Source organism: Melanostigma gelatinosum, assembly GCF_949748355.1.
Source record: "Melanostigma gelatinosum genome assembly, chromosome: 15".
NCBI classification, from domain to species: Eukaryota; Metazoa; Chordata; class Actinopteri; order Perciformes; family Zoarcidae; genus Melanostigma; species Melanostigma gelatinosum.
The window spans coordinates 6,155,902-6,213,927 of NC_136648.1; the positions used below are offsets into that span (position 1 = coordinate 6,155,902).

At 40.6% G+C, this 58,026-nt stretch overlaps 2 protein-coding genes across 2 annotated transcripts; one reads left to right on the forward strand and one right to left on the reverse strand.

The window, feature by feature from the left end:
• Positions 1-4,313: 4,313 nt before the first annotated feature.
• Positions 4,314-12,624, forward strand: tmie (transmembrane inner ear; the record flags this gene model as incomplete). Its single annotated transcript, XM_079284761.1, has 4 exons — positions 4,314-4,432; positions 6,854-6,971; positions 7,571-7,720; positions 12,353-12,624. Exons 1-4 carry the CDS (start codon positions 4,322-4,324, stop codon positions 12,622-12,624), a joined length of 651 nt encoding a protein of 216 aa, XP_079140887.1. The 5' UTR covers positions 4,314-4,321.
• Positions 12,625-12,800: 176 nt separating this feature from the next.
• Positions 12,801-50,232, reverse strand: pth1r (parathyroid hormone 1 receptor). The gene is made up of 13 exons (XM_079284734.1): positions 50,098-50,232; positions 30,138-30,240; positions 24,453-24,563; positions 24,091-24,212; positions 20,669-20,763; positions 18,878-19,064; positions 17,779-17,932; positions 17,209-17,269; positions 16,259-16,325; positions 16,036-16,130; positions 15,663-15,804; positions 15,372-15,413; positions 12,801-15,284 (listed from the first exon to the last, which is right to left on the reverse strand). The coding sequence occupies exons 1-13, from the start codon at positions 50,164-50,166 to the stop codon at positions 14,922-14,924; spliced, it is 1,611 nt and encodes a 536-aa protein (XP_079140860.1). The 5' UTR covers positions 50,167-50,232; the 3' UTR covers positions 12,801-14,921.
• Between the last annotated feature and the right edge of the window lie 7,794 nt (positions 50,233-58,026).

The window sequence follows — 58,026 nt, forward strand, 5'->3', positions numbered from 1 at the left end:
AAGCAATGCTGTGCTATATCGATTTAATACAGTACACTTCAAATGCCATTATGATGACCTCCTGGATAAACCAACAGAACGCAATCGTCCTGCTTCTGAAAGTGATGAACGAAAGAGTAAATAAATACAATAATGATACAGTCGCATTGTTCTTGTAGAGACTGTATTGTCGATTTGAATCAGATATTAGACAAAAAATACAAGAATGTATTATGGTGGTGACGTTACTTGAATATTCTAGCTGTGTTTTTTCTACTGAGAGACTTTGTTCGACAACAGTTCAAAGAGCATCGCTGTAGTAACCGAGCTGTGACTCTTGACTCTAGAATTGAATTGCTTTCCGGAAAATCGAAAACAATCAGTTTCTTCAGGAAATCCTCCGTCTCACATCTGATGACATTTGTGGCAAAAATAAATGAATAAAAGGCAGCTTTGTTTTAATTCAACATCTCTGTCAAAGACAACAGACATACATTGTGTACATTTTGTCGAACAGTATTTATTTGTAGCAAAACTATTCCAGAGCTGGGTGTTTGAATCATTTGTTTTGTCATATGTGTCCATCATCACCGGTGTTGGATATCCTTTATGTCTCAGCAACCGTAAGTGCAATGGCTTTCACATTTTGCTCACAAATATGACCACTGCCAGTGGAATCTCCTTCGTCCTGGAGACGTGTGCATGAGCACCCCTGGTCACAGGCTGCTGGTTTTTTTGTTTTGTTTTGTTTGACCTTACTTTGATAGTTCACAGGACAGAGAGACAGAAATAATTGGGAGAGACGAAAGGGAATGACATCCCACCTGAGCCACCTCAAAGCCCCAGGAGGCTGACAGAGAAATGTCTGCTCGTACTTTATGAATATCAATGCGTGAAGCTTTGTCTTGACACAACAACCTCATGCGGTGATTCATACTTAATGGGTGCTCATTTTGTCTGCACAGGCTCACATAGAGCGCTAATTAAAGTGATATGCAACCATATATTATCAGACCCAAACAGAAAAGTTCACTCCGTAGAGCGCAGAGCACAGGAGCACATCATTTGCTCAGGCTGAGCCTAGTCGGAGATAACAAGATGCTCAGGTATTTCAAGATGCTTTGACGCTTTCCAGACGATCCTAAATGAGTTGCATTATTATAACACAGTCCCACTCAATTTAGAAATGTACATAATGGTTTGTTTATTTCTGTCAGCTGCTGCATCCTGAACACGCTGTGAGCTGTTTCTGGCTCTTTTTCTTATATAACAGATTCCTGACACTGAAGATCGTCTGCAATTCTGCTGAATACACCGCGCATGTCCAGGCCCTAAGCTCTACCACCTTCATTGTCTTCTACCCACTGATACCAGACATTAATTTAAAATCCTTCTCCTCACCTGCAGGAGCCATGACTTATGTCTGTGTATTGTATCCGTTTGTATTGGGCCTACCTCGGGTTGTGGATTAGTGTGGCAGGTGATTGGTACATGGGGCACAGGTGCAACAGACAGCTAATGATGCATGGGTGACTGGGAGATCACACGGTTTTCACCACACGCAAGACACACCAGAGGGAGACCAGGAAGATGAGGTACGTCATATCGTATCATCTGTAAAGGTCAATTCTAATAAAATGGGAACCTCACCCAAAAGTGAAAGAGCCTGGACTCTCTTTATTGAAGCGAGTAAAGAACACGATCTTCTCCCGCACACAGCCGCGTGGCTAGTTGCTGGAATTTGTCACTATATCACCTGCAAAGCCTTAATTGGTCAGGGACCATCATATCTTAAGGAGCTTATAGTACCATTTTACCCTACTAGAGAGCAGCGCTCCCTAAACTCAGGGTTACTTGTGGTTCCTAGAGTCTTACAAAGTAGGATGGGAGCCAGAGCCTTCAGTTATCAAGCTCCTCTTCTGTGGAACCAGCCTCCCGTTTCAGTCGCGTATGCTTAAAACGTTCCGTTTTGATAATGCTTGTACTTAGCGCTGGCTCAGGTTTGCCTTGGACCAGCCCCTGGATAAGCTGCTATAGGCCTAGACTGCCGGGGGACTTCCTTGGATACACTGAGCCCCTCTCTCTTCTCTCTCTCCTCCTGTATGAATCCATGTCCTATTAATGAACATAACTTTGCTTCTTCCCCGGAGTCTTTGTGCTTTTTTGCCTGGCAGGTTTCCATTGATCGTGGTTTTATCTGGACCCTGGTCCTGGTCCTGCCTCCTGCTGTGACCCTGCTGACACACTGCTACTATCATTATTATTAGTCGTCACATTGCTTGCTGTTGCTGATACCATTACTGCTTTTGTTATCATTGTTATTCTCCTATATCCACTTCTGCTGTTATTCGTAGAAGTCATTTTTCCATTATTATTCTGCTTGCTACTCTCATATGAATACTTTCTGTGATATGCATTGAATGTGTTGTAACTCTGTTATGTTATTCTGTAAAATATGTTTACAGCTTGTAAAGCCTTCTGAGGTAAATTTGTGATTTTGGGGTGTACAAAATAAATTTAATTAAGTTTTTGTATATGTTTGCAGTGTTTTTTCTGAATGTTTTGTTCAAAGGAGTAATCTTCTTCATTGTTTCATCTATTATTATTTTTTTCTTAATTGTCAGTCTCTTAGCCACTATACATTTTCCCAGGGTAAGGCCAGGGTATAGATGGGAGCAGAACTTTTCGCAAGGAGATTTAATGACAATAAAGCAAAACCCGAAGCTTTGAGCGAGCATATGGGTGAACAACACAGCAGGCTCTTTTGTATTCCATGATTTGGACTTGATTGATGTAGTACTTGTGTCGTGATTGCGTCCAACACCTCTGACAAAAGTCAATCACTGGGAGCTGCAGTATTTACGACCATAGGGCTGAGGACAAGGGTTCTCATTACCACCAAAAACCCGATATAAATCATCATCAGGGAAGTCAGATTCAAGTATGCTACTCTTTTGGAAGTGTGTGCTCCGTGACCAATACATGTAAGTCATTGTGCCCCAGTTTCTATGGTGATTACTGGGCCATTCGTAGTGTCTTTTAACGGAGAGAAAATCAAGAAAAGATTGGGCAAAATGGAACTAAATGCTGCTTTTATACCTGCCCTGAGACGTGACCATGATTGAATCAATGTGAAAAGCATCACTCTGCAGGCTGCTTCAGCCTGTGTGTTTGCAGTCAATTTACCTGAAACCTTTATGTAACCTCATAAAGCCAGTATAATGTTTGGCTATTATAGCAGTAGGTGTGGAAATTGGACATTCACGAGATGGGATGAGGTTGCATAATGATGCCCAAATCCATATTTATTGACTGAGAGACATTTCAGACCTTTCTTTTTCAAAATCAAGCATAGTCCAATGCTGCTAGCTGGACAGCTTGGAGTACTAACAATGGCTGTTTGTTGTTACCTTCACAATGATGATTTTAGGGGAGTGGCTTTGTAGGGAGCCCTGAAGGGAAGGGCTGTCAGTTTTGCCTACTTGCCAACTTTTTCGCTGGATTTAGCAACCTCTGCTAGTGCTGCTAGCTACTTTCATTGCGAAATAACGCTGGGCTTGGTTTTTTGGTTTAATCTTCTTTTTTTTTTAAATCGGACTTGCTTTTACCGGTTTTTCCAATGTTACCTGCCTGAGCTGAAGTGAGAGCAGCCTCGTATACCTTGCACACCAAAAAACAACAAATAATTTGATTTCTGAGCTAAATTCAAACGACTGCAACCAAAGCAGTTTGACTCTGAACGTTTTTGCTCTTTCCTCACATATTAGAAACACTGATGATTCCACAGCCTTTGGCTCTTCACATTCTGCCACACCGAAGTGACGAGGCTGTGAGCATTTTCACACTCCAGATTCTGAAGCAATAAAGTTGATGACGCTCACAGCCATTTGCTTCACAGTCCTGCGCAGGCCAACCTCACGGCTAACTGTACTGCCCATCCCCCCACACTGCGTTAACTGCCTGTCCCCAGCAGGATGAGCTGGCTGTAAACTACACCAGGTCTATTGATTAATTAATGCACCCTAACTGCAGGGTTGGCTCCCTGCACTGGAGCAGTGTTTGGGCTGCCTGCAGTGGTGACTGCCGGTGTGTCTTTGGTGGGTTCTACAGTGTTGTGGGAGAAAGGAAAGAGATAGTAGAGCAGAGCAGCAGACAACTGAATATGAGAGGAAGCCGACAGCACCATAGTCACCATTAATCACCCAGGGCCATTGTGGTCCTGTCCTCTATACGGCGGCAGCGCGGGCAGGCAGGCAGACAGAGAGGAAGAAGGAGAGAGGAAGAGGCAGAGGAAGAGGGAGATAGGGGGCAGGGTGGCTGCAGGGAGAAAGAGTGGGAGAGAATGGTTGGGGATCAGCCTGTATGTCCACCTCAGCTCCTGCTGCAGGGCTGGGGAGCGGTGCTGCTGTCTCAGTGCTTGTCCTCCGTGTCCTCCCAGGTCCCGGATCCCGAGGTAAGAGCCCGACACACCACCATGTCCTCCACAGGTTCCCCTCATGAATATCCTGAGGGTGTCTCTGTGACGGGTGCAGGTGTTCTGCCGGTTAAAAGGTAGCTTTATGTGATTCATACTTGTTGTTTGGTCGCCAGAGTTGTTTCTTGCGTTACTTAATGAGGAGTGAGAGAACATTATGTGTCGACCTGATACATTATGTCTTACATGAATAGCTGAGCCACATGTGTTTATACCGAAGCAAACAGGAGGATGATGACGTCCTGGTACGCCACGTTGTTGTTGTGCTCTTGGGCTGAAGAGAAGGGGGTCACATTGCAGAGTATACGACGACTATATCAGCATACAAAAAAACAGCTGATGTCTTTTCGATTAAAATAATTCTGCTCCTGAAAAATAGGCAACTTACTTTCTTCACAGTACACTGTGTAGAACATCATTGAAAGGACAAAACATTCCTTTATTATATTAAAAATAATCAGTAGTTCTGGTTGTATATTACAGAAAGAAATAGAAACAAGACGTGTAATGTAAATACCAGACATGGTGTACATTTGCCTATATCCTTTGTATATATTATATCCTTTGGTGAGTCAATGTAATTGTAATTGGTCCGTTGCTAATACATGTGGCATAACTAAACCTGCATCCCAATGTTAATTTTCCTATTTTTAGATGTTAATCCTCTATTGCATTGTACTAATCTTGCTTGATTAGTCCCTTAAGGATCTTCTTAGAAAATCAGAAACTTACTTGAGGAAGAATATTCAACTATGCCGTTGAATATCAAACCAACCAAGCAACAAACGGAAATATGTCATACATTTGGGTACATGCTGATTAACATGAGGTAACTTGAGGTCAGTAATCTTCAGATTTCTTGTTGTTTGTACCGCCAAAAGACAACTTGAGGCTTATAGCCACTAATGAATGAAGCCCCATGAAATTGCCCCAGAGGAAAGGACTTAGCATTATATAATCGCTCTTGAAGCAAAATAATTCTTTAAGAGCAGTGCTAAATATCCCCATCATTGCTAATCCTTCCGTGGGAGTTGCACAAACACGAGTGTAAACTCACTCAGACTATTTTTCCTCGCAGCTTCTTTGTTCAAGTTCTCAGCCCCCCTCGTGTCCTCCTCAGCAGACAAACAGTATAGAGGCCCTGAAGACAGCTTGTGCTGAAGCATATCGGGTCTGACAAACAGCTGAACAGCAGGTCTGTTTGCCCTGGTGCTGAGAGTCTCACATGGCACAACAGAGAAAGCGCACGGAGATGTTGGAAAAGGCGCAAATTCGAAGCGTATCGTAACATCTGCTGATTCTTTTTGACTTTCGCATGAACTCAAAGACATGTTGTCCTGAGTGACACTAAAATACTTCACGGTGCATGCATCTAAATAATCTTCTATCCATCTGAAAATCGTAAAAGTATTTTAGTTCATTTCTACCAAAGCTAAAATGATTCACTTACATCTCAGTGTTTACATCAGCTTATTCTTCAAAGATTGTTCAATTACAGCACGTAATGGTGTTATCAATGAAGGCAGCAAATGTAATAAGGGTCCATTTTCTGATCCATCACTTGTTGGTTTATGGACGAAAGTATAGAGTTTCCAAAACCACCATGTATTATCCAATCAAGCAATCAATATAGAGTAGAAGGGGAGAAATCCCTCTATCTGATGGATGGAAAATGCAGGAAAAGTTTGGGAATCAGTCTACTCCGTCTGCACGGAGACTTATTTATAGACCTATGCACTTGTTTGTGTCGAGTAAGGGGAGATTCAGGTGGAGAGAGCCACACAAAAATACACAGGTTATGTTGATGTTGTTTTCTTGGTGGAAGAAATGCTAAAGACCTTTTCACCTGCAGCTTTTGTTTTTTATTCGCATTTTGCCAATGCCTTGGAAAAAAAACAACCACTTGTTTTTCTGTAAGGAAGTGTGTCAGTTCAATTCAATATCATACATCGAAATAATTAGATAGATAGTAAATTAAATGAATACGTCAACCATACCAATAAAGTGAGATGATAAAGTTTCATGGAATTGAACTAAAAGAAGAAGAACGTATTGGCTCTGTGACACAAGTAATAAGGGAAGTATTGCCCTTTAGACGACTTCAAATGCTTCTTTTATACATAAATTGTTTTACATGACTCTGATAAGTATATTAGATTCAAACAGAGTTCATCATCAATACATTTTTTCTTAAAGTCAGAAAGATAGAGAAGTGACTGAAAAAATCTTACACATTACATTGCCTGAGGATGATGCAGAAGATGTGAAGCTTGAGTTACTCCGAGATCTTATTTACTCCATGAGATTTGCTCTTTGGTGTAAAACCTGTTTGTGAAGGATGGTCTGTTTGTGATGTGCAGGTACTGAAACAATCAATGTTGTCTCTCCCCCCCCCCACAGCTTTTGCCCACAGATCCCCCAAAGAAGCCGGACCCCATCACCTCAGAGTCTGTTGTTTTCTGGGGGCTGCGGTTATGGCAGGTCATCGCCATCTTTTCGCTGTTTGTTTTAGCAATTGGTCAGTATGAAATCTCTTTGTTGACACCACAACAAAGCGTTCTTCAAATAGACTTTCAACCCTAAGAAATAACTGCAGGCCAAAGATGTCGATGCATGCAGTTATGCGTCCACCGTTTGATTATCCAGCACATGTGTGATTAGCAATAATGACGCTAACATTAAGGAAAGGCGGAGATCACTTCTGTGTTTCCAGAAGTGAATCATAGAAACAGCAACTGTAAAACGAGGGAAGAGAAACTCTTACTCAGTACAAATTGTGTATCTGACACACTTTCTGCTTTGTTACGAATTCATGAGGCTGACCATGCTAGCATGCTGATGTTTAGCATGTTCACTATCCTGTTAGCAGGCTTGATGAGAAGAATTAGCTGGTCTCAAATTGGACAAATTCAAATTTGACCTCATTATCTTGGAACCATGAATGTCTGTATACAACTTGACTGATAAGTGAAAACGTAAGTTATACTGTATAGGCTATATAATTTGGGTAAGTGATGATTAAACCCATCCTAATAGTGTAGGACTATACCATGTTGCTATTACATGTGCTATTCAAATAAGCCAACTGTGTCCCTCCCCCCCTTCCCTCTTCTTCAGTCATCACCCTATGTTGTATATTCAAATGTCGAATCCCGAGAACCAAAAAGGAAATAGAGGCACGGCACGCGCAAAGACTGGCCGCCAAACAATACGCCAACACATTAGAGACAGTGCCACCTCTGAACGAGCTGACTGAGATCCCAGGATGTAAGTACCTCTCTCTAATGTATTTATTAATATGACTATATTCATTTAGGAATGTTACGTTGAGGTATAATATTATAGAAGTTGAGATACACAAGCTGTTTGTTGGAAATGTTTGCTTGTTTACTCTTGTTACACTGTTGTTTTTTTAATACCCGCCGCACACAGCAACTTCAAATGCTGGTAGCTCCAAATGAGAAAATGTGAGATAAATGTTTGAAAATGGGAAGCCACATAGAATATAATATACCTCCTGAGACCAATCTGTGATTGCTTTACACAGAAGCACACGCTAGAGATATTTTATATCTGTCAAACACTGAAGACGAGTCTTCACTCTCTACTCGGCAGGACTCAACCGCTCAGCTGAGTGAGAACACATATTCATGGCGCATGTGGGGACAGACAGGCACGTTTCTCTATCATCATCTCTAGCCCAGTGTCGCAAACAATAGGCCGATCTACCTGTTTTATGGGCCAGTCAGAGAAAAAAAAAAAAGACAGTTGTGTCGGCCCAATGGGAAAGTGCCCGGTCCACCAGGGGGTCAGTCAGCCCTGGTTACGAGGACAGCTGTCTTTTACATAACGTCTTTCCTAGGGCAGTTTAACGTCTTCATTTTTTACTGTCTGCTCTTTTCACCTCACAAAACTTGCTGCACTTGGTTCAATTCTTCTGCTCTGTGTTATGCTCTGTCGTAGTTAATTTCCTCTTCTCTTCTCTTCTCTTCCTCACTATTTTTCTTCCAGCCACCCCAAGTGCTTCTGCAGTAGAGACAGTCTCTGAGCAGGTCCAAACTCAAAGTGCGAACAGCCAGCCCTCAGCAGTTAGGGTCAGCGAGGAGCAACCCAGCTCCCTCACCTTGCCAGAGACAGGCTGATTTCTTCCCCTCCTTTTCTCCTGCTCTCATCTTCTTTGAGACTCTCCACCTGGCTAAGTGACTTTAGAACACACAGTGTGCACACTGTTGGCCACCCTTAAGCTCCTCTTCATGCAACAGCCATATCTATCTGGTCTTCCTTATTTCTATCGCAAGAGAAATTCCAGCAAATATGAAAGCATCTCTCATGAACTGCTCACCACATCACCTGTGAAGTTTATTCGTACAATTTGAACTGTTCAAGGGTTGTTTTGTGGTGCAGCAGTAACTATGTACAGTAGAACATAAGACTGTTAATGTGGCTTCAAAAACAGCTTGTGATGCTTTTGCATATTTAATTACTTTTGTGCAGCTGGCCTTTTGTAGTTTACACTTTTGTAATTTTTGAGATGCTCTGCTTTCTTAAGATGTTTTAAATATGATATAATTATTTGCTTCGTGCATATTTGCATGAAAACGTCAAGAGCATATGACTTTGATAACAATTATGAGAAATAATGAGACAGAGAAAAATGCTCATACTGCAAGCAGGGCAAATTGTAACGCATGCAGCATGCTGTTCGTGATCTGTTATGGTCAGTTTCTACCTGCCTGCTTGCTCTCCTAAGGTTAGCAAATCATTCACACAATCTCCCGTTAGTGTAGATTTAATATGATTATTGATGTCAAGAACACTGATCTCATCTGTAATTAAATGTTCTGGTCTCTCTCTCTTGCTCTCTCTCTCTCTCTTGCTATCCCTCAGGACTTTGGTGTGTTGCCTTATGTGTGTATCTAATCGATTTTAGCTGTGAAATGTGACAAATAGGAACTGACATCGGTCTTGTTAGAGCTACCGTGAGAGCATCCGTATCCCTTCAATCTCCAGTTTAGTCTAGAGAGTTGATCTAATATGTTAACCCCCTTTCATTAACATATGACTAATCAACTGCTCTGGGAGAGGCGCTCAAGGGGAGGTGCACTGACTGCAGCCATAATGAAGAGTGAGGATTAACACATTCATCAGTTGCTCTCATATGAACTATGAATAGTGTAAAGATGCAATATAAATGTAAAGCCAATATGCAAATGTATGCTTTCCCCAGTGATTATGTCATGCTTAGGTGACACTGAAATTAAATATGCAATAATATCCGACAAACCAAATGACCACATACAGAGAAGCGGTGACAATGAATGTCGTAACAAATTTTGAACATAAAATGACATTCCTAATAGAAACCGTTGCAATTTTGTTTTTATTTGTTTTAATGAGGCCTTGATTATGCAAAGAAAAAGGAAACACTTGGGGATTCAAAGCAATGAGTTGGAACATCACAAAATATAACTTAGCAGGTAAATTTCATGTTACAAATGAGGATCAAGAAATGCCAACTTGTGTCTTTGTGATGTGTGCAGGAATACATTTTTCACATTGCAGCATCTTGTAAAATCTGTTTTTGCAGAATCTCTCCGATTCCCCAATGAGAGTTTCTCCGGCCCATTATTATCGAGCTGTTGAAAGCATCTGGGACGAAAAACAAAAAGGGGAAATCTTTGCAGTTTCAAAGCCAATATCTGCTGCAAATTACACACTGCAAAGAAAGAGAAGGAAGAAACACAGGCTTAGTCTCTACCTTTCATCTCTCTGCCTTCATCTCCCTCACAATCACTCACACAAACATTTCATCAAATACAAAGTCTGAAAAGACAGAGCTGTGGATCAATCCCTCCTAATGTGCCATCAAGACCTGCTGCTTCCACATTACTGATACGAACGAAGTTGTCAGTGTCACCATACAGCTGCAGTTGTTGTTAACAACTCAAACACAATTTTTGACATTTAGTGGAGGAGTGAAGGCAGAATCCTTTTGTAGAGGGCAATTATGGCAATTATGTCATCCTTTCATTTCTCCACTACCATGCACAGTGTGGAAACAACAGGAGTCCACCAGCACTCCAAAATTGGAACAATGTGGAACATGTCTGGGTTTTTTAATTTAATTTAATCCCAGCTCTTCATTTAGCGGATAAAGAAACAAACAAGAAGAAAAAGACGCAACATAAAGGAGCTGATGAGTAGAAGAGAAATGCACGAGTATGGAAGCACAAGACACAAAGAAATCTATTCGCAAACATTCTGATGGTTGGTTGAGTATTTTAAGTCGACCCAGTGAAACACAGGGCCAGAATTATTTCAGGTTCACTCTGACCCCCTCCGGCAACTTTTGATATGTGATGTTTGTCATTTGGTTTCTTGGCCTGCGTTTGTGTTTCCAGTGTCTCTGTAATAGAGAGCATCGGGAAAATGTTTGCTTTGCTGCTGGAAAAGAAACAACAAAGCTCCTTTGGCCCCAATTGGGTCTGTCCTGCATTTTATTTTCAGAGTTTTAACAGTAGTTGCGGAAGTGTAAAATCACACCAATGTTTCTTGTTGATCTATATCACAAGTAATGTGTTTACTCTTGCCAGAGGCAGTTACATTAGGGGGTCGGCTATTTTAGAGTCTGATTTATTTTGAGGGTGCATCTTTCATGTGCAAAAATGGTTTTAAAGGAAAAATGCATTGAAAATGCTTTGAGGTTTTACTTTTCAGCAAAACTAATTGGAAACCTTTGTTTTTACTCTGAAAGACAACTTATTATTCATAAAAAAAACAAAAAAAATCAAAGACAAACAAAAAAACAAATGAAAGGAGACATATTTAGATAAATAAAAAGAAGAAGCTGCAGGTTGAACAGCTTTTGAACATGTATCTCCACATGCAGGCAACCTGTTTCAACATTATCTTTAGCTCACAGATATCGTTCTATAAGCATTATATGACAGGTTTTGGGATCATTGGAGGATTTTAGGCAAGAGTTTGATCTTTTGGGAATACGCTTGATTGCTTTCTTTCTAAAAGTTTGATGTAACAAAACAAAAAAAATCAATGTTATTCTCATATGTCTGTTAAATGTGTAACTACAGACAGCAGCCAGTTTGCTTAGCTTAGCTTAGCACAAAGACTGGAAACAGGACTGGAAGCTAGCCTTGCTCTGACCGAAGGTAACACAATCTACCAACCAGCATCTGAAAAGTTCACTAACATGTTGTGGCTCGTTCATTTAAAAAGAACAAAAAAACAAAGTGTAAAAACCACAAATTGCAGTTTTACAGGAAGTTATGGAAGTTATGTGCTGCGCTATAATTCCCTTGATACTGTGAATCGTCATCTTGACACTTTTCTACCAAATAATCAAAAAGGATGTAACATGTGAATACGCTTTTGAGGAATTGCTGTTTTCCCATTCAAAGTATTTAGGCTCAGCTCTCGTCTGCTAGAGGTATAGCTTCATATATACACCATACTGACATGAAAGTAATAACTCTCTTCTCATCTTACTCTCAATAAGAAAACAACTTAATGTCAAACTACTTCTTTAAGTCCAGAGGAGTCTATTGTTAATATTAATTTAGTTTTTCTTAAATGTACCTTTCTAATCTCAATCTTGTCACATCCTCACTAACTTTGTTAGCTGGGTGCATCCTTTTGATCTCCAAGTCTCACCCAGAAAGAACATCAAACAATCCCATTAAAAACATGAAAAGACTTGCTTATTAGTACGGATAGAGGCAGACGTGCCTTTATCGTTACATGCAACCTACTTAGCCCGGCATTCTTCTGAATTAAATTCTCTCTTCCAATGAGCACATGAGGACCTTGATGATACCTGGTGCTGCCATGAAGCCTCTGCCTTTTATTTTAAAACATTTTTTATTTCTTGTTTTCCTGCAGCTGCAAAGGTAGAAGCGAAAGAAGAGGTGGCAACAGTCTCTGGTAAACTGGATGCTGATAAAGCAGAGAAGAAGACCAAGGAGGGCAAGAAAGAGGGCAAGGGTGCCAAACAAGGGAAAGGAGATGAAAAGGACGCGCCAACAAAGAAGGGTGAAAAAGGAGCTGGTGAAGGGAAAGGGAAGACATCTGGAGAGAAGGGGGACAAAGGAAACAAAGGAGATAAAGGAAACAAAGCAGGGGCTAAAGGGGGAGCCAAGAAAGCTCAAAAGTGAACTCTGCCTTCCACGGACAAACATCGAACATTCATTCATATTTTTCACTTCCAGCATTTTGCACACCTTTTTTTTCTAAAATGAAATTTGTATATTATATTTGAAATAAACAAAATGCGTGTACATACGAAAATGTGTATTTTGTCTACGTAAGAATCATGAAAGTTGCAAGAGTATCAGAGTAAAATTACAGATTTATTCACAGATGAACATTAGAGACCAGAAAACATATTTATTCCAAGTTTACGCGTATATATCTACAACATACCTAAATCACGATAGAGTGATGAGAATCTTAGCAAACACTGCTCACATACTATGAAGCATGAACACCAACGCTGACTCCACGGAGTACATCTCGAGATAAATAAAAGACAACCACACACACGTTATACTTCCATGAGAGGTATTTAAAAACATCGAATTACATTAGCTCTATGATTATTGGCCTTATTGTACACTTAATTCCAAAACACAATCATTTTACATGCACAATCAGAAAGAAATACTGTATTTTGGGTATTAAAGTGCTCAATTATAATTTTTTATGTTTTTTTCTTTTGTGGAATATTTTCATGCTCTGACATCAGCCGCATTTTTTATATCTTTCTCAAACAAAAGGAACATCATGTTTACTTACCAAGGGGCAATTAGCCAGATTGAATTAAACAGAGTTGTGAGAGATGCAATAAATAGCGGCTGTGAAAAAAAAATTGGGAGCTTGATTCCATCAGTGTGAAGTCACCAAAAGAACACAACAGCAGCAGGGATAAGAAAGCTTACCATCAAATGGTGGCACGTAAAGGAATTATTCGTATAAGAGCAAATATTGGTTTTGGTCACATGTTGATATTAATGTGAGACATCAGACATATTGGTCCAAACCGAAAGGTAAATCAGAAGATACAGAGTTTAAAATATATTGTGGAATGATTCATTAAATGCCAGTTTGAATGCCCTTCATCTGTAAATATGTTTACCTGCTTTGTTTCGGACTATATACATCACCAAATATTGCAAACATTCCGTAAACAAACATTGAAACATAGTTTTGTAACATATTCATACACATGAAAACTATTAGCTCACAATTAGAACGTATTTCTGATCTTTGTAAACATTGTGACTTGTATACACACATAAAAAGCAGCATAACACTGAACCATCTGTACAAATGACTTATTCATTTCTGGTTTCCTTCACAAACAAACTCTTTGAATTCCAGCCGAATATGAGATTTTTGAGGTAATGCTCATTTCATTGACATTCCCCTGGAATTCATGACTGTTTCTTGCACCTTGTGTGTTTTTAAATGGAGTCTCGTCCTTTGAAAACTGCGTGGGAATGTATGTTACCATCGTTGTCATATTTCCATTCAGTTCTTCTTTACCTCAACAAACGCTGAACCCAAAGAGACAGTCTTCAAAGACATATTCCAGCTTTGACATCATGCTCTACAGGAAATTTGAATATGAAACATTCGTTTGAACTCATCGAAATCTGTTCTAATTAAGAGAGATGAATACTGGGTTTTTCTAAACAGCAGAAACTGTACAACATTTAGAAAAAAAAAAAAAGCACAGCCTTAATACATAGCAACACGAACTTTAAAACTACTTTGAAAGTATAAAAACAGGTGTGCAACAACAGAGGACTTCAATTACCTGAGTACCTTTCCTTTTACACTGAAGTGGATTTAAGTCAATGCAGAACAAATGAGACACCATGCCAGAAAGCATGAACAGATGCCTCAAAAAGAAATGTTTACGCTAAACCTACACTTACCCACGCTGACTTTAACCCATCACTTGCTGATAAAACTGCCCACCCATGTGTCACTAAGAGCACTCAAAATCCACCTGGCTTGACATGGTGATTAAGGCTGTTCCTGGCAACTACTTTAACGAACCCCCAGTTTGATTCATGCACAAACGCTGAGCACAAGACATTTTCCAAAACAAGTCAACAGAAAACAAGATAACAACAGTTACGGCAGTGGAAAAGAAATAAGAAACGGCAGTCTGTTCTCATCCCTTTACACATTCACTGTGGCAGGTGGTTGCTGAACGAGTCGAGAGTGTTTTTGCTGTAGCGAGGGTCATCATCCTTCAGGTAAAGATGGCCCAGCTCACGAAAGTGATACACCCTTTTTGCCTCGAGTCTCATCTGTTGGTAATGTTCCGGCTTGATTGAGAGGAGAATAAACTGGCAGTGTTGATGCATGCAGCCATCCCCTTCAGACCGTCCCGAGGCCGTTTCATGATCAGTTTTCATCCCTATACACGGCGGCCTGGAGGTCACATGACTGTCTCCCTCTCCTCCTCCACCACAGGCGAGGGTTTCTCGTTCTCGCAGGGCCGTGTGTGAGCCGGATGCTCCTCATCAGGAATGTGAAGCTCCTGTCCTGACGAGGGCATCGAGTTCTCAGAGACGGAGCCGTTCTTTACGTAACCGGGGAGGTGCCTGTGCCCGTTCGCAGGCACCGGTCCCAGCCTCGTGGTGAGGTGGAGGGCCAGTGGTCCTCTGGCAGTGACGTTGGTGACACTGGTGTGCGATACCATAGGTCCATAGCTGTAAGTGTTGCTGCCGCTCCGAGCTTTTCTTTTGAAATCCAGGGCCAGAGTCCTCCTGCTCCAGGACTTTTTGATCTCAGCTTGCACCTGGGAATGAAAAGAACTTATTTAGCGATGCAAGAGCTTAAATATCCTGCAGGAGTTTTGGTGTAAAATGCAAAAGTGAGTTCTTACCTCCCCATTGCAAAAGCAGTATATAATTGCAACTAAGAATCCCTGAAAAAAGAGTGGAGAAAGATTTGTCTTTGATGTGCACTTTACATTTTAGCCGTTTCATTTTATATTTAGTATGTTATGTTAAATCATAAGCTATCCCTTTATTCCTCTTTAGCAATTCTGTGATTAAGACACGTTAACCCTGATCAGATCATCTGATTTGTTCAACTTGAAAAGGATACATTAATATGTATTGGGACCCTCAGCTAAATTTGCATTTCTGGCTTTTCTGCCAACAGCAGATTTTACCTGGAAGGAGTTGAACAGCATCTCATAGTGCATCTGTATCAGCCAGGGAACTCCAGACACCTCTGTATACGGCATGGCGTGGAATATGATGTAGTGGACCCCAAAGAGCGGCATCAGCACCAACGTGGACTTCAACAGTTTTCTGTGACAGAGACATTTCATCATCTTAACAAAAAAAGTACACAGCGGTTTGCCAAACCGTCTGCACACCACAGAGCTAAAACAACAGCTTTCAGTCATGTGTTGAGACAAAACAAATAATCTGAAGACGTAACCTCTGAAATTGTGATGGGCCCATCACAATTTCACGACTGAAGAGGAGCAGCTTGTCTTGTGAGGTTCAGAAACAAAACCGAGACGTTTGACTCAGTACCTGTACTGCTGTCTTGTGTCACACCTTCCAGCATTCGTTTCTCGCAGTTTAGTTGCCAAGACTCTGATGATGTTCAGAAATAGCATAAAATTCACCTGAAGACACAAATAGAAACACAATGACATCAGTAAGTGCATGTGCAAACATAATAAGGTGTTATCCAGCTACTGTAATGGCACAGGCGCAGTGAAACACTGTTATTTCACACTCAGCATGTACTTACCACTATAGCCGCTAGGATAGGCACTTGATATATCCATTTCAAATTGCCTGCACTTAAGTCCCAACACCTGCAGTAGATAAACAACAACATAATGGAGATAAGCACGAGTGAAGTAAGGATCGAGTCTAAAGATGCGATGCTCCAGGATCCCTCAGTTCAACACCGGTGTCTCGAATGATCACTGCCATCGATGCACGAAATGATCGGATTTACAAATCTATTTTCTGTGCCTTTTTTTAAGATGGTATTAAAAACTCACTCTGCCTAAACTCTTACATGTCATCAACTAGGGCTGTAGCAACAAGGATTTCCATCTTCCATCGGTGCTTTTTGTCATATTATTTTGGCCTTCAGCTGTGAATTCACAGATCTTTGGGCAATAAGTGTTGATAGTGGGTCAGTATTAAGCAATGTGGCATCCACTGTTGATTAATTCGATTTTTAGCCAAAGCCGGGGAGCTGTGGTTACCATCATGCTTGGTTTGTTTTCCTGCCCGAAAATAACGTAGAATGGAGCTGCTCTCCACTGGACCGGTTCTGGATAGCAGCTTAGTCGTAAGCTCTCAGCTCTAGGGTCTTCGTCGTTCGACTGTGGTGCAGGACCAATGTGGAGACGACAGATAGAGCCAGTAAGAAGGGGTTGAAGATCTGCCAAGTTGGTCAGAGGCAGTTTTCTTTGAAGGTGAATCCACGTCAACTATTCTTAGCTTTCATACCTGCCTACAAGCTTTGCTACAGCTCTTTGAACAAAGTTCCAGACATGTTCGGCAAATTTGAAGAACGCTGACATACAGCACGTGATGTGTGAAATGTATATTTGTTGAAGGAGACTTGCTACAGATACCACACCTGATAATATATGTAATCTACTTTGAAAGTATACAAATGTACTTTATCTCGATTTAAGTTTACCAAGAATAATGTTTGTATTATTCATGCAGTTCACTTACTCTGTGTCTGCAAATGTGGCTCTCATAGTTGCCCAAACTGTCACAACCATAGCTGGCACTCCTGGAAAAGAGACAAAAACATATTCAAGGTATAGCCATCTCGATTAGACAAAATACTGTAAATGACTCCATAGTTTCCTCATATGAGTAGCGCCTGGGTCGCACAGCATCCACATTGTATGCGCTGTGCTTACATAACTTATACGCACAGTGTGTACAATGCAGGGACTGTAAAGCCCATATTCATGCAGTGTTTTTACACACGAGTCATTTTCCATTGTCCTCACCTACTTATTAATACAATATCAGGGATTTGACAGCTGCTCCCATGTTTTCTCTTCTTCTTTTTTTTCAGAAAATGACGAATTAAAATGAAGCACCTTACATATTTAACGATTTAATTTGCATGGTGTGTGATTTAATAATGTATGACATATATGTATTTAATAATGTATGATAATAGTGTATAATGTATGATAATAGTGTATGATTTAATAATGATTTAATTTGCATGTCTCTAATCATAATGTAAGCACTTTCAAGGTAGAATGTACATGAAGCAGAACTCACCCCATCCAATCAGAGTAAATCCCCACAGGTACTTTCTGTCTGAGAAGAAGGTCATAAAGATGAGGCTGTGGAGGTACAGACCCTCCACCAGGATCCAGTAGTAATTGGTCGCCAGAAAGTACAAGAACAAGGTCACGACCACCTTGCAGCCGATCTATACACGGACAACAGACGAGGAGACAAGTCACATGCTGAAAAAAAAGCATTTTCAAATACATGAATAGAATACAGTCCGTCATGATGAGAGAGGTTGACGGTTCGATCCTTGGCTGGGACGTGATCTGTGTCGAAGTGTCCTTGAGCAAGCCACTGATCCCCTAACGGCTCCCCGGGCGCCTGTCATGGGCAGCCCACTGCTCCCTGATACAGGGGTGGGTCAAATGCAGAGACAAATGTTCCCCTTACCGGGATGAATATCGTATCATTAAAAAATATTAAATCAATGAAAAATTAAAAATAGCATTGCTACAAATGAGGGACAGATTGTGTTAGATGCAATAATTGCAGCGTATTTGCTACATACCCGACAGTATTCAATGTAAAAGCACAAACGTCCTATAATGTTCCTTCATTGTGCCATGTGTTACCTCCTTTAACGACACCGTTTTAATCCAGTAACTCAATTTGGAGAGCCACAGGATCAGTGTCCACTACATAAAGTGCACAAATTGTTTGTTTGCACTTTAACGCATGCTGAAAAATAGCCAGTCTTTCCCCATTTTTTTAAACTTCACTCTGAAAGGGAGCGCCAAGCACTGACCTAGTAAAAGCTTGGCATTTGCTCCAGCTCTGGAAAAGCAGGAGAGACTACAAAAATACCACTTCCTCTTTGGAAGCAAAACTTTTAACACCAAACTAATCAAATTATCTGTGCATGTAATGCAATCAGACAATGATTATTCCTGTTATTTTGACAGAAAACATTTGATTGGCTATATACAATAATCCTACCATAATACTGTGTGTCACATAGGAAACACATTATGTGTCTTGTTGCTTGTTATAGCGTACAAAACCTCTTTGAGTCAAAGTTCAGTGAGTGTTTTTCCTTCTCTTTTTATTGCTTAAAGGACAGAGTGCGCTGTGTTTGTGTACTTACGAACTGTGTTTTGTTGGATGGTGGAGCCTCAGTGATGGACTTGAGGTCTTCCACTGTGACTCTCTCCATGTTTTCCAGGGCCGATCCAGAGTAGAGCACAACATCTTTCACAAAAATACTGATGGCTCGTAGCATGTACGACACAAAGAGGTGCATGTGGATGTAGTTCCTGGTACAGTGCAACCGCCTGGGAAAAAGACCAACAAGAGCGGAAAGGTCAAAACATAGAGCCGTTGATAATCGTGTCTGTGTGTGTGTGTGTGTGTGTGTGTGTGTGTGTGTGTGTGTGTGTGTGTGTGGGCTGGCATACCTTAATGTAAGTGTGCAAGTTATTTCTCACACACACACACACACACACACACACATCTCATCTTAATTAGAGCCAGCTGACGAACACATTCTTGAGATTACGAGGCTTGAAACGCACAAATATTGAATTGCTCGCTCCAAGTGAGCTATAAAAACTAAATTGCAAGCATGTGTTGAGAAAAGCATGCACATTTACTTCCAGACAAGCACACGTTTATCTGTCAAAAGCTCTTCCAAAACATCCTGTCTGAGTGTTTACTGAGTGGGCCTTTGAGGTGGTGCTCCAGTACTGGAATCAGGTTGCCGGATAAATGGCCGCCAAAAAAATATAATTATTTCTCTGCTGTTCAGTATTACCGGTTTATTCTCAAGCCTCATTACTGAGCTGAATAATTGAGAAGCAAGCCGTAGAGAACTATTGATTTAAAAAATGGAAAACTAATCCAGTGTACATTTCCCTGGTGAAAGATTCTGAACACAACTGCTAATGTGAAATATCCCTTTTCTCTCCCTGGAAAACATTTACGAGCTCCCATGTCTAAAAGCTGACATGTTGAAGGGGATGGCTGGAGTGCTCTGGAGCACAGAGCCAGAATGTCAGATGGGCCCCTGGGATAACTTATTAAACTCATTTGGCCCATAGATTTCTCTGGTGCCAGTTGGGAGTGTCCTAAAGCTGTCTTGACTGCCTGCCTGCCTGTTTGTCAAATCAGGTTTCTGGGAACATTGGTAAACAGTGCCTACACATCGATTCCTGATACTCTGCATGCTCGGCAAAATAAGCAAATAATGACAAATGTGCCAAGAATTAATCAGCTGTGAAAAAAAAAAAAAAATGAAGTCAACATTGTTAAGGTGTTTTCTTTGGGGGAACACTGTTGCCACTAAGGTAAGAGAGGTAAGCTATAGGCCGATGAAGCATCTGTGGTAAATCCCTTGATCATCAACATTCCTGCAGTAGGAGAAGCAAAGCTGTTCTTAATTCTCCACATCTTTTTAAAAATGTCTTTTATCTTGTGTCACTGGGAAACTTTAATCTTTGTGCGCTTGGTAGAATAACAAACTCCAAGCTTTGGTTGTTTGTCATCGGAACCTGAAATCAGCAAAGAATCGAAATGTCAGACAACGGAGCATGCATTGCTGCAAGCCTGGAGGCAGACTCCTTCTCAAAAGGTGCACATATCACAGTCTGTTAAACACAGTCTGCTACTGAGAGTTGCATGGTTTCATGATGAAAGGCATTAAGTCTTCATGACATTAAAATTGCATTCTGCTACACGGTATGTTTGCAAATGATAGCGCGGTAAGAATTTGGTCTTTACTGTGCCAACATGCCAGTAGACCTTTACACTCCGTTGTAGTCTCTGCTGTAATTGATCTTCTAACCTTTATTTTCCGACTCTGCATCTAAATCCCTCTCTTGGGAGCATCTGTGGTTGAAACGATTGATTGGGAAAATTCAAAAGACAACATAAGACTCACCGGAAATATCCCAAGATGACGACAGCCACCATGAGGGATCCCAGAGAGATGGAGTAACCGACTGTGTAGATGAGATACAGGCGGTGAAAGACATCCTGTTGGTAGAGGGCAATGTGTTAGAATAGCAACATGAATAAAAGGTTTCCATATTCATGAGAAGAAATGGTTGGTGATATTATACAATAGGGTTGTTTTTTTTATATAATGTTACACGACTTGGTTAAACACACATAAGCTTCAGTCTTTTTCTTGATGCTTGATGATATTACAGCAGGTTCAACATTTTAGTGACCGCATTATTTAAGGCAAGCGATTTTTCTACAAACATGTTTTCACAACATTCCCACGATATCGAAAAAACTGAACTTCAAAATGTGTTAACTTCAGTATGTTTAAAAATGCATTGCCACCTGGCGACAGAAACGTCTCAACCACCCAGACGTGACTGATGGAAACAGTTTTTGACATGGGTGGCGGAGCTGAGAGCTGGGTGGGGCAGTTTGATCTTCCAGCAGTGAGCTGGCAGCCAGGAGACACTGTAAGAGGGCCACTAACCAGACCTTCTGTGCGTCAACATGCTGGAAGGGGCCAAGAGCCCCTTGTGATGTAACCAGATCCTCCACTGCTGTTATCATTTTGCATCAGGACGCTGTGCCAAAACACGGGTGTCTAAGTTGTGATGGTGGTCTGCGGTATGGCAGTTGTGCTGTGTGGGGCTTTCATTCGCGCATATGCATTTGTCATCAACTGCTGCAACCGCTCCCTCGGGAGCCCATCGACATAAACATCTGCAGCCAGAAAGAAACTGCAGGGCGCCATGATGAGGTTATGCCCACATCCTCTGCACCACATTCAAGAGAGGAAAATGTATGTGGGCCAACTAATGTTTGTATCGTTTCACAGAAAAAAATTGGAAAAATCAAATCATTGTTTTTTTTAAATTAATCAATGAGTGATTTATGTCCTCTACTGGCAGTAGACATATTTGGTAGCCACGAGCAACAAACTGAAGGGTCACTTAACACTCGCATGTAATATAATAATACACATCCATTTAAAAGGCTGGAGAATGTTTTACATGTGAGAGATTATTAAAATGCTTCCAGACCGTAATTTAAAAAAATATACACCATAGAAATTCCTTAAAAAGCCATTGAGCAATTTTATAGAAAATCTCCGACGTGTATATACACATTAATGGCAAAGTGCTATTTTTTCCCTTTCTAGTCATTTTTCACCTTTCTTAAAATACCCACTGCAAGTTTTATGTTCTTGACATTCAACCCTCATGAAGTGATATCGCAAGAAACAGGAGGAGCAGCAGCGATCACCATGTTTAGAGTCGCTCAACCAGCTTAGAAAAGTGTTCGAAGTCAGTGGGTTTTTGGCAAGATACCTGAAATAAGGTCTGTCATTAACACAAGCTTCAGAGTTTTTAACGTTGTGTTCTAGCAGAGTGTTGAGGGAGCATATTTTACCCTTTAAATTAAGGAAGTATTTTGACCAAACCTGCTGATTCACCGAACAAGACATGTTCAGTAAGTTTCATTTTTTTTCCCAGTTTGAAGAAAGTGTTTTATGAAGTGTTAACAAGACAATTACGCTGGTCTTAGTTTAGTGTAAGACTAAAATTGAATTCAGAAGGTGTACGGTTGTATTTTTCAGATTAGCTGATAGTATATTACTATATTACTATTATCCTGCTACATATGGGCCCAGCCAGCACGGCTCCACAGCGGGAGAGATCAGCTATCTCGGTCAATATAGTGCACACTGTGATGTATTTCTTCAGTGTCTTGTGAGACATTTTCTTCTTTGTAAACACTTTCAGGTTTTTTATTTTTGCTTCAACTTGCCACAGAGCTCACTTTCTGCAATAATACAATTCTAAAATCCTGTTGACTTTTTGTCGAGGGAACCAGTGTGACGCTAACTTCCAGGGTTGGCTTACAAAAACACGTCATTCCTGCAGCACTCTACATGCTGCTGCTGTATTTATGTTGGGTTGAAGCTGTGTGTGAAGCAGATTTCTGCTTGTGTGTAATTTACAAACATCAGTTTGTTATTTTTGCATAATCAATGGTTGCTAATGGGTCAGGTACATTGGGTTACCATTAGGTAAGCACAAACTCCTGCCCAGATATCACTAAGATCTGCCCTGAAGCAGCTAACCTGGTTGAAAGTTTTTTTTTTTTTTTTCATTCCAGCCAGGTGTCACAATGCTCAAAATCATCCTCAATCGCAAAAGGTAAGAGGGCAACGAAGTCTCAAAAGGCTCCAACAACCAGATTTTCTGTTCGGCACTCGACATTTCTGCTGAAATGAGGTTTGCATTACATCAAGGAAGGACCCGAATAACCTCGGTGCGCGGGCCGGTTCCCCACTTCTCTTAAGCCTTACAGAAAAGCATTGTCACACTCTGAATGGCCAAGAGGGGAAATGCACCAAGCTGCTCTCAATTCGTGATTAGGGGACCTGCACCACAGGTGATCTCATAACCCTCCAATCGACCTTGGAAGGAAATTGTGACAGCAAGTACCAAAGAACGTCGGTCTGCTACAAAAGTGCACTTTCATTTTTGTAGCCTTTGTGGAAGGCTTTTCCAGTTTCAATGTGAAAATGTGGTGAAAGTGAGGTCCTTAAAGAAATGGCAGTAGATTGGTGACCTCTCACTATCAAACACCGTGAGGACTTCTGGGATGAGTTGGACCGCCAGCTGTGAGCTGATCATCGCCAATCATCCGTCCCTGACCAAAGTGATACTTTGATTTTGAAATCTGGCTGAAAGGATTTTCTCTCATTCAGCCAGGTTTCAAAATCAGCAACACATACTGCATGGGTGTAATGTTCAGCAGTCAATATCGTGCATACAAATCGATCACATTTACAATATTTTAGATGATTAAAGAATAAAAGAAAAAAACACAGAAATATAAAAAAAACATATATTTAAAGGTGTGCTACATAGCTTAGCATACTGGTAGCCTCAAATAGCAATGACACACAAAAACATGACATAAGTACGTGGAGACCATGGGCCTAAATTTCTTTTTATCACTGTCTGGTTGCTGCGAAGTAATGATCGCTTAGTTCTTGGATTTTTCTGAACGGGATGCTTTCTGCGAAGTTTTGCAATATGCAATCACGAGTAATGTGACACATGACGAATTGCACCCTCACATTACCACAGAGCAATCACATTGCCATGCTGTCATGATCTCCACGTTTCATTAAATATGATTACATTTTATTAGCAGTGTACACTGCGGAGAAGGCATGTCGACAGCGTGTTGTACACTTAAAAGGGATTGTAATTGCAAAATGGTGCAACAGTTGCCTAAAAGGGCTGCAATATCTATAACATGTCAATTCACTGATGTGTTCACAAAGGCTATTGTGGAGGAATGCACTGTGGATCTCACCTTTTCATGGCTGTGGTTGTAATGGTAGAGGAATTTTGCACATTCATTATAATTGGCCCATGTCTTGTTGGCTGTAACCAGCTCCCATGTTCCATTGTTGTCACACCGACGGTATGCTAGTCCTAGACATCAAACAGAAAACGCTACTTTTAAATACAGGATTTTGCACGTTGTTTCCCCAACACAGTCAATTACTCATCCCCAGCGTGCTTCTTAATAGGACCTGCATCATTGTAGAACTGCAAAAGAGGGCAAGTTAAGCTTGGACAGCATACAGTAGCCCCCGAGGCCTGGTGTTCTTTCACCAGCTGAAAATGAGCTTCAGGGCTTCCATTCCTGTCTGTCTCCAGGGCCAGTCTTACCTTTATGGTTGAAGTCATGGATATACTCTGGACAGGCCGTTGATAGAAGCTTTCCCGGAGGCCCTTCAGGCCAACAAACAATGCCATCCCACTCTGGTGAGCAGAAACCATCTGCGGACACAAAAGCAGCGCTGACTTTTAAAAACAGAGCCACAGAGTGCTGTTCTCCCTCGGCTCTAGCGTTACATGTCTGCAGGCATTTACAAGAGCAGTACTGTTGTATTTTTTTCAAGGATTCTGTTGTTGCACAGTGTCGGCACTGCAGAACAGCCTTGGAATTTGTGGTAAGTCTGACTCTAAATGAGACCTTTTTTTTGTTGCGTTAAAGGAAAACATGGTTTCACGCAGAGAACAAACACCCCATCTCTTGCCATCTAGTTGCACTCATGGAATTCCCTGCATGCAGATAACAAGTTGTACATTGAATCTCGTGTGTTCATTATACCTAGTTTGTTAGCTGCAGCAGATTTCCATAATTGCCACATTGTTGATGGCATCATATTGTTTTTAAGCTGTATGGAATTGGTTTCAGTTTGGATCTCATTAAAAAAGATTCACTGGCTGAATTGTAGCATCCTTAGTATCCTATTATGGCAAACTACAAGCTCTTCGTTAAATAATGTGTGTTCCCCTCTGTATCCTGAGTTTGTTTTTGACCTGCATTAGTTGGGAATGCAGATATAAAATATTGGTTTAATTTAAGTTTTTCCATAATTAATTGGTTGATTGTTGTAGTGTAAACCATGTCAAAAACAATTATGAAAATGCACATTTCACACAATTCTGTAATGTTGTGTTTTGTCTGACCTAGATCACTTCAACGTTTTTCAGGCCAAGGACCCCCAAACTGATAGAGAGATGGAGCAGGGACCCCCGACTATAGATAGTGTATAAAAATGTGTTATATATTATATGAGCCGAGTACCGTGTATAAACATACCTCTTTATTGTGCATTCATTACTAAGCTATTCAAATAATACACAGGTTCATATATTCATGTTTTCATTTTAAACAGGTACAGTGAGTAGGGGGGCCGTGCCACTGCCTTTTATAAACACACCTTGTCAGCTGATACCAATGCCAACATCAACATTGTCTGTCAACTGCATGATAATCATGCACACAAGCTGTTTCATACAATACTGAACTATTAAAATAATGGACACATTCATGTTTAGAGAAAATATATATATATATATATATATATATATATTTAAAATTTTCTAATCAACCAAAAATTTCGCGGACCCCCTGTTGAAGACCTCTGTCCTAGAATATTCCCTTTTGAAATAGTATAAAACCCATAAAAACAGCAAATCTTAACATTTGAAACGCTGGAAAGAAAACATGTTTTCCATTTTTGCTTGGTTAAACAACTGCAACCCTTGATCAATGTTCAACATTATCGGATAACAATAACATCTGACAAGGAAAAACATTTATACATTTGGCATTCAAAAAGTTGTCCAGGAATCTTCTCGGTATTTTCTCATTTCCATAGAGAATGCACAACATGAAACTTGGCAGTAATACATATTAGTTCATACAACAAGCGGCAGGTTCAGAGGGGGGGGGGGGGGAAGCCATTTCCAAGTGTATAGCCCCATAATTATCAGTCAAACCGTGGACTTTAGCCCTCTGATAGTGGGAGCAAAGTCCCTTTCCCCACAAATTCCTGGCAAAAGCCTCCCTTATGGCTTGGCATTGATGTTGTATTATTGAAAACATCTGCCCCACTTTGACCACTAATAAGTAGCTATGGATAAAACTAAAACTATCCTCTCTTTGCAGTCGAGGCATTATTTTCTCATTCCTGTAATCACACTTACATCTGAAGCAATGACGACATGCTTTTTATTTGCCTGTCACTTGGAGCGCAAAATTAAAGAGCAGACTGAGTTGAGCTGACTGATTCATACAGATCTCTGGTTGGCGTTCAGTTTTGAAAATCACACTGACCACACACACTGGGAGTAAAAGTATAATTGCTGTTCATTTCTGCCATAGGTTTTATTACCATAGGACCACCTACTAACAGGCTTGAATTAAACACAGCACACACACACACATATATAATTTCCCGTAAGTTTCGTGACCACGATTTAAATATAAATGTGACCATGGCAGGACTTTGGTATTAGTGATGTCACTGAGGTTTTTCGTACGGTTTTCTTTCCCCCCCAACTCATTTGATTCTGACCTACAGATGTCAAAAAAACCCATATTGCACTTTCTCCTGATACATGCAACCTTTTATAATAATTGCTGATGTTATTCTTCACCCAGACCACAAGCTTGAAGGCTGAGCTATTTTCACACACTGCAAGGTCTGGGGCATTGAACCCACATCCCTCCACTGTCCTCTCCAGGCAAACCTCAGTGTTTCCCTCAATGAAAACCTTGTCTCAGCCACGTAATGGAGACTTGTGTGTATTTAAAGCACAAATGAGAAATAAAAATAAAAATATAAAATATTGAAATTCATTCAAAACTGCTCACAGAGAATCTAATCCTTTCTCTGTGAATTTGGAATTGCGCGATCAATTCATTCCTCAACGTTTCACACTGGTGTTTTAAAATAGTCATTACTTCACAGCAGCTCCGACAATAGTTCAGAAAACCACAAGTTTACACTGCCGGAAAAAAAAATTAAAAAACTCTGGGGGTGGTCAGGCAGGACACAGGCAAGACAAATACAGATGTAAAAGCCAAAAAAAAGTCAGAAAAATGCAGACCAGCTGCAATTCTCTGAGTTTCCCTCAACCCACAGATTCAAGGTCACACCACAATACAAGAAGAAGAAAAAAAGGATGTTTTAAAAAAACATCACAGGAAGGAATTCTGTCCAAGTCCTAATGACCACTTCAAGGAAAAGGCTTACATAGGTCACTAGCAAGCACAAGTAATGGTTTCCTTGAACTTTATCTGACATCTTGAAAGCCTCCTATTTTAATCAGCATCTCAGACAAACAACTACCCCGATTTAAAATGATTTCCACGTTACATAATTAGAAACAAAGAACCAGATGAGATGCTCAAGTTCAAATCAGGGTGAAATGAACTGAAGTCAAAGTAATTCACGTGTCATTAAGTAAAAGAAAAAACTCAAATCAAGCATGTTTAATGAGCACATATGTGCTTATCCAGGCATACAACAACCACACAAGGGACTCTCTTTCTTCATTAAGGTAATCTCTTAATTCCTTTAACTGTTGAACACACATGTGTAACCTTCCAAAAGAGGTCAGAAAACTGCCCCCACATACAGGATGAGTCACGTTCCGTTGTGTGCCAGGAGCATCCGGTATGCAGGTCAGCGCTGATGCTAATGTGTCCCCGATACAGCCCCTCAAACCCTTCACAGAATCCCAGTATGGGAATATCAGAGTCCAGAATCAGTGTAAACAGCCTACCGTTGCTGGTTGAGAAACATGCTCATGAAAGGGTACAAAGGAAACTTGCAACTAATTATAATTTATATTATCGATTAATACGTCAATTTTCTTTACTAATTATTACATTATTTAAATTTGACACATGTGCCACTCATATCTTAGTCTCGTCAAGATTGCGTGACACTTCTATAATGTGGTTCAAATTCATTATGTAAATGCAAAGACAGCTGCACACGTGCTGGGAGGTTGTTTGTGACGTGTGACAGCAGGCTTGCCACTTGTCACTTTGACGTGTCAGGATGGATTAAGCGCGATGGCGGACAGATGGGCAGCAGACTCTCGTCCGAGAGAGGCCTGATGTTTGACTGACTGCTCTGCCTTGCATTAGCATCTTATTACAGACGCTTTGAGAAAAAGCACCGCGTTGTTATATAAGCCCATGACATCTTACACAAGCGGCTGTACGGCGCCTGCAGATCTCAACGGCAGCAATTCTGTCATATTTTTCTCAATCGAATTTGGGATTGTCAAAACCTTGAAAAGTTTGAAATACCACGCAGGGCAATGTACCGACTGTAACTAGTGGGAACCGTCAACAAAAAGCTTTTTGTGTTCTCAGCCTGGAATAAAACATTTGTAATTATGTGTTTCATTTAGAAGTGGGTATGGTTTGGAGGGTCGAAGCACTCAATGCGACCACAATGCACTGGGGTTAAAGAGAAAATAATATCATTGGTTTGGCTGTGGAATCCAAAATCCTCCTCTGGACAATCAACTGGGAAACTGACAGTAACCACAATGAGATACAGTAGATGCTGGGGTCTGCTGGAGAATAGTGCTTTCAACACACAAATACACCCCAGGATCAGCCACGACTTCATTCTCAGCCTCCGGAAAGCCCCAAGGAGGGCGAAGGAAACAGAAAAAGCATTTTATAATGTAACCACCAACTTACAGACAACATTTAACTGAAAGGCCACTGCTCCAAAAAAAGGCTTTTGATTTGAGCGTCCTGTATGAGCAAATAACAAGAACAGCATCCATCTTGATCTTTTATTTTTAGTAAGCATCAAGGTGGCGCACGTCATCAGCTGATTAGTATGAACTCTTATCACCAACAAACACATTCAAACAAATCAACAATCACAATCAAGACACGGTCGTCGTTGCAGTCTCTCTCACTCAATCTCTTCACGGTCATCGTGCTGCTGCTGCTGCTGGTTTGCGCTGTTTACTCCCACAGTTCCGGGCAAACTTTCCCTTTTTGTGTTGATTGATTTCTTCCTCCATTACTCCAGCTTTTTCCTGGTACTCCTCTTACATCTTATTGGCCTGCCCTGCCTTGTGCATTATGTGTATTTCAAATCTGTGGCCATGGGGGTTCTGCTCTGTTTAGCCCCTGGGGGATTTATTGCGCTCCCCATTGAACCTCTCGCTGCAGCTGGAATTCATTGGGAAGCTCCCTCAACGGCTGAGCCTATTTTGTCAAAGAAAGCTATTTATGGCCGGGTCTCCCTTGGCATTCTCTGACTATGGCATCAAACTATTGGAGACCTAATCAGGATAATGAAATGGGACCCTGCCACCATATGAGACCCTCACATTATCCTACTTCCGACACAATTACCTTCTTTCAGCGTTGCTAAGCAAGGCATTTTGGTCGATATACGCAAAACAATTAACAGGTTTATGGATTTTGATCTGTTATTGTTCCAAAAATCAAACATCAACATCGTGACCCCTTTGCCGTTTTACTGTTGCATGACATAAATCACAGTTAGGTTAAAGGAGCAAATGGACCAAAAGATGTCCTTGCAAAATAAAGTAAAAATCTGATCAGCAGTAAAAAGAAAAGAAGACATTCTAGAATCGGATTAAGGATCTGCATCATTTTATTCTGTAACCATGTAGTTGGTACATTACTTTGGTGCAGACTGAAACTATTATAAACAGACTAAACTATTATTGCATGATTAGTTATGACATGTTGACTTGTACTCTGGCGACATTATGAAGTTGACATTTGTGATGTATTGACTGGATTGTTGTAAAGTGTGGTACAGGCATTTCAGTCCCCCTAAAGATGAATTGTTCCCCTATCGATATCTGCAAATATCTCAAATACCTGCAAAACTAATGAAATTCAAATGAACTTTGGGTTTTGGGCTGATGAGCAGTATGCTTACATGCTTAACTAAGATGGTGAACAAGGTTAACATTATAACTGCTGAATCAGCATGTTAGCGTTGTGTCACCACTTTGACATTAGCGTGTTGTTTCTCTACTCACCAGGAATCTTGTGCTTTGACTTGATGTTCCCCTCACACTTCCGTTTGGCTCTGAACAGCAGGCCTATCTGCTCATCTTTCGTCAGAACATCATCGCCGTAAGCCTGCAAATTAGAAAATGGAGTTAATAAAGGGAAATATTTAAGGGTAATTGGCAGTGATGTACGTGGTGCATGTTGTAAATGCCAAGCTGCATCAATAAACAACATCTTTCAGTCAATATACGATCAACGCTATTTGTACAAGACAGGGTGTTTTCGTAATTTAACATTTTCGGTCCCGTATGGATCTGACTCAAAGTTCCTGACCTAGCTCTTGGAGTGAAAAGGAGCATGACATGCATCAGCTGGCTCCCAAATAGCACTCACAGATGACACTTAATTAATACAGATTCATCCATTATCTGAAAGGGTAACCCTGGAAAAAACAATGTTACGCTGCAGTAATTAACTACAAGAAACCAGACATTTTCATGACATTTTCTTTATTTATACAACATGATAGTGTTCTCTATTATGCAACATCAAAGGCACTGTGGGTAATACACTGATTATGAATAAGATCATATGTATATATGTATCAGCATCACCATTCAGAAACCTACATCGTACTGACGTTTGACAGTTTTCCTGTCGGCTTCGTCTGCCGCTCAGCAGGATTAGCCACTTTCCGGCTTGGAACCGTGCGGAGGCGTGGAGACGCCTCCTATTGACTTTGTCCATTTCCTGTCTTTTCCCTTGACTGAGAGAAATAAATGATCGTGCTTTTGAAATAGATTCTGCATTCGGGTCCATGAACACACCACAAAACAACTCAGTGTTGCATTAACAACTTTTGCTACCCCCAGATATGGTTTCCTCTTCTGCTTCACAACCCTCTAACCACTGCTTTTTGCTTCCCTGGTCATTGCGCTGCAGGCAGCACGTTCTAAATCCATCCTGAAAATGTACACTACTGACATTTTCTCAAACGGAATATGACGGAAAGCAACAGGGTGACCTGGATGATAGGCGGCCTGGTCTGTGTCTCGAAGGTCAGATTAGATTGTGCTTTGACATAGGGCTGGGCGATAAATCGATTTAATCGATTAATTCGAATGTGTGCTTTAAGGCGATGTGTTTTATTGAAAATCGAGAAAATCGCCCCCACCCCTTTTTCCCGTAGTAGAGTGCGCGCGCATTGTTTACAAACTAAAACAATGGCGGCCAGCAGTGAAGCCGCCGCCGCCACCTCACAACAACAACCCAGCATTTTGGAGACATTCACCAACTGTACTCCGCATGCGAAGAAGAGTGCCCGGTGGAAAGCCATCACGGATGCAGTCGCGATGTATATCGCAAAAGATATGGTGCCCATATACACCGTGGAAAAGCCGGGGTTTATTCACCGTCTCAAAGCTTTGGACCCCAGGTACGTGCTACCAAGCCGTAAACATTTTTCTGACGTTGCCTTGCCTCGGCTGTACAATAGTACACGCCAAAGGATCTCTGCGGAGCTGGAGGGGATGTCATTCTACTCCGCAACAACTGACCTGTGGTCCAGCAGGTTGACCCAGACACCGATCCACTTGACTGGTGGAAGCGTCACCAACTTAACTTTCCAAGGCTAAGTACTTTAGCAAAGAAATACCTCTCTGTGCCAGCTACAAGTGCCCCCTCTGAGAGGCTTTTCAGTGTGTGGGGGGGGGCATTGTTACATGCCACCGTGCATGCCTGAAGCCAGAGGTAGTAGACAGGCTTGTCTTCCTGGCAAAAAATATTTAGAAAAAACATGCACTACTGTTTAATACTGTTGGTTATGTTGTGAATGCACTTGATTTTGTTTACATGCACTTATTTACTGTGCAAAATATGTTATGTTGATGTTAGATCAGATGTTGCACTTTTGAAAATGTGAATGTTAAAGGGTCATATACATTTTATTTCATGCTGTGTTTGTATCAGTGTATTCAGTTAGAAAAGCTTACTGTAAAAAGTTACATTTGCACAGTTGTTTACAATGGAAGGCTACTATTTAATGCCATTTAATGTTATGTTTAATTTAATTTTATATTTAAATGATTCAGGCAAACAAAAGAGTGACCAAATACTTTTTGTATACTACAGGCACCTTTCTACAATGTTCAGGTTTTGTTTGCACTTTATTTTTATCAACCTACTTGGGAAAATCATCACAAAATAAAAGAAAAAATTGTTTTCAACAGCTTCTGTCATCTGCAAAAAATTTTGGGGGAAAAAAATCGATTTAAATCGTGAATCGGATTTTTTGTAAAAAAATCGGAGATTTTTTTTTTAGGCCATATCGCCCAGCCCTACTTTGACAGCAACAGTCCACCCATCAGCGTGTTCATGACAAAAGTGGTATTTATTTATGTCTCAACTGTCATGAAGCAAAAAAAAAAAGCATTTAAAAGACTGAATGTTTCTCCTTGAATAAACAGTCTCCGTTTCACTTGTTGGTTATAGTCCCAGCTTGACATGACAAAATTATAACAAGGATGTTCTTACACCCGATATGCTCTCAGCTTTTGAACATTGTGTTTGAGAGTAAAGTGGTACCTGAGGTGTAGTTTTTCCAGCTATTGAACGATTTTATATTCTAGGTCATCCTGACTGGCTCGCAGTTTGCCCGTCTTATTTATTTGGTTCAATGATGCAGAGCAAACGGCACAAATTAAAGACAGACGAATGCAACTGCAGCCGGGGAGTCAGCTGCAGACACAAATTACATGTCTGGATGTAAAAACATCTACTTCTGCTGTCAGGTTTACGTATCAATGGGCAAATAATTTGTCAAGAGGCAATTTAGTCCCAACAATCGGAGACTAAAGAAGCAAAGGGACGGAGAGAGAGCGAAGAGGTTTATATGAATATTGTAAAATGCTTCACAAAAACAGTGTGGAGATGCTCTCGTCCTGTCTGTACGATCGACGGTGCCACAGCATGTTTGTTTGTCAGAGATGTTGTTTACTAGAGACAAAGTAGTAGTTATGAGTGACACAAAGCAAACACTTTTAAAAGTGGAAGATTGAACACTAATATTTGTGTTTCGGCATCCAACAAGCTAGATTTGTTGAATCCTAATTTTTTATACAGACATTAACTGTATGTTGCTTTATGTTTCTCACGACGAAAAATGCAGAGGAGCATGAAGTACTCTGATCTTTCACTTACGTAGAAGTAGTCATGCAACAATGTAAGGATGCTTTTTTATAAGAGTACACGTATTAAGTAAAGTATTACCAACAAAATATACAACTACAGAATGGCCCTTGTTGAAGTGATATTACAGGCTATATTATTGTTAATGTGTGAGCAGCATTTTCATTCGTGGCTGGTCGAGGTGAAGCTGTTGGATAAATTTAGTGAAATAAAAACTGCAATATGTCCCACTAAAGTGCTGTGAAGTAGAAGTATAAAGTGGTATAATGTGGAAACATTAAAATAAATACAAGTATCTTTAATTTAAAGTGAACACAGAACTTGAGTAAATGTACTTAATTAACTAAAATAGGAAGTTACTGGAGTAGAAGTATTGTACACAAAGCAGTTTTCTGCAGTTGCTGCTACAAAGGACAAACATCTATTGCTGCAAAGTTAAGTTTTGCTATCTTCCGGAGTTTTTCAGCCCTTTTCGGTGCATCTATATAATCTAAAATAAGCAGCTAGAATACTTCCAAATCGGAGCCATTTGGGAACAAAGATGTGTATAAATTCTATCTGATGCTTGTGCGTAATTTCCTGATCTTAAAATTAAACTGTAAATACCGAGCCGTCTTGGATTTGCCTCACACGAAACCATAATACCTCAATCCATCAATATTTTCATTACTTGCCGTCCTGAAATAAGGATGTCCAGTCTGAGAGCTGAATAAGTTTCCAGAATGAAGACGTTTATGTCTTTGCACAGTAAACAACCACAGATGGAACAACATTTGACCACAGGCGAACAAGGATAGATACTACCTGTTTACTGTACTAACTATGCCAATACAGAATATTCCACTGACCGCTGCCGAGACATTTTTACTATTTTCATCTGAATAACCGGCTGGTGTTACTTTAGGTGAAAGCCGAACCAACAGGACACCAGAAACAGTGAATCTGGATGATAGCTGCTGTGAAAGGACAAGTGTAATTGTCATCAATGCATAGTGAAGTAGTTCGGCAGTTCTGTCAATTTTCACAGTTTGAATGGAAATTAAAAAGCACTTCATACACAGTATGTCATGGATCTATTTTGTTTTCATGTTGAGGTTTTCGTCATCATGGTCATTCTCACTTCAGTCGAACACTTCAAAATGGAGCGAAATATCAGCCCTTTTATAATACTTTAGTTACATTTAGCTTTTCTTTACCTCAATGCTGGCTTTTTTTCTCCAAACCTGGTAAGTGAAGCTGCCTTTGCAACACATTGAGAATAAATATCTTCACCTTTGGGGCTCAGTTTGAGCCCCTGTGAAACACGAAACTAAAATGAGAGATGGAGTTTCGGCGAGTATTTTCTTTCTCAAAAACTGGGGAAATGTCTTCCTTCATCTGCAGACGCTTGGAAGCAGGGACATAGGAGAGTATCATGTACCATTTTAAGAAGAGAATCCTGGGTAATAAGTGTGCCCACTGATTATTTCTGAGAACTTTTCCTGCTCCACTGGCCAGAGTCCAAACCCCCAAAGTAAACACAACTCTTACAGGGGGAAACATGGACATTCTTATTTACTGCGTCTCATTCAAAACACAGCCATCTTTTTGTTGAAGGCTTTTTGCGCGTGTGCCAAAATGCAAATTAGAAAAATACACACCGTACATATATATATATATAAATGTGTGTGTTTTAATCACTGGTCGCTAAAATACAAACTCCACTTGAATAAACCACAAGTTTCTATTTGTCTTCGCAAACTGCGGCTTGATGACTTGAACTGCAGCTCTCTGCAAGGATATAAGACCAATATTGAGAGATGTGTCAAGACACAATGTTGAACCGCTACGACTAAATACTGACATATGTGAATGAAGGCACATTTACAGTTTTAGTTCTAATTCCAGCATCTGGTTTCTATCTTATTTTAGTAACTTAAATCTTAGTTCTATTTAGTTATAAAGGTTTAGCTTGGCTTGTACCACAGATGTCTTAACTCTGCATTTGTTGATCTTTTAACATATTTTTTTTAAATGCATGAATAGAGTGGAGACACTGGGTTTCCGTTACATTACCAACAGTCTTAATTGTGGACAGACTTTTTTTTTCTTCTTTTTTCGAGAAAGTTGTGGTTGACCAAAGTCATTTCCTGAAGTGCCCTACAGTGAATAAGAGAGTGAAATGCTGGAGCTGGTGAGGTGCACTTTCATTAGAAAGCACAAAACAAAAAAAGTGTCGTGTCCAAAAAGTTTAAATGGTACATCAACAATGGATTGCAAGTCAAAGTACAGCCCAATGATCTCATCAGCAGTACCTCAGACCATGACAAATGAGTCTAAATACAGAACAACTCCATGACTGAGCAAAAGTCCCGAGTCCAAAGAACAAAACTCACTTTCAACCAGAACATTGGAACAATGAAAGCAGATCATTACTGCAGAAAAGGCTGCTGCTTCAGGTGGCTGTGACCTTTGCACTGACTCCGTAAAAGTCAAGTTAAAACGAAATTTCTCTACAAGTATTCAGAAGTTATTGTGGAGTTGCATATCTTTAAAATCTCCACAGAGAGAAAATGCATCCTGCTCAACAAATACCAATAGATTGCCTTAAAATATATTTAAATAATTAAAAAGCTAAATTAATTACTGTTTTCTTTTTTTACCATTGGACGACACCATTATCAAAGCACAACATTGTAATGCAAGTGATTGATTCACAACAATGCGGTGAGTGAAATACTTTTTTCAGTATTTCCAAATGATTATCACTCTTGCTGAAGGCTCCATAGAGCATGAATTAGAGGAGGACGTAAGCTATGAAGTATGCAAAACAAGTATGGACATAAAGGTTAAACTGTGGCCATTTGGGGCAAGATCGACTGGTCAAAACCGGCTCATTCAAACTGCTTTCTAAGGGTTTTAATGGTGGCACTAGAAATGAGGATTTTCAAAAAAATATTGAAAAAGGTTCCTTCTGTTGGGAACGTGGGAACAGAAGATAAGTTCATTTTAAAACTGAAAGGCAAGCTTGATGGTGGCACTAGAGGACCACTAAATGTCCAAAAGCTGGCTCTGCTCAGTCAGTCACTGGCTGAGAGCCAAAACAACAGTTGGGATTTCGACAGCCTCTTCATCTTCATCGCCGACATGAACGAACGCAGTCTCAAGCTCGCGCAGGCACACTACTCGTCCGTGTGATTCTGGACAAATCAAAAGTGTTTTAAATCGTACGGTTTTGTAAACAGATGTTTGGATGTAGTTTCGCTGTTGTAAAATTTGGCTCCCAAATACTTCAATTTAGATTTTTTTTGTCGATAAACATATTGTCACAAACCTATTCATTTTCTCCCTCACTTCAATAAGGCCTCTCTCTGTTAGCTGATCCGTCTGTAAGGATGAGATTTTTAGGTAAACGGTCGTATAAAGTGAGACTTTCCTTTGCAGATCACACTTCGTCACATGGATGACATACAGACAATATTTACTCTGGTCACTGTGAAGCGCCTCTATTATGGGAATACAGTTGAATGTTTGTTTTATCTACTTGTTTTGGTGATTTGCCATTCTTTACACCATAGGCTAACATTCACTTCCTTGTTGTTGGCAGATATTCAAAATTTGATCCCAAGGGCTTTTCGACTTTCCTGTCTGTTTTCTTTTTCCTCCACGGAATAGAGGGGTCTAGAAAATTATAACTCTGCTGAATCTTGTTTTTAATGGCCTGTCCACTATCTGGAAAAAACACGAATATGTTACTTTTGACATATTGCACCGCATGAATGTTTTAGCGGATGAGGTTCTTGGATATTATAAACTCTATGAGTCAGTGCCACTCCTTTTCAACTGTGCAATTTGCATTTGATGATAAAAACCACAAACCACAAGACTGGTTGTCCTTTGGAAATGCTTGCAGACCACATTCTGAGTTAAAGCAGCATTTAGTTCCTAATTATACCCCGCTCTGGTCGTAAGCTTGAAGAACAGCACTTTTGTCCTTGATGGAAACATTGTGTGAGCTCTGAGCGGCAGCATACATCTCCTGCAACCAGGCAGCTGTGATCGTGTTGTTCTGCTAAATTGAAAAGGTCAATTCATGCATTACATAAGTGATTTAATATGAGCCGTTCCTCCAATACAGCAATGCAAATTCATTTCATCAGAAGCTTAAAAACGACGAATGCTTATGCTGCAATCAAATGTACAGGACGTATAATATCTTAATGGATGTCACAAAGGTGTCGACTAACTCGTGACAGACTACTAGATGGACAATAGGTGACATGAATGTAAATCGAGCTATTTTTTATATATAGGATATAGGGCTGGGCGATATGGCCTAAAAAAAAAATCTCCGATTTTTTTACAAAAAATCCGATTCACGATTTAAATCGATTTTTTTCCCCCAAAATTTTTTGCAGATGACAGAAGCTGTTGAAAACAATTTTTTCTTTTATTTTGTGATGATTTTCCCAAGTAGGTTGATAAAAATAAAGTGCAAACAAAACCTGAACATTGTAGAAAGGTGCCTGTAGTATACAAAAAGTATTTGGTCACTCTTTTGTTTGCCTGAATCATTTAAATATAAAATTAAATTAAACATAACATTAAATGGCATTAAATAGTAGCCTTCCATTGTAAACAACTGTGCAAATGTAACTTTTTACAGTAAGCTTTTCTAACTGAATACACTGATACAAACACAGCATGAAATAAAATGTATATGACCCTTTAACATTCACATTTTCAAAAGTGCAACATCTGATCTAACATCAACATAACATATTTTGCACAGTAAATAAGTGCATGTAAACAAAATCAAGTGCATTCACAACATAACCAACAGTATTAAACAGTAGTGCATGTTTTTTCTAAATATTTTTTGCCAGGAAGACAAGCCTGTCTACTACCTCTGGCTTCAGGCATGCACGGTGGCATGTAACAATGCCCCCCCCCACACACTGAAAAGCCTCTCAGAGGGGGCACTTGTAGCTGGCACAGAGAGGTATTTCTTTGCTAAAGTACTTAGCCTTGGAAAGTTAAGTTGGTGACGCTTCCACCAGTCAAGTGGATCGGTGTCTGGGTCAACCTGCTGGACCACAGGTCAGTTGTTGCGGAGTAGAATGACATCCCCTCCAGCTCCGCAGAGATCCTTTGGCGTGTACTATTGTACAGCCGAGGCAAGGCAACGTCAGAAAAATGTTTACGGCTTGGTAGCACGTACCTGGGGTCCAAAGCTTTGAGACGGTGAATAAACCCCGGCTTTTCCACGGTGTATATGGGCACCATATCTTTTGCGATATACATCGCGACTGCATCCGTGATGGCTTTCCACCGGGCACTCTTCTTCGCATGCGGAGTACAGTTGGTGAATGTCTCCAAAATGCTGGGTTGTTGTTGTGAGGTGGCGGCGGCGGCTTCACTGCTGGCCGCCATTGTTTTAGTTTGTAAACAATGCGCGCGCACTCTACTACGGGAAAAAGGGGTGGGGGCGATTTTCTCGATTTTCAATAAAACACATCGCCTTAAAGCACACATTCGAATTAATCGATTAAATCGATTTATCGCCCAGCCCTAATAGGATAGGATTATAGGTTAAAAATACATTTTTATAAAGTAGATTTACAATCCATAAGAGCTTTTTTTCTCTAATGTAACAGATTGCGCAGTTTCACGGCACACGCTGTAGCATGAATGGCATGTGATACCCTCTCAGTCACAGCTTGGCAACCTCAGTAGTAATCCTCCAATCATATCAAATGAGATGTGTATATTCAGAAGCATCACTCATTCATGTTGATTATATGTGAGGAAAGAGACATTCAAAATTGATTATCAACGTCTGCGACACTGGCATTATATTCATCTTGTCAGTCTGTGTTTGTGTCATCACGGCAAGATATGGTCCCTGAGACACCTGCAGTAGCGGTAGGACCGCAGAGGCGGTTTTGAGTACTTTGCTTTGTTTATATTTCTGCAGACAGATTTTGTCTAAAACATTAAACACAGACTGAAGTGGACGTTGTCGCCGTGACATCACCCATTGGTTTTATGGGCTTTGAAGTCTCAAATTCAGCGTTTGGGCCATCGCCAATTTGTTTTATTGCAACCAGAAGTGACACAAGAGGGTGGGAGCTAAGTACAAGCGAATGCTGAAGAAGACATTTTTAGGCGAAGATGCAATTAACTTCCATGAACAGAAAACACACTGCGAAAGGATTAAAGTTAGGATGTAAACATGGCAACTTCCAGACCAGACAACGCCGTGGTAGCGACCTGTTTACAAATGAGCAGCGATCTGATTGGATTAAACAGAGCAAGCTTGTCTGAGCTGGAGATACTGTTTGACGGCATTAATAACAAGGTGACGGCTTTCCAGTAGGGCGAGTGGGAGGCGTTGCCAGTGCTTTAATTAACAAACGTTTGAGCGTCAAACACTTCATTGACGGCACTCTGGTGCGTTTATATCCACCAATAAATCAAGGAAATGATTTGATTTTAAGGCGGCAGGTTTCCTCTGTCAAATATTTTTCTCACAAATTGGTCGTGAGTCCACGAGTGCTTTATTTATGTCTTGTGTGGACGATGCAGACGCGCTCAGCGTCATCCCTCTGTGTGTGCAAGGGTTGACGATTTGTTGTTCCGGCTGGTGTGATGCCATCGCAAAATGGTGTCTCGTTTAGGTTTCCTATTTGTTAGTACCAGCTGTAATAATGAATTAAGTGTCAAGTTTGTTGGTTGAGCTAATTACATACCTACAAATCACCTTGACCTAGATTACTTGCAAAGATGAAATAGGTGAGGTTGCAGAAAATAGGGCTATACAAAATGTATTAGGGTCGACAGCAGGTACTTTCTAATGGACTCGTCCATTTTTAAATGAGACTTTCACCAAAATACACACGGACGCAAGGAAAACGGTGGATAAGCCTTAGAATGTCTGAAAGCTTCCCAAAGGTCATTTCTTATTCCACAACAGCTTTCATAAATGAATGATGACAGGGAATCGACTGCCGGGCCAGGTGGACTTGGTGGTTCAGGATGTGTTTCCAGTTTGCAAAGGTTTGTCTCTGTTCATTCACATCAGCGTCTTCACGGCTGCCAGCAATGTTTTTCGGCTTTTTATTAGCCGCAGATCCGCTTCAATTGCACAGCCTGAAGATGTTCAATTATGAGAAGTGTGCCGGGCATGTTTCCCGACTTTCACATTCAATGAACGAAATGATGAACTGATAAGTCAGACGCAGATTCAACAACAGTGAAAAAGTAATCATTAGTCGTGGCCCTACATCAGAGCCAGTCGTTCTGGTTGGTCTTGTGCTTTTAAGTCAGGTGCGTGATAGATCAGCGTAAAACTTAAGTCAATGAACCAGAAAACTATGTGGAACTGTACTGTATGTCCAAGGGTCAACACCGGAACACAGACAGTCGGATGCATGGAGGGGGGCTCACATGCAAAGAATTTGTCCAGTTGGACCAGTAAGACTGAGCTCAATTACGCACACGTTAAAGCCAGAACCCCAATGTGACGACAACACTTATCCTTCTGACCTTAGGAAACTGATGCAAATAATTTCTGCAGCAAGCATGTTGTGCCATTACCAGCAAGAACACAAACGGCAATCAGTGCCGTGGCCGTGGTTCAACATTTGAGTGAAGAAGGAGCTGAGCACAAAAAGGTGACACGTTTAGAGGGCAATGCTCCAAGCAATCAGCCGTATCCTCTGTTAACCAGAGGGGCACCAAGCAGCCTGCAGCCTGCTCAGACCTAGGACAAGGACACTGTTTTCATAAGACCCCCTAATTGTGACTGCCTTCGGAATAAAAGCCTCTAAATTGCAGACAAATTAGGCACTGTTTAATCACCTCGAGGTGTCTCTCATTGTTCTCTAATATTCCACCCTATTCAAGAGGCTGCTCTGAGTGAACCTGTGCAGTTGGTCACCTTGATTGAGGTGCTTTTCAGAGTAGCCATTCTCGCACAAACACCATTCAAAATCATCAAGCAAGGTCAAATCATCTCTCTAAATTATTAGAACAGCAAATAAAATGATTTACATGTCCAGTTAATAAACTGACAACCATTATTTTTTTTATTAAGAATCATTAATGAAGTTTGTCAAATTAATTAAATGTATTCCAATTATTTTTTTTCCGCAAGGCCAATATTTTTCTGATGCCTACAAATGAATAAAAGATGACAGTAACCACGTTACTGTGACCTTCAGAGTGGTATTTAAAAGCGTGGACGTTGCGTCTTTCCCTAAAGCGATGCTGTAAGGGTTAACATGAATAACACGCACAATCATTTCCAGCGTGACTTCAAGGAAAAAGCAGTCACAAGACATTCAGTAAGTCCATCTGAAAGACACTGAGGACATTGTTGTGCATTCTACAACAAATAAATAAATAAATAAATAAATAAATAAATAAATAAATAAATAAATAAATAAATAAATAAATAAATAAATAAATAAAGGGAGCCATGTACTTGTTTATATTGTCCTGTTTTAATGTTACTTGTAGAATGCGGCTCACAGGCCTGCCGACGAGAGAAAGCTGTTCTTCCACAAATGCTTCTATAAAGCCACTACATAATGATGTGCTGAGCCATTCATGGACTAACTATAAAGATAAAAATAAACATCATATAATGACTGCGTTGAAAGGATTTAATACATATTCAAGACACAACTGTTAATGCACACATCGGGGGATGATCAGGATGTTCACGGCGTGCTCCGACACTGAAAGGCCTGCGACTGGTCTGTCAGCATGGGCTTTCCACTCTCCACTTACTACAGGGTCACTGGTGCCGGGGGCTTTGAACCATGTTTTCATTTGACTGAAAATGGCTTGAACTGGGTAAATGGCAGAGTCTGTAGTGAAAGGCAAACAGTGTGCACGGATAACTACATTGAAAGTCGATATCACACATTCGGCTCACTGTGAACACAACAGGAACACAGTATAAGTCAATCCACATTGAACATCAGCCACCAAAAAGGAGCACGAAAACAAAAAACTTCTTGATGAACTAAATGTTACAAAATGTATTTGTTTATGTCAGATATGAAGCTGATTGTTTGCACTGTTGCCTAATGACAAGAAGGTCCTCTGTTTAATCGACTGAACGCTTTGAAACAGTGGTGAACTGACAAACTGATTCTTGACACATTGAATCATAAAGTATCAGGGTTTCTGAGCTTTTCCTCATGCGTGCTTGTTTGCAATCCCTTTCAAATTCACAGCAGAGAACACAACATCTGTCTTGTCACACAAACTGACACCAAAATGAGCTTCATTACCCCCAAAATTTAAATTCTTTAAAAATCAGAGCAGCACAACCAGAGGTATCCTCTTTTGATCTTCTTCCTTGTCAAAACCTGGCGCCTGCATTACCCACAATGCAACTCAACTGGTGACAGTTTGCTTTGAGGTTCTGGTGTGCTAGCCTGAAGATAGCTAGCTGCATCAACTTCTTACTGCTGAACAGGGCCACAGGGTTGGCAGGAGCCCGTCCTAACACACATGTCACCACTCTATCGGGGACCGACATGGTGAACTTTGACTGATCATGATCTTCTAATGTTGGCCGAAGAACTCCTGCGATAATAACACTTGGGATTAATAATTTACCTGACCGTAATACACAATTAGCATTACAGTAAATGTCAGTCCTAAACATGAATTAAAATCCGAGTAAGTTCATATTGCAGCACTTTAACGAAAGATCTGCGATGACCTCAACTCTAACTTTGCAGCCACGTTCAGAGTCTGTGCTCTTCTCATTAACTGGTGTTTTAAATGCCATGGAGCTAATGCAGGAAAGTCCAGCTAAACTTCGCACTGTTATCTGAATTTATATTTGCTGAGACTTTCCCTGTACTGCAGTGTGAGGATGTCTTACTTATTCCTGGAAAAGTTGGAGCTGTGAAGTGCATACTTTCAAACCCATAAGCCCCACAGTTTTACAATGAAACGAATAAAGATCCTTTTTCAAAAATGTGGCCTCCTCTCAACCATAATCCATGTGCCGGGGGGAGTATTCCTGCCCAAGATTGGAGCTGCTTCCAAATTGCATGAAAACAACTGGAGCAGATGTGTGAAATCCTACTCTCCCTGCTCCTGATAATTTCGGGAATTGAATAAAAACTCAATCTGTGTTGCATTTTAAGTGACTAGAATGAGTCCAAGAGCTTCTGTATATTTGAAACTCAATCCCTTCACCAACAGTGGGGGGTAGGGCTGAGCAGAACCATGGGTCAACGGCAAAGGCATCGACATTGCTGAGAATTTTCACATGTCAACTCCACTGAGGTATTCTGAGATTCCAAGCATATTGCCCGCAAGGAAGTCTGCACCACAATATTGATACAGCAGGTGACTGATGGAATTGGACCGCATAGGACGCAAACTTATCACACCGCTGACAATCAATCAGTTGGGCCACTTTTCGAATTGTTGAGTGATGATATACTGCTCTTTCAAAAGTATCTTGGTGCAATGCTTGAGTGGAAATAATGTTGGTATTGGACATGCTCAACATGGAGGTGGAAGTCAGAACACCTCATCAACGGCTGACAAGAGGACAGGCGGCCTGACACTCTGAAATGTGTCAAATGTTTGACACATGAACGGGGCTTCAACTTCTCCGAGATACAGCATGTCTCGAGCATTCAGCTGAATCTTGGAACCTGTCTGTCTTCAGAAAAAAAAATCATTTCACTCATGACATAATGTCCACAATGAGAAAAATAAAGTAAGGTTAGCGAGGGAAAGTGTCGGGTGTAGTTTACAAAAGCATCCATGGCCTCATTAAATAAAGCCTCCTTTGCCTTCACGGATTTTTGTCAAACTGATGCTTGTTAGCTTTTCAAGATGAATCATTCACAGGATCACTGGGTGCTAACAAGCCGATTCAAAGGCATCAATAAAGCTCGATTCGCACAGGACTAGTCTTACCGTGCGAAGCTGCAATGTCTTGTGTTTTTTTTGGGGGGGAGGGGTTGTCTTTGAGTTTTTTCAGACTCTTTCCTGGTAGAGAATTATGAAGGCTGTGTTGGCAATTACAAATGAAAGTTTTGACAGCAGCATTGTGGGTGCAAATTCAGGACGCTCATCTCGCCACACAGCATGGAGACCCATCCGCACCAGAGCAAGAGGTCGTTGTAAGTATTATATCAACATAAAGGCCTATGTCATATGATAATATCTATAAAATCGATATTAATATCATATAGTATAATATTTTGTTTATAAGCTGATGTCACACAGAGCCTTGACATTCCCATTCGCAATGGGAAAAGACTTCTCTTATCCCATTGCGAATGCACCGCACAAAATACAGGCATGGGGGGGGGGGGGCAATTTCTAAATCCATGAAGTCTGCTGGTGATACTAGTCCCGTGCAAGTCCTCAAGCTTAAGAAAAAATATAAATAGCATGATGTTGCCACCAACTCAAACTCATACCCAGCCAAACAGCATCTCTTTATGAAATGCTGAGGTTCACAGGGCATATCTGTAAGAAGTGTAACTTTTTCAGCGAGGTGTGAAAGTGGCATTGAGTTACACATACTCTACCGTTTTTTTCAAGTGGAAAAGCTAAGAAAAAAAAAAAAAAAAGCAAAGGTCACGGTAAGTCAAGAAAACAAGCTCTTTCCTGAGTCAAACACAGCCATGGTGTAACCTTACCATGCTGGTGAAACCGAAGAGTCTCCTATTAACACACGCGTTATGAGTCTGACTCGCAGGCCCTCTAAAAACTGAGCTATGTGTCAGTCAATAAAGAAAAAGAAGATAACCGTGGCACAAGATGTGTGCGTTTCTAAGAGATGTTACATTATTCTGCAGTTATCGCAGGAATCCTCTCAGCTACTGTAAAGCTCTGCAGTGACATACAGTGCATAATGATACGTGTGTGAAGGGTATTTTCCACTACAAGTTGCCTCTGTGAGCTGAATCCCATGCTGATCCCAGGAAAATTTAGGCAAACATGTTAACTGACCAGTGACGAAAGCGGGTGACTCACAATCTACAGCGACAAGCAGCTGATACAGAGTTTACACCTCCGTGCTGCTTAAATCCACAGTATACGGGCTTTCTATTTCTCCGCAGTCCATCAAATACATGGTACTCCCAAAGCTGAGAGTGTAAACATGTTGTTTTTCATGACTCGATGATGTGACATTTCACTCGAGAAGTAAGTGCAAGTGTCTCCCCAGAGCTGTTAGCTTCAAGTGGTTTAAAGCAATATCCACAATTATACCTCAAACAAAACTTTAAAAGCTTTCCTGACCTGCTGTCACCCCGTACACATAGAACTGTTAACTCCCATCCAGCCTGCCGATGTGATACATGTATATTGTTTCTGGGTACATTGTATACACCGAGTATGACAGAAAAAACGTTTAATCATAGAAAGACCACAAACCCAAGACCAGTAGGACAAATCATTTCATCACAAGTAGCGCGTTTCAGGAGTTCAAACGCATGCAGCGGCCTACAGGAAGTAATGTAATGATGTGTAATATAGCTTCTTTTTAGCAACTTGTTCACACAGTATCATTCAACTGGTGGTTCGTATCACTTTGGGCTCTGTTTTTTGTAAATCAGGGAGGTGTGAGCATACTTTTAATTCTGTCTAAAACAGTCTAATATGACGATATAAATATATGAGAGATCCACCAACTTTTATTCTGTTTAACCTTCATTTCGCCAGAGAAATAACTGAGACATTTTGGGTGAGCTCAGGCATTGAAGCGTACACAATAAACTCACCAATGCATCAAACAACCAGATACCATCAGCATCGGTATTAGAACGCTGCACTTTGGCAAGACAGTGGGAGTTCATGACCTCTACGCCTAATTAAAGACAGAATCAAAAAAATGCTTCATCGTGTCCCTCAGGCGGGACCTGAAAGATTTGTATCAGAGTCAAATGTCACAACTATCTTGGGTCTAGTGTCAAGCCCACTGCCTGTTTTGTCTGTGACACCGACCAGTGTCACAGCTATCGAACCAAAGTAATGTTCAGCAACAGGCAAGAATTACAGTACAATCACAATATATAGTCAGTGTACAAATACCAAAGGTACCGGAAAGTCACAAAATAATTCAGTTCATAATTTACTTGATCCCCTTTGGACACGGATACATTCATCTTTCCAAAATATGGCATTGATGGCTTTAAAATGCATTCTTGATGCTGATTGTGAGCCCACATGCTCGATTGATTGCCATGAGTATTTTTACTGTCTGTCTGTTTGTTTGTTTGTTTATTTGTTTGTTTGCTGGTGTGGAGATGTGCAGATGTCCCGTCCTTTCTTGGCCTAAACTGCAGCTTTCTGCCATGCGAGCGCTCAAATTTGCTCAAGCTAATCAACAATTAGCATTCCCCTCCATGGATCCTCAGCTGCTCTACTTGAACTAACAGGATAAAGTAAGAAAATGTACTGTGTTAAAGACTTGTTTCATTGTTTACGTGAGCAGTGGGCTCTGATTGGTAAATTAACAGGCAACTTGCAAAAGGGACGAAGGTGAATACGGTAAAAGCTTTTCTGATGCTCACAGATCAATGGAGATTAGTTAAGCCAAGCATAAAAGCCCAGCACGAATGGATTTCTTTAAGAGAAGCCTCAGTTGATCTGTTCATTGTGTGGGAGAAGAGAAAAGAAAAGAACACAACAATGGTGATTTGTATCTTGTGCTTTTGAAGAGGTTTAAAGGCACACAACACATCCTGGTAATTCTGGCACTTTGATACCAAACTACTGCTGACGCACCTCCTACTGCTTCGCTTCTCCCACTTAGGAACAGTAAAGGTCACCATATAAAGCCTGGCCATGCATCAAACAATGTGAACAAAAAATAATCATAATCAAAGAGTGAACCCTTAGAATGCGGATAACACCAATTGTGGAGGTCTAACTGGTGGAGGGGAAGACATGATACCCAGTTGACAGAAACACACATTGAGGTGAGCCAATTGATCCTGGCAGGGCTTTGTTGTCCGTCTGTGTCCTAATGGGGTCTGATCAAAGGGGGAGTCAAAATCAAGGCCACAACCAAACAGTTTGAAGTCTCTGAGTAAATGAATGAAAACATCAAAGGTCAGACAGGGTTTTGCGATCAAAAAAGTCTAAGCATTCAGCATTTCCTTTTAAAACCCTGAGATTAAAACAGCCGAACGAACTAAGAATGATTCACCTCATTTGTCCTGTTGAGTCAAATTATTTTGTATAAAATCTTATAATAAAAACAAATCTTTGAGGTATTTGAGTCTCTGAAATGTGTTAAATTAATATGAGCATTTTGACGCAATATGTTTACATCGAGAGAAAAGAAAGAATAATGCTGAATATAATTATCACTCAGAGTATAGAGTCAACTGCATCGCCTCTTATTAGGGAATGTTTATGGCAAATAAGTCTGTATGACGCTGCAGAGTAAGTCTAATTCAAAGAGAATGCGGAGATGCTTCATTGCATGCTCCTTCAGACACACTCATATAAACTTGGATAAAAGCGGGAAACAATATATAATACTTCATACTAGAGATCAGTTAACAGGACATGCAAAAGATCATTTTAATATTAAAGCCTGTTTCACAAATGCACCAGCAGTTCAAATGAATTAGTGAGAAGTAATCTGCTGCCCCTAATTACCAGAGACAGAGATGAGATCAGCCCGCAGTCTAATCTCAGTTATGAAATTCCATCGAGGGTAATTTGAGATGGATAGCACTGCTCTGAAACTTTATTCCAAGGGGCGGTATGTGTTTTTATCAGGCCATCAACTGAAAAGGCTTTTAATGATGAACTCGAGGTAGAAGTGAGTTACTGTAAAAAAAAGATTGTGTGTTACATTTTGATGAAACTGTAGACTACAATCGTCATCTTGTGGTTTTAAGTATTCAGGTCCAACACAACAGAGATTAAACTACTTAATCGAGACATTTCAACCACACTGCGAAGCCGCTGTTTCGCTGCAAAAAAAAGTTCTAGATAAAGTCGTCAACAACAAATGTTTTCCATGTCTGGTAAAACTAGACTAAACTGACTCGTGCACTACAAAACATAACAGGCTTCCCAGTGCAGACATAATGCTTGGATATTGGACAGACACAGCTACAGCTCTAGTCCAGACACATGCAAGTCATCACGGAGGAAAACACAGTCATGAGGGAGAAATTAAACGCTCAAAGGTTCCTGGAAGCAGTGCTTCCGCTTAACAAATGTAATAACTGAGTGAGTGAGGCAGCCATTCACACTGAGCGAAGGCTCTGTGAGGTATAGGGCTTTGTCTGCACGGTGTCACTGCAGCACAATGGAGAGATTCTCTATTTGTTCGTGTATCGTTCAGATAAAAAAAATGTTGGATTCCACGTATGGATTCAACCACCTCGACTTGTTGGTGAATATTTGCAGGGATGCAATGATACAGATATCAGATACGGACTCTATGCAATTGAATTATATGTTTATATGCTATCTACATTATATACTGAATTTTTAATCCCTGTTTAAGTTTTGACCAAATTGTTGCTGCATTAAAAAGGGTTCCAATTGTTTTACCAAGTTGCTGGTGCACGATTTATTGTTTTAATAATAAATATCTATTCAGTACATTTATATACGTATTTATTTGTTACATGTTTTATAACGTTAAGTAAGCAATGTTTTACTCAAGCCTGATGTTGCCTTACACATAAGAGAACGACCCCACGTCCACACAATCATACATCTTATTCATTTAAGACTTGTATCAGATTGGCACCCAAAGCCCAGTTATCGGGCCTAAAAAAGTTGGATCGTGCATCCCTAAATATTTGTATCGACGATACCTTGATATCATCGTTTTCATGCAGAGTCTCTGGAAAATGTCAGAGTCCTGTAGTTTGACAACTCAATTTAAAATGTATTATTGCTTTAAACAGAGACACACACTTTCCACTGTCAGCTATGGCTTTCAGTGAAATCTAAGGTTTGGTCACAGTTTTGAAAAAAAAAAGTACTTTTTTGTGGAGAAGAAGACTAAGCAAACACCAAAGTTAAAAAAAAACGGGTAAACACCATGCACAGACAGAACCTTTTAACGACTGAATGTTGAATTAGCTATAAATACACAGCAATGTTATAATTGTTTTCCTCTGCCATCTGAACCAATGAGCCTCGAGGTCCACTGCGGTACAGTGATGGACCACATCACTGGGAAAATGCACTGTACCTCAGAGCCTGGGCGAACTGCCTGTTGAATGCACAACAGCCTCAGCCAAAACACACAGAGCCAACTTGGTGCGCTGCTCTGCCTGTACAGTGTGTGTGTGTGTGTGTGTGTGTGTGTGTGTGTGTGCGCAGCAGTCCCTCTGGATACAGCTATGGCAATATTTGAGAGTGCAATTATAAATCACAATGTCGGGCAAAAGTGATGTGAATCAGTGAGGTGAAATTGTTCAGGCGCTATGAATTCTGAATGAAATATTTACATCCTGACTGCAAGAATTGCTTGTGGTCAGTCAGGTGAGAGCTTGAAACCCGTAGTAAATGTCTTGCCTATTACAGGAACTATAGTTTGCCGGGAGCTGCTTTTTTTTTTTGTAGATATGACCAACATGCACGTTTTGTCTGATTTACAAATGATCCCCAACATCTCCTGATGTGAAACACTTACGAATAGTTGCAATAGCAGCAGCTCTCGGACAAGCTGTCAGTGATGTGTGCACAGAGAAGGCTCCACTGGTTCACAGTTCACAAATGCAACATTAAATTAACATGTCGGTTATTTATATACATGGATGAAAAAAGAAAAAAAAGACTTACCAGAAATAAGCCACTGAGTAGTGAGATGAGAAGAAAGTCCAGATTGTGGAGGAGCACAGCGGATCCCATAATTGACCTGAGGCAACTCTGCCTCCAAGGGTCCTTGCGGGGCTCAAACAGACACTGGTGATGCTCAGATGAAATTGTTTAATCTATTTAACTCTCTTCAAAGTGGAGCAAATTGTGTTTTTTCACTCCATCTGGCTGCTCTGTGTTTGTGGCTGCTTGTGAAATCATAACTCTGTAATCGCCTCGCTCTGCCCTCGATTTAATTTCCTATAATCTATATGCTCAGGCTCAACCCGCTCTCGATTTCTCTGCATCTGTCTTTTTTCCTCTTCTGAAATTACATCCACATGTCAGAACTATTTATGTCGCTCTCGCTCTGCGGTGGGAAGTTCAAATGGGTCTTTGTAGGGAAGAAACCAACGCTGTATTTTTAGGTCTTTTCAATTTCCCCTCAGACTAACTTAAACACTTCAGTATGGAGCCGTGCAATTTATGGCTTATTCCAGTTCTCTCTTCCAAAATGTTAGATCAGCGTTGGGCACAAATAAGCCCGAAATGTGTCACTCCATCACCAGGCGCTGTTGAATTTCACACTTTGATTCCGCCTGACTCATGTCAGCATCAACGCACTCCTGTACTATCGTGCAGCAGGGTTTAATTCTAGCATTTAATAACACAACTAAATAATCTTGTAACAGAGCAAATTACAAACTTTTCATACATTTGTTGGCTTAATTTGCGTTAAATCAACTAATTTAACGCACCGCTGCGCTTCCCTTTCCTTGTTTTTTAACTCATGAAAACACAACATTGAAATGTGTCATGTTATTTCCATAAACCGCGTTCAACTATAACACGCTCTAGCGTGGCAGTTACACAGCAAACTGAATGTATGAAACTCCCAAACGGGCTCTGTTTACCAATGGTGATGTAAAAAAAAAAGAGGAAAAAAAACCCCGCTCAGAGTAAGAGAGAAACGCCAACTTGGCTGAAAGAATGTCTACTTACTATCACGAGAAAAGCAAAATTCACCCTGATTGACAGTTCGCAAACGCCTGATTGTTTCTGCGCAGAATAAACGCAAAAGTTGAAGTTTCTCGTGTCGGGAAGCGTCTCCAGATGTGGCACGCGGCAGGTCGCGTTCAGTAGTGAGTATGTGGATGGAAAAGGGGGGGCGGAAAGGAGGCAGGTAGGGTGGAGCGTAACAGCCTCTCATTGGTTCGCACTCTCTTACGTTGGAATAAACCACGACTCCGAAATGACATATTTTCTCACCCCTCAAACAAACTCCACATTCAACAGATCGCAGGGCATTTGCCAAACCACTTTTTCCTCCTGCAGTCTCTCAAAAGTTGCATCTAGTAGGATTGGATTACCGAGACATAATGCAGAAGATTATCTCGGGCAACAACTGCTGCTTTACTGTAATTTACATTAAGGCTCCAAGAGTAACATATTTCTCAAGTTTTTAAATTAAACAGTGGATTGTTTGGCATACAGTCTCATGGCAGTAAAGAATCTACATTTCTCATATTTACATATATTTCTTTGACAGTTCTGTTAGTGACCTCTTAGTTTACATTGGCCTTACTTCCGTATCATTACTGAGGTGCCACTGACCTCGCTCTTTATGGGTAATAATACTTTATTGTTGTTCATTCATGAACAAATGTGTACTCACAGACAAAGGAGTGTTTTCATGCACCTGTGTGGGGAATCACACAAGTGTGTGCGTGTACTTGTACAGCTATCTTTGTGAGGATCAATCACAGTTTCAGACCTTCAAAGTGAGGACATTTTGGAAAGTGAGGACATTTTGGCCAATCCTCACTGTGGGACAGACCTTCAAAGGACTTGTTTAGGGTTCAGACTAGGCAGCAACCTCCAAGTCTGCAAAGTGAAGCCAATGCAAGAAGTGCCTTATTCGTTCTAAAAGCCAGCAGGGGGCGACTCATCTGGTTGGTTGCAAAAAGGAGTCACATTGGAGAAAAAGACCCTACTTCTCACTTGATTCAGTCAACATTGTAAACATGAGATTTTAGTCTCAGTCGCTAGTTCTAGTCGTCTTCAAAACAGCATGATGTTCATTTAGAAATTCGAGTAAAATAGATGATAGGGTATGCTTTAGGGCGGGGCTACCTTGTGATTGACAGGTCTCAACTACGGTTTTGTCTAATCTGGTTGTTGTCCGTGTTTTTGTCTTAGAACTTTAAGTGTGTTTTCTCTATGTGAAAGTTAACTGTTAAATTAAAGTACCTTATATGCAGTTGTTAAAACAAGCTATAGGGAAGTAACGCGGCGGTTCTCGCCGAGCCTACGTCAGCAAAAACAGCATGGAACACTGAACAGAACCACAAACATCTGTGTGGGTATGTCAAACTGTCGCAGCGTTTTACCTGGAAAGTAAATTCCCCTTTTGAATGACAAGTTGTGTTTATTGTTCCATGTCATAGTCATGATCATTTGACAGATTATTTAATACTTTAAGTTTTAGTTTTCAGGATTCATTGGGCCCCCTGCAGTAATAACAGGCATTTATTTTTGCTTTTGTTTTGAAATGTTCTCTCTGAAAGTACGCCCCTTTTAAACCAGTAACTGTATCTCCATGACATTATCCATGGTTAGGGTTATTTTCTCAGGTTATGGAAATGTTCGTGTTTCACCTTGTGACCCCCTCCTGCAGCAATTCTCCATCGTATTTATGATCATAATCTTGCCATCCATCTGGCATTGATAATATCCAAACTGCTTGGCAAATGCCATCGATTGAAGGCAGCAAAACAGATGAGAGCTTAACAACAAAGGACAAATTCTAAGCATCTCCAGGGGTTTAAGAGGTGTTCATTTAATGAGCCATTTGTGGCAGCCAAGATGATGCTGTAATTTCCTGAGAAAAAGCTGGATAGCTGCCATCACAGCCTGAGTCCCACTCAATAGTACGTTTATATGCAGATGCTTCTTTTGATGAGTTAATATTCGTTGAATGATCAGATGTCAATGTGTTCTCAGGGAAATGAGAAATTGACAGTCATCCAGGAAGGTTTGTTTCTTAGATGTCACTGTATCGAATATTATGCTGACAGAAAATGAGGTTCTTTATCTTATCGTCGCACTCGTTCATATCTTTTTGCTGTAGATTTGTTCCTGAACCACCAACTGGCTTGCCACTGGATGTTACTGTCCATCTCTGCCAATGGGCTTTCTCTGGTGTATCTCTCTTTGTTTTTTTAAAGCTTTCCAAAATCAGATTAGCCAGCAAACACACAAAATATTTATGTTTGCTTGACATATTAACTTGCAAAGAATGAAGCAGTACAATGTACCCTAAATATCTACAATAACGTAGGAATGGGGTACACTGAAACCCTATATCTGCGTGACGCATTTCCTACATGTCATGTAAAAACCCACATATAAATTCAAAGCACATGTACAGTATGTTTTGGAAACATGATGGTTTTCAGCTTTGAACCTTTTTTGTACTATACTTATGGTTTAATATGCATGGAGATTTCTATTCATACTTGTATTTAGATTTCCTTATGAACATTTATTTAACTTTTCCACTCACATTTTCACAAGCCTGACAAAGACACGTTTCATTTGTATGAGAGAGCTTTACATGCTATTTACTGTAGTCGTGGTTCGAAGACAATGAACGTCACATTAAATATAACCCAATTTTCTTCAATTTTTTAAAAAACAATTGGTGAAATCCTCCAGAGGAAGCTATTTCCAGTTGGATTTTGGTCAGCTCATTTTCTCTGAAGCAACTCTTATTGTTTTGACAAGGTTTACCACAGAAATAGAGAAAAGGAACAAAGAAAAATCCATCCTTGACACCCTGAACACGAGTTACACATACAAGGTCGACACCTTTATCATGACAGACCTCACTCTGTTAGGCCTCCATGTCTATGAGGCAACTTTGATCAAACATATGGCTCAGAAAGATAAATGATCTTGTGGTAACAAATGGTTATGACTGCCATTTACACACAACTGGGGAATCAGTATAACATCCACAAGTGTCTGACACATTTTTACTGTGACCTGGAATTGAGACAAACACTAATAGTGGTTGTTTTTACATGAGGGGTTTTAAAGCCAGACATTGTTTCCACTCGGGAAGTTTACATTTAGTCACTAAATGTCACATTTTGTTGGCATCAACTTTAAAAAAAAGGGTGCTTGCAAAGCAAAAACTTTACGCAAGATTTACTGTGGACCTTGAAAAAATTGTTCTGAAATTCACAATTACAGTTAAACAGAAATACAGTAAATGTGAAAACATGGAGCAGTCGCAAACACTTGTCAAGTACAAAATGTGTTGTCATGTTTGACTGTCAACAATTTTGAAAACAAACAAAGAAAAGAAAGTGTTTTGCAATAAGATAGCAGTGGTAGAATAAAATAAGCTCAACCAAATACAAAAACATAACTGGGGAGTGTAATGTCAAAGTCCAACATGTCGGAAAAGAGTTCTTACAGGATTCTGTAGTCGACAAAACAATCTCACCACAAGGTCCACAAGTCTCTGTTCTGGAATTGTTGAGCTTCAGAAGTCCTTAAATGTCCAAGAAAATCATATCAGAAACTTCAGAACAGCCACTAAATAGAGATTATTTGGTCAGCTATTGTTTTCTGATCAAGAATGAACTGTGGGGGGCCAGCTGTGCAAGTCACTGCATATTCCACAACAGCCGGTTATCAAAGAAAACCACAATGCATGGAAACTGAACAGAGATTTCAAATTTGTATGGAATGAATTGAGATACTATATGTTTGTATGCATGGCCAGACTTAACCATTACTTAGACATTTAAAGTTCTAGGTAACGTCACCATCAGAATCATAACATTTCACAGCCAAATGCAAATGATGACACTAAAGGGGCACGTGTGGCTGTCGTAGAGACTCGTAGACAAATGTAATGTGGACCGAGAACGATCGGTAAATGAATTGATCGATAACGAACGGCAGCATTGGGGTTGAGGCAGCGAAGAACAGCTGCCATGATCAGTTGGCGTGGTCGCCTAGCAGCAAGGGCGTTCTGGTCACTGTGTGCTGGAGAGAAGCTGCCCACTGCAGACTTCAGATGAACGCTCCCACGAGGATTATTACACGTCAATACATCTTTCCATCCATCTGCTCATGACTTCTCATGAGGGGACTGGGTATATACTGGTAGGTGATAACACAGAGAACAGGGAGAGCTTTTATTGTAGGAATGTCAGGATGATTCAGTGATGCTACTCAGAGGGGCTCAGCATCCAATTGTACAAGAAGAGCCCATTGTTTGTTTGTGCAAACGCAATATAATTGAGGTAAAACATCCAGAATGAAAAGATGAGATGAGGAAAACAATAACTTATGAAATTGAGGATTTAAAAGGCTTACTTTTGATAGCGATGGCTAGTTACCCTGTGACCAACGGAGGGTGCTGTGGTTCAGCTGCTGGCATAGATGTTGACAACTTATAACTCAGGCCTTCAGACTGACATCTGTCCCTGAATAAACCGCACTTCTTCCAAATTATCTTTCGGAGTTTTACCTTTCATGCATGAACTTTTCCACTTGGGAACATCTTTATTTGATTGTGAAAGAATGGAGCAAGAATAGATTTCATTAAATCGTTTGTTGCAAAGACACACACACACACACATACACAAGAACAGCATAAATGTTGTTTATTAAGGCTAAAATGTTTGAAGTGAAACATGTTTTTACGGAAATCCAGCTGCGGGTCGCAAAAAACAGTATTTATCTTTACTAAATAAGAAATTCTGCCAAACAACATGGCAACAGAGTCAATGTTGGAGTGAAGCCTGTACAGGCTGGCACCGCACACTTAACTGGATACCTCATCGGGTCCTCGCTGGACAGGGGACAGTTTAATTAAATGCTTGCTCACTTCACTGACTGCCTTGTGGAGTTGATAGTGAACACGTCACATCTACCAGGAACGCAGCTGGTGTATTAACCGCCTTATTAGTTTTAGCATTGGCTTGGACACACTATATCCTGAGTGCTGGTAAATGATGATGTGGAGCAGTGTTGCCACAGCTCCTCAGAGAGGTAATACAGAGCCCGAAGGGACTTTGAGTTTGAGTGTAAATGTAAACTACCCCTGCACAACTTAATACTGCACTTTAAAGCAAACAACATGTCAATAGAAGGGTTGCCACAAGATTGAAACCGCTTCCAACCTGATTAACATGTCTTTTCATCCGTAATAATAAGGTTTCGTAAATAACAGGACGCAATATTTTGATATTGACTACCTGAGAAACACACAAAATGCTGAGTTTGGATCCATAACTTAAACATAACTCAACATGCACAAAAAGCATTGCAAGACATCATATTAATAAACGATCGGAATGGCATTCAACTAATGAATGCTCATTTAAACTTTGTTTACATCGACAGTAATGTCCGTACTCAGTGTGACAGTTGATACATTCTAATAAATAAAGCTAGGAGCAGTGTTGTATGCAAGTCCACCTAAACCGAGACCAAGTCCAGACCAAGACAAAGGCAGGGTGAGTTTAATTTGCCTTTCATGCTCATAAATAATGCACAGGCAATTTATTGATATCCCTGCAGTGTGTCTGTGTCTGAGACTGAAACAAGATAAAAAAAATATGCAGTCTATTCCAAGACGGGACCTTCAAAATGTGGTCTTTAGACCGGTCCCTAGAAATAAACTGTTGTAAGACAACCACTCTTTTTCTGTCTCTTAAGTGACATATCTGAATTGCACTACCACTTTTCCGGGGTAATTATATCCAGGCTGTTGATTCATTGTACCACAAAGGCTACAGCTGCACTGAAGGTCATCTGGTGGGTCCATGTAACAATTGGCATTACACAGAATGGAGCCTATATCTGTCCGATTAACCGAGTAACTCCAAAATAGCAAAGTGGACATGTCTTGGATGTTTTAAGAGCTTGACTGTATGGTGCTCGGACTTTCTTTAGGGGATTTTAATTGCAAAAATATTGAGTTCATGTTTTCTTGTGAAGCACACATAAGCAGCCAATGATGCAGACAACACACATAAATGCACACCACTGAAACAAAAATGTATTCAAACGATTTCAAAAGAAGGCACTGTCGGTGCAAACCCAGAATCAGCAGGACAGCTGTCCCATATTCAGCATAGACACTGCATGCTCCATTGCCTCGATTGTCCTGTGACCGGAGGAATCTGCTGCTGGAGGCATGCGAGATAGAAATAGTGTGCATGCAGTAGTTATATGGATACACAGGTTACAATATGGACGCAGTGTAAGAAATGTCATTGGAAAGAGAAGGTTTTTAAGAAGGCCTTTGATTGAACATTTAATGCAAACATCAAATACTCCACCCTCGCTGACATTTCGACGACAAAGCTTGTCTCCATTCAAGTGTGAACGGCAGCTTCTCAAAGTGGCACTTAGTGTTATTCTAGACTTCTATGTTGTTGGCACTCCGCTTTACGAGAGGCTTGTTCACATAACGGTAACGACGCTCCAAAAGTCCAAGATCAGACGGTGGCAAACGTTCCGTGAATCCTATTCTGGGCCGTCAGATTTGAGTTGAAAGCTCCGCAAATCCCTCTGATCAGACCAGACAAACGATCATCATAAACACGTGTGCTGGCACAGTGAACTCTGCTGTGTCATTGACTGCAATTTTCAACAATGATCAAGGATAATTGCTGGGAATTACAGCTCCCACTTCCCATCAGACAGCATTGTGGCTTTGCAATTCAAACAACTTCACTCCCATCTTGTACAGTGATGATTGTTTTCGTCCCCCTTCGCGCTAATAACCGTCACACTTCACTGAGCACGTTCAACAGTCCAAGATAAGGAAGGTGACACAAAGGCCTCACTCGTATTGATAGAAATAGCCTGATTAATAAGGTCCCA

Coding starts and splice junctions, on each gene's coding strand:
- pth1r (XM_079284734.1), bottom strand. CDS start 50,166: ATGGGATCCGCTGTGCTCCTCCACAATCTGGACTTTCTTCTCATCTCA. Junction 20,764..24,090: donor ACAACCACAGCCATGAAAAG/GTGAGATCCACA, acceptor CTCTACCAACAG/GATGTCTTTCACCGCCTGTA. Junction 17,270..17,778: donor ATTTACTCTGATTGGATGGG/GTGAGTTCTGCT, acceptor TCTCTTTTCCAG/GAGTGCCAGCTATGGTTGTG.